Below are 71,566 nucleotides of genomic sequence, written 5' to 3'. Positions count from 1 at the left end.
CCAAAATGAAACGAAACGAACCGAACAGATCGAGAAGACGCTAGAAGAGGTTGTGGGGCACAGTCAAAGGGGCAGAGTGGTGCACTTAGGACACAGTCCGTCCGCAACCCGTAGGAACCACCACCACCACTACTACTACCACCAGAGGCAGACAACGGACGGGCCATTTGAATGAGGTGCTGACTGACGGACTGGCATTCGGCATGGCCAGGTTAAAACCAGCGACCAAAAACTTTGGCCAAGCAGCGATTCAAGCCGGCCTGAAGTGGCCATGATGGTTTGGCTGACTTGGGCTACCTTGCTTCCAGCCAACAGCCCAACAGCCAACCCAGCCAGCTGAGTGCCTCTTTTCGGAAATTCAAATTTCCGATTCTTGATGATTTTATTTAAATTTGCGTATTCGAGTGTTTGTTGGAGGCTCTTCAAGTGCCGAATGCCGACTGCCGACTGCTGTTGACTGCTTTGTTTTTTTCCGTATTTTTTTTTTTTTTGGCGAAAATTGTTTAAATTGGCAGGAATTTGTGCAACCAAATTGGTCCTTTCCCTTACCCCTGCTTTTTTGGGCCAATTAACATAGTGGGGCTTAGCCATGATTTATGCTCGCCGTTTGGCCAGAGAGGAAGGGACCCATTATCATATCAGTCCTAAGTACAGGCGGCAGCTGCTTCCCCGGCTTCCCGGCTGCCGTTGAGGATTTCGTCCTGGTCCTGGGATTCTGTGGGAGGTGTAAACATGATGCAAACATGGGCGAAAAACTTGCCGAAGGTCACTCAGCCACGCCCAAAAAGTCCTCCATGCAACTGCAGTGCCCCGATAAGATACCAGACACGTGTGGTGGAGGGTTTTTGCTTCTCATTTTTTTGGTTTTCTGTGGGATATTTCATTATGCAGAGGCAGCAGCTGCCCAAACAGGCGTGGACAAATCTACATTCGTTTTGTCTAATTTATTGCCCACGATGAGATCTCGAATTGTCTGGGATTTCGATGCCCGGCCGGCGCTCATAATTTGTTGCCATGCTTCTGGATAATCTTTTGTTTAATTCTGTTAGTCAATGCCCGATTTGCGGCAGTCACAAAGTTACCCTTAACCGGAGATGCTATCTATGGAAGTCGTTCATGTGTGGGAAGCCCCTGGGTCCTGAAAGAATTAGTCAAATTCCCAGCCTTCGCATTCCCAATACCCCGCCATTCAAACCCATTTAAGTCGCTTGTCGGCCAGTTATCTCCCCCAAATCTCGGTAATATCACGCATTCCCCATCGCCACACAACAAGCTGCCGTTGCTACATGTTGCTGTTGGTGTTACTGTTGCTGTTGCTGTTGCAACTGCAATTTCAATTGCAATTGCAACCAAACTGCACTGCAGTACTGTTAGTGTGTTAGTTGGACACATTGCGGGTTAGTTATGCCATGATATGCCCAATCAGAGCCCCAACCCACCTTTCTGGCCTACTCATTTGACCGCCAGACTTGGCCAGAAAAAAACTCCTATGGCCCCTTGGCTATGGCCCACACGTTTAATTGCAAAGACCCAAGCTCTGGAATCTGTATCTGTATGTGCGACATAATATACCAGCTCAAATTATACCACTTATGGCCGAATCTGGGCCCCCTTTCGAGTCCCGCGAGTTCGTTTCACAGTTAACAAGAACGAACCAAATGAGCGACAGGCAAACGAGTGCAGCTTAACCAGGTCGGAATGATTCTGGCCGCCTTTGTTGTTGTTGTTGCTGTGTTTTCGGCACTTTTCGTTGTCAGCATAGTTAGCAGATACAGATACAAAATGCCGCCGCGGCGAGGAGGAGAAGGAGGAGGCTGTGGACCCCGAGAGATCCAGATCCCCAAGATAAGTTCAGTCGGGCACAGCTGCGCCGAAAATTGTTTGGCATTTTGCGCATGCGTCGCGGCAAACGCGGTCTCACAAGATTCTTGGCCCAAAAGGAGGGAGGGTTGGAGCCGGAGGGGAGCTTGGCCAAGGGTGGAAGAAGGCCAACATTGGATACTGTCAAGATTGGCCCAAGAAACAGTGGTAGAAACAAGAGGTCGATGGGTTGAATTTTAAGTTAGTAGAGTAGACATGAGGTTTATGAGGAGGCAAGTACCTACTATGAATAGTTTAGACATATAGATATTTTAATAGTAAGTTTTTTCAGGATTAAAAATATTATTATTTAAAATTATTGTCCTTTAATAAAAATATTTAAAATTAATTTAAATTTTTAACATAAACCTTTTTATTAACTATAGTCTTGAAACCAACTCTTAACCCACTGTTAGGCTGTTGCATTCAATATAAAAATTTGGCTTTGCTTTTCTCAAGATCTCCAGAAAAGTTTCAGCACCTTCTTCTACAGAGGTTGGAGACTATAAAGAAGAAGAGGGAGAATAAAAAGAAGAAGCAGGGAAGGGGGCCACAAGGCAGAGCAGAACCAGAACAAAAAGTGTTGTTAGGGAATGTGCTGCAGAATTAGCTGAAATAGTTGTAGGTACAAATTTTAGACGCTCGTCGGCTCTTTGGCATTTGTTTGTTGTTGTTCTTTTTATTGTACTTTTTGTGGTTGTTAGTTAGTGCTGATTTTTCAGTGTATGCGTGATGTCAGAAACCGTTAGAAGGCCAACAGCGTTGGCGCTTGTAAGTGTCAATGGGTCTAGACGGGTTTTGGGCCGCCAACAGATATAGTAACAACTGTTGTAGTTGTTACAGTTGTTACCAAGAGACCCGACAAATCGAAAAAACGGACAAAAAACTACACAAATTATTGCATTGCATATAATTTATTTAACTATAATTACAATTAATTAAGGTAATTATGTTGTTTTTAGAGACCAATGCCAACTCAATTATTTGAACACTCGCACATTCGGGGTGTGCAAAAAAGCTCTTCTAGCTCTTGCGAGTTTTCTGTTTTTGCTACATGAAAAGTTTGCGGTTGGCAAGTCCCGACTTCCGTTTCCGCTGCCCTTTCCTTCTCACTCCGATATCTCCACTCTCTCTGTCCCACTCACTATCCCGGGGCGGAGGCAAAAACAGCGACGAAAATAACATTTGTGCTTGGCGGGAAAACTTTTTCCACGTTGTGGCAAAAGTTGTGTGTGTGTGGGTGTTTGCTGGAGTGTGTGTGGGTGGGTCTGGGGGCGGAGGACAGTGCAACCATCTAACACCGGGCGTTGCCCAACGAACACTCTCGACTTTTCCCTCAGGTCCCACAACATTTCCAAGGAGCAGGACAAAAAATTGCAACAAAAACTTATGACAGAACCTGTGGGTTGTGTGTCTCTGTGTGGCGTGTGTGGGCCTGTGCCAGTGCCTGTGTCCGTGTTCGTGTGGCAACCGCAATCAAAAGGGATATTTAATTGCGCCTAATTAGCCAATTTATGTTGTTGTGTGCCACCAGCAGCGGGCCAGGCTCTAAGCATATTAACTTTCTTCCTCCAGACTTATGCAAAGTGCCACCGCAAAAGAGTGTGGGCGGCGTGTTGGCCAAGCCACGCCCCCGGGCTTACAGTTATGCAATGCCAGCTGCAGTTCCATTAACTGATTTCCCAAACGTCTTTAAAATTTAAACAGGGGAAATATTGGGAAACTTAATGCAAAGGCTTATCACTTTCTCTTATTCGATGGTCCACCCTAAGCCCTAATCCCAATCCCATTAAGGCATCCATCCAAGAGTCCTTGAGCCGAGAGACAGCAATCAGGCCTTAAGAATGCATTGAATATTTCACAAATTGTTTATCGATGGCAATTGATTTGCCTTCCGCCGACAGTTGCACGTCACTGGGGCATCAAAATGAGCTCGGGACTGGGGCAAGGACGCAGCCGTCTCCTGCTCCTCCTCCTGTTGTGACCCAGTTTCTCACCGAGCCCGAGCCAGAGCCGGGCTGTCTCTAAAGTCAAACAGAGGCAAAGCCTGTCATAGGCAACAAGCCGGGCCCAAAGACCAACACAACAATGGCTAAGGCAACAATGCCTAAACGTACACAATAATGATAGGCAGGAGGCAGTGGGTGGTATTGGGTGCAGGGATGCGGTTGATGGGTGGGTGGTGGTAGGTGGCAGGTGGCAGTTGGCTGGTAGCAAGTGGGTGGCTGTTGTTTTCCTAGCAGCCGCGCGCCTGTCAGTTTTGCATAAATCGATAGCCCGACAAGCAGGTTTAGTTCTGCTGCGCTTTAAAGAGACATCAAGAGTGGCCCTAAAGTATTACTCCCACAACCTAATGCGTTTAATTTTTCTTTCAGCAACAATTTGCCATCCTCCCGGCTCCTTCTCGGTGCTTTTTTTTCCATTCAGCTCCTTTGTCGCTGGCACGTCGCCTGCGCATTTTTTTCCCCGCTCCGACATTAAATTTTATTTCGCGTTTTTTGCATTTGCATAGGAAATTCATTAATTTTCCACGAGCAGCCCGAGTGGAGCAGGGGCTGTGAATTGTTAGACAAATTTTTGCGGCTGTTGAACCATAAATATAAAATTCATTGAGACTCGTCGGCCGATAGATAGTAGAAAGTGAGTGTTACCATTTGGTGAGGTCTAAGCTGGCCAAATTCGCTTATCATTGCTTTTCTTTCGTTGTGGCCAGAGAGGTTTTTGGTTTCGGTTTCGGCCTGTCATTGCCCGTTGGCCATTTCCTAGACTGGCATATGTATATATGGACACTTGAGGCTGTCAGTCGGGGCATTGTAATCGGCGTCTGACCCGCATTAATTATACCTACACTGTCATGCGATATTCACACTCGAATTCGATCCACTCCGTCTGTTGCCTCTCAAGAAGGGCACTGAAAGAAATGCTTTCGAAAATGGTAGGTGAAGCTCTTTTCCTCCACTTCCAATCTATATTTTATTATATTTTTCTCTCTGTTTAAAAAGTGTGAGCTGTAGCTTCATCTTCTGTTTGTTAATCGATATTGAAGTGAGCTGCCAACTCTTTCCATCTGTCTGGAATTGAGCCGTGTCCAGTCCATTGACCATTCCTTCCTCAAGACTGTGTTTTTCCATTTACTTGGGCTTACCGATTTCAATTGTTGTTTACTTGGCTGTGAAAATCGAAAGTTGCTTCGCACCTTCGGCTAAAAGAAAAAGACTTGGCTGGCCGGAGCCAGGGCTCACTGGCTGGCTGACTCTTTTTTTTATATATATTTTTTGTTTTATTTGGAAGTGCGTATCTGCTATGTGGGTTAAGTTCAAAATCCAAACACTTCACATTGCTCCAAAGTATCCATTGCCTTGTGGCATCTTCAATGTTTGTTCTCTAATGGACGGCGCTTTACTTTCCATTGTCTGAGGCCAAGAGCACAGTTGACATACATTTTCCGCTTTCATTCTGCTCGAATTCGAGCCGAGAAGCATGTGAACGCATTTACGGAAAGATGAGTACCTTTGTTCTATAGAAACCCACTTCACAATGGTCTCCAGCAAGTCGATTGTAAAAGAATAATGTCTTGGAAGTAAAATAATTACATTTTAAGACCTTGAACTCCCGAGAATCAAGCATCGAGACATAAATGCTCAATTTAAGTCCATTAAGGAGAACTTAATTTAGTTCACCTGTAGATCCAGTAGACGAGTTCAATCTCTGAAAGTTTCTCGGGAAATGGCTTATTAATTTTCAATCGGAATGCAGCAAACTTTCATTCACTCTCTCTCTATCCGAAATCAGAATTCCATTAAACGATTTACCGATTCCATTCGATTCGATTCGATTTTGCAGTAGTCAGCCCCCTTTCCTGTGTTTGCCGCTAATCTCAGCTCAAAAGCAATGCAAAACTGATAAACGCTGCTGGGAAAATTCTGGGGGGAATTGTTGGGGAAAATATGCATAGAGAAAAACAAAAATGAAGAAATGAAAAACAGGTAAAATGTTCTTGCTCCTCCTGCTGGCTGGTTCAGGGGCTTCTGAAATTCGAACGAACCTTCAACTCGAGCTTTGAAAATTTCCAGCATTTGCCAAGCAATTTTCCAGCATTTTCCGCTGACTACTAAAGTCATTATATTGGCAGGCGAACGTCGACACAGAGACCTGCCATCTACACATCTATTTCTATCTATATACATATATATATATTTCTATATCTACCCAGCGTTGAGCAAGAGGAGACTCCTTGCTTTCTGGGCACTACGTTTTGTCGTTCAGTAGGTAAGTAATCTCATTATAATAATGGGAACAATTGATTTCTGTCTACCAGCCATCCAACCAACCATCCAGTCAGCCAGCCAGCTTGTTGGGGCATGCGAAGCTTCAAGCTTTTCCAGGACAGGACAGGGCAGGACAGGTTCCGAGGACTCCACTCCGTCAGTCAATAAGTTCACTTTGAGGGGAGGCGCATCCGCTCCGCACCACTCAATCATTGCAACCACATCAGAGGAGTGTTGTAGTGGCGGGGTGGGCGAGTGGTTATGGGTGTGGAGCGCTAGCCTTGGATGCCTGTCTTCGGCGTGCCTTCGATGATTCTTTAGTGTTGCCGCTGATGAAATTATAATCAGGGGAATATATAATTCCTTTCACCTGGCTAGCTGGCTTTCTGGCACTCTGGCTCTCTGGCTTGGCAGGCGAACTCCCAAACAAAAACAGAGGCACTAGAGGCTTGGCCAACGTGGCTCTTTTACAACCTTAACGGGCTTATAGTGTTTGACTATAATCTGTTTTAATATTTGGCCTTAATAGGGCTTCCACTACCTAAGCTGTTTATTGTCCGAAGACTCCAGCATACCTATTTCCATGAATTTATTTGTGGTTATTATTTATCCACCAATCTAGCCTTTTATTTTGGCCAGCATCAGCACTGTCTGCTCCTGTTGGTCCTTCAACTTTCGATGATATGATAATTTGCTTTTGTTTCGCCTCCCTCCCAAGTGGAAAGGAAAAACTTTTCGCCAGAGGCTTTGATGTCGGTTGAATCTTGCTCCATCTTGTTTGGCAATTTCCATGCTCAAAAATGCCATTCAAATGCAAACCCCAAATCGACCGCATAATGTGCCACAATTAAATTACAATAAATCATACTCAAAGGCAACTCTGGTAACTCTTGAGCGTAATTAATCATTTCCCTCAGTTCTGTTTCGTTTTCGTTTCTTCATTTCTTCAGTAATTCACTTTATATACGAACATACATACACCCAGAGCTCTCTAACACCCCGCCCTTTCTCTAATTTCTCCCTCAATCTGAACAACATTTTGGGGTTTTTTTCTTTTATTATTATTTTTTTTTTTGTTGAGGCTGCCAGTAGTTCGATGCTAATTAATACTTCATTTACCATTTGCGCCCTTTGAACCAGAACTTGAATTCATGGGGCCCACAAAATGTACTTCTATAGAGATTTCTTTCATAATTATTGCTTAGACAAATATTTCCCCAATTGAAATTAAGTTTATGTATTAAGAATTCTTTTCATTGGCATTGAGGGAGTTCAAATATCATAAATTTTAAAGTAGCCACTAGATTACTTTGTAGTTGCTATGCTTTGTTTGTCTTTTGTCTGTTGGAAATGTCTCATAAGTAACCCTCGGAATTCGGGCTGCCCCAGACCATCTTGTACTACCCCTAACTTTATTTCTCCAGTTCGAGCAGCATTGTTTCTTTAAGTTCCGCTTGTTTGTGTTTGTCTGTTTGTTTATTCCTCTCAATATTTTTTTCCAGTACAAGCGGTGGAAAAAAAAGTGAAATAAAACGACTATTCTGTTTGCTGCGGGATTCGGTTCAACAGCCCCGCCGCCTCATTAAAATTTTATATTTCAATCAAAGTTCGCTGCTTGAAGTGGTTCGTCTGAGTTGCCAATTGTAGTGGCGGCCGGGATTACTCAAAGGGGTAGGAAAATTGGGCAAACAAAACAGAGGGCCTCCTGGCCATATTTTCCTCCATTTGGCCAGCGGCGAAAAACGCAGTCAAAGTTGTGCAGCATAATCTCAGCCATCATAACTACACTCCTACAAGTTTTTGGTAATTATGCAGGGAAGTTGGAAACAGGGAGAAGCCATAACTAAGACAGCGGGCAATGTCACACGTGCCCGTGAGTTTTCCCAGCCATTTTCCCAGCGCCCCTGGCTCCCTTTTCCCGGAAAAACTCTATCTCACAGAGTTAGAAAATTTGTTACGCTCGCAACGCGATTCGGGTAAGACGGGTAGACGGGAGTAAGTAGTTTATAATTAAGAAATAACTGAATTAGCGTTGATAATGTCTGTTATATAATGCCAAGACACACAAGCCAGCGGTAATCTGAAGCTCCGTATCCGTATCCGCGTTTTCCCGCCCAACTTCCAGCTGGGCGAACGGGCTTTAATGAACGGCACTTACTTTTTCGAGCACAATTTCACAATTTAGCCCATTTAATTTCAGTTAATTATAATAAATACGCATTCCAGTCTCTCCCAACTTCCCAAAGTCCCCCAGCAGAGTGGTCCAAAAAGTTCGCTGTCACTGTTGTCTGACTAATTTGGGTTTATTGTGCTTCACATGTGGCTAGACGGCAAAAAAATACAAAAGAATTGTATTTTAAAAGCTTCTAAAATGTACAGGGATATTTTGTTTGAAAATATTATATTTCTAGATGCGCACTTTTCTTTTTATTTGAAAAAGGTAATATAATTAAATTTCAGGAAAAAGCACACTATTTACTTATTGCGCATACGCCATGTAAGCCCAATCCTTAAGCCCCAAAGAAAATTCAGTGACCTATTGCTACTAGATTCCATTTTCTTTACGTCACAAAAGAAAAACATTTGCTCAGCAACTCCCGATTGGTTTAAAAATTAATACTCGGTCACGTGCCGTTGATTAATGAAATATATTGGAAAGGAAATGGGGGGATGCGGCCAGCGGAACGGTTGGAACGGAAAAATTGAAAGGTAAATAAATGAAAATCCAAATGCGATGAGCGGAACAAGTGCAAACACTCGCCTTTCATCAAGGAGCAGTTGCGAAATCAAGGCTCCAGGACAAACACTTTAAGAAACGCTTATGACACTCATACGCCGTGTGGTACGAATTGAAAAGAAACTTGCGCATACAAATTGACAAATATTTGAAAAGGATTGCAAGGTGGAGCGGGGCTCGGCTTGGGCCTGGAAAAGTGGGCTCCACAAAAAAGGATAAGAAGGGTGTAGGGTGAAAGGAGCTGAGACGGCAGCGACAATGACATTAAATGAGCCAGTGTATGGAGTGCGCGTAGCAAAAGTCAAACAAGAGATAAAAGCAAGGATTAGTACGTTAAAACGCAGACGACGACGGCAACAAGGATGAAGGCCAAAAAAGGTAGGAAGGTGGGGTAGTGGTAGGGATAGGAAGTGGGGTAGCTGAGAGCAGGATCTGGCGATGAGTCCTGCACCGTTAAGTAGACAGATGAACGTAAAACACGCGCGTGGCTGCGGTAATGTCTACGGCAGTATAGACGTAGAACCCGCCCACTGCCGCCCCCCAAATACAGCCCACTTCCTTGCCCCACTGGGGCTCTCGGTGTGCGTGCGTCTTATCGTTAAGACGGGCTCCATGTCCCTGTGTATGTGAGTGAGGGTTGTGGAATGCCAGGATACCCGGCAGGAAAAAAGAAAAACTCCTTGAGAAAGCATGTTGAAAGTAAATTGAAGCAGGAATTTCTGCAAGTGAACAAAGCTGAGGGAACAGCAGCAGCAGCAGTCGCAAAAAGTTGCCAACGAGCACAACTTTGCCAACTGCTTACCAGTTAAAGGAACTTCCCTCGCCAACTATTCCAGGGAGTCGGCTTTAAGCCAGAATTCAGTAATTTGGCTTGGTACTCCTTGGAGTTCCCGAAAGTGCTGAATCGGCCCTCGTTACCTGTTCACTTATTCATTTGACTGGGTAAATTTGTCTTCAGCAATTTGATGGCTTAATGAATGTCCGCCCCGGCAAATGGCTCAATCCCGAATGGCAACCAAAAAGCCAACCACTTCCGCCCCGCCAGCCCACCTGCTTATAATCCGCCTTCCAACTGACATTGACTGAATGAATGGATGCCTGACTGACTGACTGACTCATCCGCTCTGTTGCTGATAAATTAACTTCATAATCGGCACAGTTATAAGCGCTGATGTTCGGCATTACTCTTCCATATTTTTGGGGAGCCCACCTTGCCACCTTGCTGCCATGCTGCCTTGCTGCGATGCCCCAAAAAACCCGGAGCATCCCCCGAAAAAACAAAGCTTCGAGGGTCAGCAACAAAGACTGCCTGAGGGGCGGGGACGAATGGTAAACTGTAACTGTAGGTAACGTTAATGGCAGCCCAACAGGCAACAGGGATAACTTTTCACCTTTTGGCCAAGGGATGATGGCCAACTTTGCCTTGCGAAAAATTACACACAAAATTTAATTGAATGTGTTTAATTTCGCTTTTAATTTTTTGGCATTGTGCGGCAGGGTTTTTGTTTTGTTTTCCTTTATTTTGGCCCCATTGCTATATAATGAGGCGCGTAATGAGCTCTTGGCCAAAAAAAACTCATAACGGGAATGGGTACTTGGGCTAAATGAGACAGACAGACACATCCTTTGTCAACGCCTCGTAACTGTTTGTGTGATTATCCTAGCCCCGCGACTTTTGATTGGGGAAAGAGTGAAAGTATTTATTATTTATGGATTTTAATTGTATATTAAAGTGAGTTCCTGTCCCCCATCCTCCTTGACTGAATTTAAGTGGATTTATTTCTCCCTAATGGAATGATTTCTTTGAGTGACTCAAAGTGAAATACGAGACTGTTCAAACGACGGAAAGCAAAACCCCAAGAATCTAGTTATGGTAAATGCTAGCGATTAAAATCTTGAATGTCAAGCGGAAAATTGTCAAACGAAACGATGGCGATGGTGATGACGATGACGATGTTTTCGCAGAGACAAAGATAGCAAACAAATAAAAACGCATTTGATGCCAGGACCAGGACAAAAAATATGTAAGCCCAACAGGCAGGACGACATGGAGGACAAACTGAAATCCGAAACACACGGGAAAGGATAAGAGGGAAGCCGCGGCAAAGCAGCCGAAAATCAAAGCCTTTTTGCCTGCAACCTGCAATTATGCGACAGCAGCCCGGGCAACTGCCATCATAAGGATACGGATTCCGGATCCGATCTTCCAGCCAACACAAAAAACAACAACAAAAAATAGGAAAACGGGTGCGAGACTCTGTGAAATTCGAGGCAATATCAAAAAACATTCAGAGTTTTAGGGGCTGACTCGGCAAGGCTCACACTTGAAGGATATGCAAAGGAAGTGCCAAGAAGACGGAAGGGTGTTTAATGGCTAGAGATGGGATTTATATTATTTCAGATATTAAATAATATGTAGGTTATAATACTAAAGGATACATATGGCTAGAACCTATTTCTTAATATAACTTTATAGCTTATATTAATATCAATACCCTTTTAATGCATTTCCCATCACAAGTTCTCTGGGTTTGGAGCACCACCCCATTACAGATACCTACAGGAATAATAGCACGAATAAATCTCACCAAAAGGACAAAAAAAAAACACATCCTTTCTGGCCCTTCCCTTGTTGTCCCTCCGAAAGCTGAACATCTTTACGGTTTCAATTATCAAAGCGGCATCGCCTGCCGCTCGTCGGTGACAAAGTGAAAAGGTTGCCTTTGTTTGCCATAGACCGTACACCGAAATAAAGGCGATTAGCATTTCTAAGCCCTAGATTACCTGAAGTAGTTTATATAGCCCCGATACCGCTAGCATCTTCGATAACAAGATTGCCTGGCTTTGTTTGCTTGTTTGTGACGATTTTCTCAGGCTGCAGCACCAACACGACCAACCCTCCTTTCGGTTCGATTCGATTCCATCTAACGCCTGAGTGCATATTCGGTCGATGGAATCCGTAATTCATGCCTCGGTTACCTTTTATGAGGAACCGCAAATTCCCAAGCTCGATTGATCCTACCAGTGCGGAGAGATTCGCTGTCGGCAATTGTCCTGCCGGCAGGACCACCACTTTCGTGCATAACTCAACGCACCTCAGTGCCCTCGGTGAATGCATTATAGTATTTGTGGAATGGTCGGGGGCAAATTTCATCACTTATTCAATGATTTATTCAGCCAGGGAAGTCATAATTGCATTTGGGTCTAATAAACTAGTTCTGTTGTCCCCGATAGAGGCACATTCATTCGCCACTCAAGACGTTTTCTTTTCAGGAAGTTGAATTAAAACTCTCCCTTGAAGATGTTATTTTATCGCTCGGAAATCAAGTCCAGCGACCGGCTTGAGTGATAGTCCCACCTTGGGAGCCAGGCTCAAGCAGTTTCCAAACTGCAGCCATAATTCTGTTGGTAATTTCACACGTCCCCCCTGCTGGACTGGACTTAAGGGCTACGTCCTAATTTACACGGGACTCCTCCTTGAGCCACAGACATCCGACAAGGAGGCTTTATTCGCAGGAAAAAATTAACGCAGACACAAATTATATCTGGCGCTGATTAATCACTTAACAAGCCTTGTATTTCGCTGATATTACCCACACACAGGTACACAACACATATGCCATGGACCCGGCCCTCATGGGTTGACCTCAGCGGCAAGGGGCCGAGGGGATCCACCTGAGGGGGGAGGTAAATAAAATGCCACGTCAATTTCATGCAAAAGGTGCGCAGTCGTAAATTTAACTGGACGCGTAAATCCTGCGCGCAAATGTTTCAAGATCGCGCCGACGACGCGTTGAGATTACAGAGAAAAAAAATACTAAAAATAGTTTCAAAATATTGTCCTTCAAATAATGACAAGAAGGGCTGTTGTCTCCTGGGTTTCTTTCAGTGGACTTCAGCTGAGCTCGGCTCATTTCAAGCCGATCCCGTCCAGTCCATTGCTGTCCAATTGTATTTATTTAGGGCCCGTCCCATGGCCAGCTCAACTGGCTTTTGCCTGGCAAAAGGCATGGCCCGGCTCTCTGTCTGGCATTCTGGCTTGTCAGCTCGGTTGGCCGCGCTAAAATTTAAATTCATACACGATCGTTGGCCCCAAAAAGACTAATGAGCACAATTATGCATTATTGCAGCTCGTTGCTTCGAAAATGAACTTTAACAAGCCTCGGCGAGCACTTGATGCGCTCTGCTGTGAATTCGAAAATAAAGAAAGGAAAATCGAGGAGCGGGGCATGTCTGGTTGAGTTGCAGAAAACTAGTTTCGCTGCCGTCTGTCTGTCGTTTTTTTTCGGCAAGCCTGGGATTGGCTTAGGTTGTTAGCACCACACGGACTGACAAGACAGCCAGACGGACAGGGTATCTTTGCATTCTCCAGAGCTCGCTGAAGCTCTGAAGCTCCGAAGACCGCCACAACCGAAGCCAAAGCCGGAGGAAGTCCGCGATAAGGTCAGCAGACAAGGAGACAATTGCACATGACACTTGCCGGGGCACTAATCCGATTTGGAGAGAAGAATAATGCCTAAATTTGCGGTTGGGTAAGCACCACTGTTGAATCGATGAGCTTACAATTTAAGAAGGGTCGGAATCTTCAGGCAGGTAATTGAAAGAAAAGCTACAAATAATGCCATTAGAGCTAACAGCTTGTAAACGGTTTTACCTTAGTCTCTGCGATGGCTTAAAAGTGTGGATAAAGCTTGGAAGCACCTTTGATGGAATTTTACTTTAATTTTAATGACTTAACTGATCAACCAAATATGAGTCATGGCCTGAACAAAGAGTCTGGCAAATACCTTCCCACTGCTACTTCGATGCCGATTCCGATTCCGAGACACTTGCCAAAAGATTGGATCGGCCAGGCTAAAATACCACAGACTCAGTGTGCGTCTTGGCTGACAAATAAGGCTGTAAAGCTGGCCAGGAAATTCGCGTTTTGGTTTTTTGGGGCTTTTTTCCGTTCGGGTCTTGCGTGCGCATAAAATTCAAATCAATGACAAGACGTCCAGAACGACAAGGAAACGACAACGACGACGTCGTGGACTAAGACCAGGACGAGGACGGGAACGATATCCAAGTTTGCCGGCAACATTTGCGTTTCATTGCCAAAACGCCAATTTGGCAAGCTCGGATGCGGTTTTTAGAGGCATGCTGTGTAGTGGTGTTGTTCTGGCTTTTTATGGCTTATAGATATTGTCTCAAGATGTCTGCGGCGGATAATCTTGTTATCGCGTCTCGTTGCATTTAATTGAGGCAACTTCAAGCTTCAAACTTCCAACTCCGGGGCTGCATGTCCCAACTTTTTCAAGTTCCCGGCCCCTGCCTCCGACAGCCAGCTAAAAAAAAATTAATTGGTATATCAAAGCATTTGAATTTTAATGTGTTTTGCGTGGTCAGCGATTCGAGTTGGCTGGGCTCTCAGTCTCATTTTTATTATTGGCCCCACCGCCTTCGTGTCGAGCGGGCGGAGGCGTGGCACTCATTTCCATTCAATTGCACTTGAACATCCATTTCTTTTCCTTCTTTTCCATTTAATTTTGTTTTTCTTTTCATTCAATTTCTTTGGGAACTGAGCAGGTTTTTGGTTTTTAACCAAAGCCGAACCCAATCGAGGGAAGGGAAGCACGCAGCTGCCGCTGACATTTGGCATATCCATTCGAATTCGGGAATTCTAAGCATATCAAAATGTTATTCAATACTTTTTCCCTGCATTCCTCGAATGCTTTGTACTAGGCTCCGTCCGTCCCGCCTTTGGCGTATTCTAATTTACCTTTCCGAACGAAAAGGAAACGGGCCACAGAAAATTGTCGCATAAAATTACAAAAGACAAAAGGTCGCCAGCGCCAGGACGTCAGGACGCCAGGACACCACTCCGGCGATTGTCCGCTGAAATCGTTTTAATAGAAATCTACGCCCGTATTTTCGTTTGACAAAATTTCATGCCATTTGGGCCTTCCTCCTCCTATTCTCGATTTTTTTTTTTTGGGGAAACGATTTTGGCATTTAGCTCTATTTTAGGGCCTTTTGTCTAGCACTCGGATTCGAATGGCAGCTTCGTATGCAGATTAAATTACACCGCAGGACGCCATTAATTGTCCGCTGGGATAATTCGCAGTTGTGTTTCCAAAAAGAATGCCGAATCGGCCGATCGGTAGTGGTTTTCTGGGGGTCCACGCCCCCGGCTAGAAATATCAATGCCCTAAAAGAAGAAAGGCGGGGCCTACCAGAAGCTTTGGTGGTTGAATCGGGGTTGATTTTTAGGCCTACGTCTATGATCGAAAGAGACGAATTCCATTTCTAGAACTAGTGCCGTCCCTCTTAGACAGCTATTCTGCATAAAGAAAAAAGAATTCTATGGCTGCCATGGCCACTCATCCCACTGAATTATCCAACTGCCAGCGGCCTTCAACAACTAAACGATCCTTTATTACCGCCGCCATGAAATCTCGTTTCAAGGGGCCCGCCGAAAAGCAACCAAAACTTAATAATATTAAAAGAATCTGCAAATGACGCGCAAATGTTTCAACACTCTCAGCATCTTGCAGCATAAGCCTTCCAAGCTGCCAAGGAAGAAAAATGTAATAATAATAAAAAAGAAAATTATTGCACTTCGCATTCACAGTCATCGGACAGTGCCATCTTTTGCTCGGGGCCATCCCGGCCTGGCTGGTTTGTGGCCATCGCATTGCGCAAGATGAAGTGACGACCAGGTCCAGGAACCCGCCGATCCACCAAGACACCAAGACACCAGGCCACCGATCGTGGATGAGGATCGACAGCCGGCTGTTCGGACGGTCGTTCTAACAAGAAGGTGATATAAGTGGTTCGATTGCCGATGCCATTGCACACTGGCTTGGAATTGGAAAGGTAAAATGGTAAAAATAGAATATAAATATTTATTTTGAGCTATAAAATATAAATGTTTTAGGGGTATTCTCAAAGACAAAACCAGAAATTAGTTGAAATATAAAAGAGGTAAGGAAGCAAGTGCTTAAACTTTTAACTTCCAATTAAAATTATTCAGGAAACTACCTATAATTTTAGCAATTACTGAGGTGTTGTCTTTATAAAATTATAAAATCATTAAATAAATTTTTATTATTTCTTATATATTATATGTATACTTAAGTCCTAGAATTTTAGTGGCCCACATTTGAAGTTTAAAATAAACATTTTAATCAGACAGATGAGAATGCCTCAGAAGCATGGGGTGAACCTTTAGCAGTGACGTTCTTATTCATTTCTAGAAGTATATGTTTTTGATTTAATACCTTATATTTTTAGGACCTTAGTTAATAAGACTCCTTGTACCAGTGTGCTTGGGATAAAGTCGCTGAGAAGCAGCGGCGGCGGCGCGTTAGCGCTAATAAGCAATTGCCAAATTACGTTCGCGTGAGTAATCTCGCGCCCCGGTGCACTCGAGCACTTGGAGTGGCAGGAGCCAGGGCTGGAGAGGATGGACGGCTGCAGTTGGCTGGTTGGTGGGCGGAGCCTAGTGGGCACCGCGAGCGGAGATACTTAAGTGATGCCCAGGCCGTTCGATCCACGTCCACGTCCATGGCCATTCTCAGATCCCCAGATCCGCAGGGGCATGCCAGTCACTCACTCGCTCGCCCGCTGACTTTCTCGCTCACTCAGCCAGTCAGTTGGGCCAGTCACTCATTCATGCAGTCAGTACGGCACTGAAAAAAAATGGTTTTTAGTTTATAGAATTCTTATAGAACCCCTGACTTTGGCTCACAATTCTGGCCAAGAACTGAAAGATCTCTTCTACAGTGGATCCTTGTTCACTTCTCGACTTCTTCGCTGACTTTTCGAATCGAAGTCTAAGCCTGTAATTTAATTTTTTATGTCCGTCCGGCTGCTTCTGCCGGTCCTGCTGCTTTTTGCTCTTGTTGGCCACCTTTTTATGTGGCCCAAAGAAGTCAGTTAGTTAGCGCGGTGCGGCGTGGCGATCGCCATTTCTCCGGCTCCCTTTCGACTCTCTCATTGGAACTGGGGATTCGGTATTCGGTATTTCTTCCCTTTAACACATTTTGGCATGCAATTTGTTGAAATTAACTTCAATTGCAATTTGGGTTCTGTACTGCCCGACTGTATACCGCCTCTCCCCACCACGCCCCCGCACAGCATTTCGGTGCTGTGTCATTCCCACTGGGTTATCGTCTGGCCGCATCTTTTTGGGCCAACTGACATGTGCATATAGGCATGGATATGGCCATTAAGAGTAGGCAATCTTGTTGTCAGAGTGCGGGCAGGGGGACCACCGCTCCAGCTCCGTAATTCGATTGCCGTTTTGCTGTGAAATAATGCCCCCCAGGCGGGATAACTGTTAGTGGCAAATGAAAAGCGCATTGCGATCAATTTAACGGACTCTTGAAAAGGAGTTGGGGCACAATCTTTGGCGAATTATGCCACAAGCTTCTGGCCAAGGGATTTCTGATTAATCCTGGTTTTTGGAATTGCCTACAATCCTGTTATTAAAATGTCAGTTCGGGATTACTGTGCCTCTTAAGGTCTGTAATAGTTCTAGGGTTTCTTAAGTTCTTTTCTGGAAATTCCTTTTCTTCTGTATAACCCTAGATCTGGTCTAATATCAGGCAACACCATTAACAGCATGCAAATTAAAAGTACTCAACAACATATCAACTGCATAGCTACCAGGCTGCCATCTCCATCTTCCAGTTTTCCATTTTCAGACCAAGTTCACCTCCTTCTCCTGCTCCTTGTCCAGTCTCAACTGCATCCTGCTGGTTTTGCTGTCGGCTAGGGCACAAATGCTGTCGAAACAAAGCCTAAATGCCCCGAACCCTATGAACTGGATGAGTAGATGATGTCGGACAGGGGGCTGGGGGAGGACAGTGCCACACGAAGTGCCCGGCAAGAAGCTATCAAAGCTGGCGATGGTAATTGCAGGTTTCGTTGCAAACATTTTGCACCAAAACGACGTCGCTGCATTTCAAGGAGCTGCCTCATCGCCATCCGCCATGGCTCGATTGCTTGTTTCGGCCCTCAGTTCTCCAGACCCTGTCCCGGGCTGGAAACAATGTCTGCGCATGCGCAACAGCCATACAGATTGGCAATGGCCATCAGTCAAGAGCCCGACAACTGCACCAACTGGCTGGCTGACTGCCCGACTTAATGACGGGCGGGTGAGTGGATCCGGGAAATCACTCAAAGGCGAGAACATGCTCACAGTGGACTAGCCAAGGTTGGTAATAAAAAAAGAAAGATGGCTAAAATTAAACGAGGTTGATGTATCATACCACTTCTATTTTGCCTCTAATATTAATAGGAACTCATCATTTGCTTGCCATTCAGGTAGTAAGCTTGATAACCAAAATTCCAATTAGCTAATGAGATGACTAATTTCTTGTTGGCTTTTGAGAAATGATTAGTCTGGATTGTAGTTCTCTGATGAGCCAAATTGAAACTTATTTATATTAATTTAATAAGCTGATTTGAATAGAATGCTTAACCGAAATGCAGCCTCCTTTGAGGCAAACCTGAATTCAGCTAGATCTTAGACGTTTAGGACCCATAGTGGCTTACTACTTCTGACTACCTGCCGCCTGTTTGTCTTTGCCATTAGAGCCACCGCACAATTTCCCAAATGACAAACATGCCAAAATGGTTACAGCCCTAGACAATGGACATCGAGGAGCTGGAGGACTGTAGGGAAGCCGAGTGGCAGCAAAGGACCGACAGCAGGAGCTGTAGGAGCTGCAGGATGGCCAACAAAGGCAACCAAAGCAGCAGCACATTAATCACAATGCTCCAAAACGGCTTGACAGGCATCTACGTGGAATTGTCCCCTGGATCCCTGCTGTGACAATGTTTTTGTCCGAGGGAGTGTGTGTGTGTGTGGTATCCTTGGCATAATTCTTATTCAATCGCAAGGACAATGGCTTGCTGGAGTTTCAATTTGCGGTGGGCTTGAGATTTGTGCCAAGACAATTGCCAAGACAGGAAGCCAACGACTCCGGTCATCAATTTAAAAAATGAAAAATTTCCTTTCTCCTTGGCAGTGGCCGGAAAAATGGAAAATTAAATTAACCTTTGGGAGTTCTTGTCGTACTGTTGGCTCTTCTACTATCGCCTGTTGTTCTTCCAACAGTTTGGGAAGAAAACAAATGCAACTCCGGAGTCCAAAATGCGATAGCATCTACTGCCGAAATATGTTAATTTTCAATTTAGTAGTTGGACGGACGGATGGTCTGGAAAAATTGTGTTTTTATTTATATACAACTCTATGCCCTCGCCCATTGTAATTTTTCGTTTATTTTCGGGCCTGGTCTTATTAGAGGCACTCGAGCGTAAAGGGAAGCCGAGTTTTTTTTACAATTTTTTTGGGAGGGAGCGCGTCGGCCAAATTATCACATCCACTAATCTGCTGCATATAATTTTCGGAGGCGTAGTTAGACCTGCGACCCCGCCCCTTGCCACATGACGAAGAGGAAGTGTTGCCGTGTTAGTTTTGCTGCCCAACGATCTCGTAAACAATTTGTTGGACCTCTTCCCCCATTTTTGTAGTTTTTTTTTGGGACAAGAAAAACTAAGAAATAATTAAGACATTATAAATTATTTTGTAGCGGGGGTGTTGACTGTCTAGCTTTGTCTGCAACATTTTCGTTCTTAATGAGCATAACAAAATATTTCATTTGATATGTATCTGAGAGCTCCTTTTCATCAGGCTCGATGATAGTTTGAGTTATGTTCCGCGCCCAGTTAACCTTCCGCTTTGTTGCCCAAATTGGAGCATTGTGGGAATGTCTTTAGCTCTGCATTTAAATGATTTTAATTAAGCACTTTTTACTGGTTGTGTAATTAACTTTTCATATTAACAAGAAGCTTAATGAATCACTTTACGAAGGTCCTTCAAAATTCAGTCAATTGCATGGCCAAGTCAGCGAAGCGCCTGCCAAAAATGAAGATCGGTCGCAAAATCGGAATCAGTGCGGCAAAAACGATTTTTAAATCAATTTCTCAATCAATGTCATGGCAAATACAAAACAACCAGGAGACGCGTCCCGTCCCGAATCGCTGGCTTTCGATTCGATTGCAGTTGCGATTCCTGGAAATCGAACTGAAGCTGGAAATCGTGTGCTCGCATACTGGTGTGCTGGTACCAAAAACAAAATAAAAGTAAAAGGTTCAAATTGTGTCCGAAATGTCAAAAGCGGGCTCAATATGATCGCCGCCTTAAGTCCGCCACGGTCGCAGCAACAGAAGCCCAGGAAATTTGATCGCATGCAGATAGCGCAAGGTTCATGGGACTCAAACTGGCTCTCTGGATCAGGGCTTGGGGTTCGGCTTCGGGTTCTGGTTGTGCCTGTGCCTGTGCTTGCGGTTCTGGGTATGGGCATAGCTATGGTTCTGGAGCTGGGGCTGGGGCTGGGGCATGCAACTGTTTTGTCGTTTTTGGCGTGCGATAACCCAAGTCAAGTCAAGAAAAACACTCCAGCTCCAGCTAAAGCTCTAACAACAACCAGCCCGCCCCGCCGCCAACAGCATGAAAAGTGAACTTGACTGCAGTCGGTGAGATGCCGGCGAGAAGAAGTGCATCGGCAACTTACGGGAGCCATGGCCAAGGCGGCTCCAACCGATTCCATCCGATTCCAGTCGATTCAGGGCTTCGGCCAGCAGAGTCTCATCCTCATCAGCATCATCATCGCTGCATACAATCGCCGATAATCTCACGCTTGGCATCGCCAATATCGGTGCAGACGGCGCACAGACACTTGGAAAAATAGTTGGGTATTTGTTGGTAAAAATCAAAATATTATATTAGTAGGCCTTAAGAAAGTGCTTAGGAAATAGTGAACTATTCTTAATAGTCTTTTTATAACCTTTCAACTAAAGACTATATTCCATGCTTTCTATTAGGATATTACTATATGGACTTTTAACTTCGTATTTGTATCCTTTCTTCCAGTGCATCCTTGCTTCGACCTGTGCTGGGAGTTCGCCTTAGTTTAGTTTGGCCATGGTTCGGGCAGTTGTTGTGACTTGGCATTCAATTGAATTTCGTTAAATTACATGAATGTATAACCATTTTAATTTTCTTTTCGGCTGCTGCTCGGAATCGTCTGGGATCTGGGATCTGACTTTGCCACACCGGGTTCCGGGACCGGGACCGGGGACTGGGACTCGTTCCCCGAGATCTCTTCGCGCTTGTAGTCGATGCCTTTTGAATGATGACCCTACAAATCACGTTTCGCAATGGCTCTGGTTCCTGCTCCGATCATCAAGATGCTGGGCCGCTGATAGTCCCACCAGGAGGCATTCCGGTAATGACGCCGATGATGGGGAAGTGCCAGCAGCAGCTATGGCTCCCAGGGAAATGGCTTTTTGAGGGTGTTGCCACCGGGCTTTCCAAAGGTTTTCACTTCACTTCTCGTTTCCATTTTTATTATATGTATTTCTGTAGGCGGTAGGTAAAGTTTGGCATGATGCACCATTAGTTAATGGCCTTGCAATTGATTGACGTTACCAATATTCGTTCTGTCATATGGATAGCCTTCTGTTTTTTTTACGACAATGTTTGTGTAACAAATCCCATTTCGTGTCTGTCAAAGGCCCAACCACTTTTGTTTACTTAGGTTCCCATCAAAAAACGATTCCAGCCCGAAACACCCACCCATCAGCCAGAGAAATTCGCACTGCACAAATCATGTTCATTACCAAAGCGTCAGTTAATTTCAATTTCGAACATGATACGCCCCAAAAAGGATAACTCGTGTGACAAAAAACAATTAAATCCCGGGGTGACACGGAACGTGAACGTGAATGTCCCGTGGCATGACAACGTTGTCGGAGGGGGGATCGAATCGCACCAAAAATAAAAAGCAGTGAATAGAAAACCCGGAGTAATGCTCGCTTACGATTCCCATACTGCCAAGCCATTATAATACATATATATCAAGCTCTACCTGCACATGCACGGTGAAAGCGTGAAAACGAAATGAAAAATCACGGGCCAAAATAATCGTTCGAACGGGCGGGGGTAGGTGGCCCAAAGGGGGTGGGTGATACCAGGGCTAGCGGGGCAAGCGCCGAGGCATGCACAATTGGGCGTTGTAATTGAATTAGTCACACCCACAGATTGCACACATGAATGACTTGCCGAAGACAAAAAGACACAGGAGTCCTGAGAGGGCGGATCTGCAGGGCGGTGGCAGCCAAGGCACGAAGGGAAAAACTGCGATTTATTTATTAAACTAGGTTACCAGGCAACCGGCAACGGCAACCGCCCAGGGATGTAGGCGGCCATTGTGAGCGGACTGGGCGGAATAGACTTTCTCAAGGCTGGCTAACCAAAATGGACTTAGCAGGGCTTAAACGTAGAAAGACAAAAGGTAATGAAATTTAAATATGTTTCCAAAAAAAGCATTTAAAAATTAAAAAAAATATATATATATAGAAAAATAAAACCCAACTAAGACATCATAGTACTAGTACCCATTTATAGTCCACTTTGTGCATCGGGGAACCGCTTGCTTCGAGGCATCCTGGCTGCCTCTTAGGTAAACAATAACCAAAAAAAGAGTCCTCCAGCTCAGCCGCCTGAGAACCCTAACCTACCCCATCAAGGTGAGTGGGTGTGGGGGGCCGGTGGTTAAGGGGGTGAGTGTGTAATGTGTCTCGAGGGTCGAAACGAGCGTCTCCTCTAAGCCGCCGCTCAAGTATTTGCCGACATGTGCAAACACTGCGAGGCCAATTTGCATTATAATCGGGCTCAGAGCAGCCGAGTGTTGTCTTGACCTTGTCCCACACACACACACACACACAGTTGGTACACACAGATACTCCAACACTCACACACACACATAGTGGCAGCCCGTTTTTCTACTACACTTTCTCGAGCACTTTTTTCTGTGACGCCTGAAAGTATGCTTTGCGATTTTTAGCCGACTTGCTGCTTGTAATTAAACATGTAACCAAAGCACAAGGCGACCTGGCACTACATTAACGTTATTTATCGCCGAGTGTCGAGTGCCTTCCCCCCCTTGTCACCATTTCCCCGTAGTGTCCTAGCCCCCATTTTAGAGCTGCCTTTGCTACTTTGCCATTTAAAATGATAAAATGCATGTTGACCTCAACAGAGCAGCAGAGAGTGAGCCGAGCACTCAACGGAAGCACAGGAGGGGTGCTGTAATAAAATCCAAAAATGTGTTGCCACAAAAATGTTATTTCCTAAATAAACACGGAGAGAGAGACTGAGCTCAGGTAGCTATCCAGCAGCCGAGTGATACACTCATCGAGTGCACTCCAAAAAAAAGGATAAACCCTTGACCCAGAAAAGTGCCTTTTAAAATTAAAAAGATTCTTTATAAGCTCCAAATAAATTTTAATTTAATTTTTAGACTGATACTTTAAAATTGCTTGTTAAATTTTATTATTTTGTTATATTTTTCCCACTGCAGAATAATGTTATCCTAAGCCCGACAGTCTGCTCTGCTCTCATCTAGGACTGAAGTTACTCATGCGGTTTTTACTGGTAATTAAATTAAATTTATTTAAGTTGAGTTAGCTTACGCTCGGTGGGTGGACGGCAGAAAGCTGGCAGAATGGAACGGGGGTAGAAGGAGTGGCGCTGGTAGAGCTGGCAGATGGGTGACCTGCTGCCATGGCTTGGGTTACGGTGGTTTCATCCAACAATGTTGCGGTGTAGCAACCACAGCAGTTATCCGCCCGGTGGTTCCACTCGCTCTCAGGTGTCCATCCACTTGACTCTGCACCACCTCCCTCCCGCTTCCATCCAGCTTATTCAGTTCTTCTACTGCATTTAAAGTGACAATTTTGTTGCCTTAAAGTGTGTAATCTGAGCTGATAAAAGCTTCTGCCATTTAGACAAACTCCAGTGCCCCGGGCCACCGAGCGGGCAAAGGGAATATGAGGGCATCAGGAATTTCTTGCTTTATCAAAAGTACTCAAGTATTATGCTGGCTGAGAGCGTGGAGGTTATAGTTTCACAAGCACAGTACGGAGCCTTTTTGTACAGAATTTTTGCGGTTGCTACCGGATTGTTTTGCAGCCAGAGACTGAAAAGTTTGGCTTAAAGCAGAGCAACTAGGATGGATGGAAGCAAATCTCTAATCTGGACCAGGTAAAATGCGGATGCTTAAAGTTTCTTATGGCCCGTTTGTATTCAGGTCGCTGTTCAGCTTACAAGCCATTTACAAATTGGTGCCGCCCTGAAAATCTTGTAAGGTCAAGAGTCAATAAGTTGGCCGAGCAGGAAAATAGGAATTGGCTGAAAATGCAAAAGGGAAGAGAAAAGCCAATTGAAAATCTGGCTCTTGTGGTTGTTATATTCATATTATACTCCTTTATTGCACAATTCACGCTGTTTGCCATTTCTGGGCCCAGTTGTTTGGCTGCCAACTTTATTTATAGGTCATTCATGGCCGGAGACTTGTGGGGAAATTCACAGCTCAGCTCAGCCCAGCCGCAAAACTGAACAAAAAAACAAATAGAAAAAAGCAAAAAGGCAAATAAAAAATGGAAAATGGAAAAAATCAACAATGGCTTATGCCCAAGTATGCAAGTATTGTGCACAATATAATATTTTATTTTTCACAATTTTCCAATTTCAACGGTTGCGCGAACTATTTTGTATTTGTTCCATTGCTGGAAATGCTTTGAAAGTATTTACAATCGTTTCGGGACACGAATTGCCCCTAAAAATTCAGAAAATATAGAGAGCAGAGTTAGAAACCAAAATTATGAATATGCAACACAATTTCTTACCAATGCACTCTTAAAAGTCTCATCTAAATGGTTACGATTTTAGAGTCTAAAGTAGTGATATAAATAGTTTGGGTTTTTAAATATTCTTTCGAAGATCTCATCCAAATCTTTGATTAGTCGTTACTACCCTTGGTTGAGGGAAAAACACATTTGGCCAAAAAACATGCCAGAGAGTGTTGGCACTGCCAAAAGCATTTCAATTTCCACAGTGAAACTTTGGCACCGTGTTGCCGCTTTTGTTGCAGTTGCTGCTTCTGAGTTTCTGTTGCTGGCAGGCAGCAACTAAAAATCGTGCCGTTAATCGCTTTAAATATGCGACAGGTTGTTGTTGCCAGATCGGTGGCGTCTCCGCTGCAGTTTGCTCGTGTTGCAGTTGCAGTTGCATTTTCAATTGCCAGCCAGCCCAAGCCTGTGAGCGAAGGATTTCATAATCCGATGCATTTGTCTCACTGATTATGCAATTTGGCCGCTTTGTCTGCACACAATTCAGGAAGTCATTTGCCAAGCGTATTAAAGCCTTTGTACAAATAAATGTTTATTTAAATTAGGCGCTCGACCAAAATAAACATAAGAGCCACGGAAACACTGACAACGGTCCAGAAACTGCCAAAATACGAAAGCAGAAAATAAACGCTACCGTTTTGTATTTGATTTTCACTTTCTATTTACGGTTGGCTTACAGGGCGAGGCCGGGTCACTCGCATTTGATTTGTTGTCCCCCATTGTTATTGTTTCTGTTATTTTATGCAAATTTTTATCGCCGGTCACTGGCTGCTATTTGTTTGGCATTTGCTTCCTTTGTCGCAGCTATTCAAAATTTAAAACCGGAAAGGAATCAAAATCAACTGCCGTCGCAGACATTAAATTTATTTCGATTTCGATGGAAGCTTTTCAAACATGGGCGCCTAGTCCAGGTCTCTCCCTAATCCTTCGTTTTTAATTCCAGTACCAGAATCCTTATATGTATATGGCCTCTAGCCATGTCTATATCAAAGCCAATTTTTATCCGATCCTTGAGAGGAAAACCTTAAAAGATTTGTGGAATGATTCTCCATCATTCTGCGTCAAAACCTGGCAACACAATTTTTGATCCAAATTTTTCCGATAGAACCCCTTAGAAAATCCAGGATCCTTATATATGGCCTCTAGCCATGTCCATATCTTGGACATCACCAATTTTCATCCGATCCTTGAGAGGAGTACCTTAATGATTTTTAGTTGGATTCTGCTTCAATCTGCAACAAAACCTCAAAACAAAATTTTCGATCCCGATTTTTCAAATTTTTCTGATGGAAACCCTTGCAAAATCCGGGATCTCCATTTTGGCCCCAAACCAAGTCCATATCTTGGCCAATTTTCATCCGATCCTTGAGAGGAGTACCTTAAACGATTTGTGGTTGGATTCTGCTTCAATCTGCATCAAAACCTCAAAACAAAATTTTCCGTCCAGATTTATCAAATTTTTCTGATGGAACCCCTTGCAAAATCCGGGATTTCCATTTTGGCCCCAAACCAAGTCCATATCTTGGCCAATTTTCACCCGATCCTTGAGAGGAGTACCTTAAATGATTTGTAGTTGGATTCTGCTTCAATCTGCATCAAAACCTCAAAACAAAATTTTCGATCCCGATTTCTCAAATTTTTCTGATGGAACCCCTTGCAAAATCCGGGATCTCCATTTTGGCCCCAAACCAAGTCCATATCTTGGCCAATTTTCACCCGATCCTTGAGAGGAGTACCTTAAATGATTTGTAGTTGGATTCTGCTTCAATCTGCATCAAAACCTCAAAACAAAATTTTCGATCCCGATTTCTCAAATTTTTCTGATGGAACCCCTTGCAAAATCCGGGATCTCCATTTTGGCCCCAAACCAAGTCCATATCTTGGCCAATTTTCATCCGATCCTTGAGAGGAGTACCTTAAACGATTTGTAGTTGGATTCTGCTTCAATCTGCATCAAAACCTCAAAACTAAATTTTTGATCCCGATTTTTTTAAATTTTTCTGATGGAACCCCTTGCAAAATTCGGAATTTCCATTTTGGCCCCAAGCCAAGTCCATATCTTGGCCAATTTGCATCCGATCCTTGAGAGGAGTACCTTAAACGATTTGTAGTTGGATTCTGCTTCAATCTGCATCAAAACCTCAAAACTAAATTTGTGATCCCGATTTTTCAAATTTTTCTGATGGAACCCCTTGCAAAATTCGGAATTTCCATTTTGGCCCCAAGCCAAGTCTATATCTTGGCCAATTTTCATCCGATCCTTGAGAGGAGTACCTTAAACGATTTGTAGTTGGATTCTGCTTCAATCTGCATCAAAACCTCAAAACAAAATTTTTTATCCCGATTTTTCAAATTTTTCTGATGGAACCCCTTGCAAAATTCGAAATTTCCATTTTGGCCCCAAGCCAAGTCCATATCTTGGCCAATTTGCATCCGATCCTTGAGAGGAATACCTTAAAAGATTTCTGGAATGATTCTTCATTACAATTTTTGATCCATATTATCTATATTATTTTGAAAAATATACTTTATTACAATACCAACGAAACGGACCCTAAGACAAAGACCTTACTGTGATGCCTAAGCAAACATATTTCAGACTAAAGACTGGACATCCCATCTTGCAAAAAAAATAACAATAATAATTTCATCAGTTTCTGAGACTGACTATGAATAAAGGGAGAACTAGATATTTAGGGGTTCATTTGGGGGTTCCCTGTTGAGTTCTTTGATGTACACGTATGGGTAGTAAGTCCACAAACTCATTATCACTGAAAGACAAATGATTAAGATTGAAAAAAATTGCTTAAAAATGGTTTTTGTTTTATTAATTCAATAGACTTACGAATTTTAAATAAACTTGAAATGATACTATGTACTCTTGACAAATTAGTTAGTTTGTCCCAGGCAATGAATAATTTCATGGAGAAAAAAACTACTAGAATGAATATAACCATGGCAGACAGAACAATAAAGATGTACAACAAATGTTTCTCCTTCTAAAAAAATTTACAAGTTTTTTATTTATTATTATACCAAACAAACTCACTTGCCAAAATAGCGCCAATAATGAGAATACTTGCTGCTAAAATAAGTAGGAGCAATGCTCCCATATGGACATAAACTAATTTGTTGGTTCCTTCACTCTTCAGTATCAGACCATCTACTATAAGACCCATTAATGTAAAGGCGCAGATCACGCCCCCCATAAAAATACAAAAAGGTCTTGCCCCCATTTTGACAAAAAATTTGGACTAACAATTTAAATTTTAAATGGCGGAGTGACATAAAATTAGAAGAGGGCTAGATACTTTTCAGGGTATTTTTTTTTCATTATTGGTATAATTAAAATAATTATTGTGATTTTAGTACTACCACCCACAATCAACAAATGATTTCAAATGTTATGATATCAATTCCTTCAAAACTTACGTATATACTTATTCCATTCATAGGTATCCCAAGCTCTAAATCCTGATAAAACAAATTTTTAAATTAATAAAACTTTAACAAAATAAAATTGCACTGGAAACTGAAGTGTGTATTCCTTTAACAATTTTGTTTATTTACTTGCGATGATGACATATTTTAATAATACATTTGTGCAAACTGAACGCTATACCATGACTATTAGATTCCTTCACTTTCCAGAGTGCTTTGGTAAAGATATGGGTAGTAAAGAAAACAAAATATTAACGCTGAAAATAGAATCAGGATCAGTTTTTCGTACCCAATTCTTAAATCGCAACTTACCACCGTAAAATACAATCGATATTATACCAAATATTATTCCCCAATCCTTCCATACGAATAACAGTTCCCATACTTTAAAAATGATGACAATAACTCCGAAAATGATGGCAACTATTAACCAGGTCATCACCATGTTATATTTATCCTAGAATGGGAATTGAATGAAAGAGGTGTTGTTTACTTCAGAGCTTGCACTTGCCAATAGTACGCCCACAATTAAAAATATGGCTGCAATGAATATCAAGCTCCATGCGATCAGGAAACCCAGATACCAGAAATTGAATTGTGGATTGTTAGCTGGAGTTTTCAAGCTTCATTATTAATTATCAATTATTAGAGACTTAAATAATCACCTAGCAGGTAGTACTTGAATATGCACTCCGGAATGCCCACGACATACGCCATCAATGCAACTAGAATACAATAAATCCTCTCGTTCAATTCGCACATTTTGAATTTAGATTTTTTCGAAAGAAAACAAAAAAAGAAAAAAATAAGAAAAGAAACGAAAATATTTGGACTGACAGAAGGCTCAAGTTATTTACAGAGATGTTATATTCAAAGTAAGTAAGATCGAAAATCTTTTCAATGTTGCAATTTACTTTCTTCCATTTTTCGAATCTGAAACTTTATAAAAATTCTTATTGAAATAAAATTTTAATCTAACATATGTATAATTGAATCAACAGCTTGCAAGGATACACATTGGAATAATATTCTGGTACCATTGCAATTCTCCACCCCACAACCTCTTCGATTTTTGCACAAAAATACCAACATTTTAATTAAATTTTCAAGCAGAGTTTGCCAAAGGTTGACAGTGGGCGGTGTGCCACCAAAGGGCGTGGCCACTGCACTTTTTTTCACCTTTTTTTTTTTTGTTTTCTGTTGACTGCACACGGCGAGTGGCAACAAATGTGAGCAGAAAGTTTTCGCGCAGCTCGGGGGCTATTGGCAGTGTGGGTGTGGGTATAGGGTGTGGTGGGGGAGTGTGCCAGGGCAGGCCATTAATTAACTAGAAATGCCATTTTCCACAATTATACGTTCCCCGACTATATAGAAATGTAAAAACTAATTACATTGCAATTTGCCAACGTAATAGTCAGGGCCAGGCTCGTGTCTCTCTTTAGTTTTCGCTTCCCTCGTTTCCAGAAACTGCATGCAAAGCAAATTATGGGCGGGCGACACACTGGGTAGTGCAACGGATGGTGGACTAACAAGTTTCCGCGCCACTTCCTTGGAAATTCGAAATCAATGCAGAAAAACCCAAGGACCCATCCTACTGCCTCCTCGGAAGTTTGTCCAGGCCCGGGCCATTCCAATGCAAAGTCTAAGTATCCGGCATGGACTCAGGTGTTACGTCTGGCTATATGGTAAGGTGGGTGGCAGTTGGGACGAGGTGTAGTACCACATTATATGTTGCATGCAAACTCATTTTCAAGACTGGTAAACAGAGGACATTGCGATGAGACCCGCCATACTGCTCCGTAGTGGAGCAAACTTCTTTCAAGTTCTAAATGCTCAAGTTTTTGATGCAATATAATACGAAACCTTACCGTGTCTCTGATTGACTTGGCCAATTAATGGGCCATATCATTTGCGTGTGTGCCATTGTACTTAGCGGTTATTTAAGCCGGGTTTAATATACCTCCACTGCCAATGCAGCTGGCAAACACACAACAGCCAAGGGATTTCCAGCCAAAGCTAATGTTATTGTCTTTGTGCAGTTGTCCAGGACAACGGACTATTTGATTGATGTGGGATTTGTGGCACTTGCCACATAGTAGAAACTATATCCCTTATTTGCCGAGAAGGGACAATCAGCTTACCATTGTTGGGCAAGTGCAATTAACTGCAATTTAATATTCGCCAGTTAATGCAAATGCCACTTTGATTGCTAAACTTCGGCTTCGGCATACTTTTAGTCATTTATTTTGGCATTTTATGGTATATTGAAGCTTTAATTTATTTTTAAAGCCACAAATTTTGGGCTTAGCCAGGCAGGCAGCTTGTTAACAAACTGCCATTACCTAAACTCGATCAAATGACGCTGTAATAGCGATGGGGTTCAGACCAAGTTAACCTTTCTCGGATTCCCTTCCGCCAACAAACCGAGGTAGGTGCATTTGAGCCATCATAAGCCCGATAGCCGGACGGCAGCCCGAGAAGAAGTTATGACTACAATTTGCGCTAAACCAAAGCAAACCAAACAATTTGTGGTCGCCTCTAATGCACTCACATATAACCCGATTCCCCATTCCGATTTCTCAGCTCGAAACTCCGGCTTCTGGCCAATAATTACGCAGAGGGGAGCCTCCGGGTTGGGACGTAAATTATGTGTGCAAGTTGTGCGTAAACTTCGGTCCAAGCTTAAACTTTAGCGCCGTGCCCAAGGACGGAGAAAGGACCGTGAATGCCATGGAATGGGCAGCAGGGGCACCATCGGATGGCCACTGACAAAGTGGCTGCACTTCCACTTCCACTTCCCTCCGATGTCATAAAGTTTATCAGAGGAAGCCGCTCCACTCCGGCAGCCAAACAGCCAACCAGCCAACCCGCCGTTCCAGCCAGCCATTTTTGGACTCCATGTGCACTCCACAGCCATTGTGCCCCATCGACTCCTTTCTATACTTTATGGCATATTATTGGCATAAACATGGCGACGTGCAGCAGTACGGGGCACGCTGACTCGCAAGGTGCAAGCTGGCAATTGTGTGATTTATTCCAAGTGTCAGACAAAGCGTTCAATTAGCGACTTAAATTGCGAGGCAAGAAGGCCTAGACAACAAAGCCAAAATAGTTGCGAGACCAAAAAATAAAATAAAAAGCATTAGTCACGTTTTTTGTATTTTCTAAAAATAAATTTAAGAAATCATTACACTCATCACCATTATCTACGCTTATGTTTAATATGAAATCTTTCTGAAATCATTTCTCCATGTGTGCGACCACAAGAACTTCTGACCCAGTTATGGAGCCAATTATTTTCCAGAGCATTACTGTGTAATTTTTGTCCAAGGGTTGACAGTCGGAGGAATTATATAAAATATGGCTTTGTCCGCTGATGATGCCCACATAAATATAATTCATCTGCGTGTGCTTTCGAGTTCTGGGTTTTGGGTCGAAAGTTGCGTAGGGCAGGCCGATACATTTAGCACAATTTGCGCCACATTGCTGGCCATAACAATGCCTCATTCTCGAAGGAGTCGCATCCCGAGCCGCATCGAGATGCCCCATAATTGATGACACCGAATGCCACTAAATTATCAATTGACCATAAATTTGCTCATTACGTTTGCCTCTCTCTCCTCCTGGTGAGGTTCTTTTCATTCAAGTTTTCATCCTCGATTCCTTGCCGGCTTCTAAGTTTTTTGCGCGTCTGCCAAAACGCTTAACGTTTAACCTGAAACGACTTGGGCTCAGACTCGGACGTCTCATCATCATTTGCCATTGTTGGATCGGATTGGCTTGGCTTGGCGCGGAGTGCAGTGAAGTGGAGTGGAGTATTGGGGCTTTTAAATAACTTTTTTATAAGCACTTTTAGACGGGGATCTCTTTGGCGAGTTATTGGCATTTTGGGTTTTGTGCCGGCTATGCTCGATGCGGTTATGGCCGCCTGGCAAATTGTTGTTTACAGCTGTCGGGTGTTGGTATTTCATGGCCCTGTTCATCGCTGCACCGCTATAATTGCACTTTATGCTCTGGGAGAGCTCAGCTCGAGCCTGCGAATGTGGGCCGACCATGCTTGGCAGCTGAGTTAGGAGCCGATTAAGTCCGGTTCCAGATTTAGACCCATCTCTGGCAAATAATTCTCGGCTAATGCCTCTCCTGGTCAACCCCGGCTAAATCATCTAATGCCCCATGATTATGACGTCAGGGGATGGATGTTTCTTGGCTTAAATTACATGTTACTTAAGTGCAGCAGACATTGTTGCAGGTCTCTCAGAAACCACAACTATTAGCATATCATGTCGCCAAAACATTTCACATAACTCCCCAGCTGCAACTGGCTGCGATCCTGAACCTGCCCCCACGAGTGGCAGCTGCAAATCAAGGCGAAACCTTTTCCCCTTTTGTGGCAAGGGGGCGCTTGTAATATTTAACACCACCTGAATTTTAATGCGATTTTGACTGACAATGGTGTGCGCCTAATGGCCAACTAATATGCGCAGAATCACTTGGCAGGCGAGTCGCGAACTCGGCTCGAATTCCGAATTCCGTCTCGCCGTTGGTGAGTCGTTTTCTTTTCCACTTGGGTTGGGTAAGCAGATCGTGCAGCACTCCTCGTGCAGTTTCGAGGGACAAGCGGGGAGGGGGGCGTGTTGCAACACCTTTTTTGTGGCCAAGCAGGAGTTCGATCACGTCACGAGCTGGAGAGAAGGAGAAGGTGTCAATAACTTTCAAATGCCTGGCCAGGATATGCATTATATTATTATAATGCCATGCTGTGGCGCTCCACTCCAATCCGTTCGTCTCCGGCAAAATTTATGCATTTTTGAAGTTTTAATAATGTAGCTCGTTAGCCACGGTTTGTTAAACTTTGTTTTCATTTTCACTTCGCTTCACATCAAGGGACCTCAACACGGGGGAGTTGTGGGCCGTGGGTGCCTGGGCGTACGAGTTTGGGCAGCTGCACTCGCTCCACATCCGAATATCCATGCCTCCATATATCCATCCATACATCAATATATTGCTAGTGATGTCAGCAAGTATTTTAGGTAAATAAATTAGTCATATTTACATTCTTTTAATTTTAAGTTAGCTTTGTTTTATTCACTTTAAAAATATAAATCCTAAAAGTTTATTTAAGCCACAAAAGAGTTATTTTTATTAAAAGTTTGTTAAAAGGCTTCAACCTGAGTGTACCCATAAAAGTTTCTGGGTACATTTCGTGTTTGAAAATGAAATTTTATGAAATGAAGTACCTATCCCATCACTGGATATAGCCACCTCGTAAACACATTCAGAAAATACCCCATCACGTGTGGCTGTCTTCACTCCAGCCCTCCATCGTCTCTGGCTGCAGTTTTTGTTTTCAATATGCGAGTCGTGAATATGCCCCGGGTCCTTTTCTGGGTTCAGTTGTATCTACGGCTCTGCCTCATGTTGCATTTGTTGCTTTTGCTGGTGCTGTTCCTGTCAGCTATTTGTTGCCGTTGGTCATACTGCAGTTGGAGTCGGACGATGGCGCCTGGCCAACACAAAACCAGTCTGTCCCGACACCCGTTTGATAAACGAACAAAAGTGAAAACACATTTTGCATTTGGCAGCTCCGACTTGGACTTGGCGTTTGCATAACCTCTCAAGGATGTTTGAGGGCTTGCATTCGAAATGCGAATTAGCATTATGGCATTGCAACGCGAAAGGTGCTGAATTCGTTTAAAATCTGGCTGATTTCTCTATTAAGTCTGCATTCCAGAGCAGCCAAAGCTAACTATGTATCTCGTTAACTGTACTCCATCGATTGAGTAATCCAATAAAATATCATTTCATATTGTGGCTAAAACAGAGAAACATGGAAATGTGGTTGGCCAAATTCCAGCCCCTGGTAACAGCATTAGTTTTTCCATTACCCAAAATGGCCAAGTCGTGAGTTGGTGTTAAGTGCCCGGACAACAAAAATTCGTATCCATTTATTGGACAGTATTATAGATGGTATTCATTAGGAGTAGGCAGTTGATGAATACATTTATTCGTTGAGAGTTTTTGTTTTGACGGCTTGGAATTTGAAGTCAAAATTAAGTCAAAACTATAAACATTTAACTAAAATGTATATGAATCATTATTACTCCTCTGGTGGGTTTTTTCCGATATGGTATTTATTAGTTTATCTTATAGATATTTTAAAATATATCACTTGTTACATATTACTAGTTTTTAGAAATTATTATTGATTTAATGATCCTAACACCTGTGATCTTGGTTATTGTAATTCTGTACACTTTACAGGCGGTTATAGATGTGGTAATCGCTTCTTTGAAATTAAAGTTTTTTTTAAAATAATAAGTCTAACTCATTTAGGAACCTATTATCAAGACAGTTATTGGTTGTCTGGCTGTACCAATCTCCTGTATTTTCCTGTTTGTATTTCAAATCAAAACTCTACCAGAACGTTGGAATTCACTTAAATGGTTTATCAAAATCAGAGATACTTTGATGCTTATCTTTTACGTAGGTAAGAACTTAATAAAAACTTAAAAAATAAACTACTTAAATGACTTCTCAAGTATTCCCCGCCACATGGCTGATTTTCCTTTGTTGCTTTTTCCATGAGTTAGATATCAATAAAGCGGCGCACATAATTTAAAGGACTTGGAGGACCTCCGAGGACTCTTGAGCCACAATTCCATTCATCATCAACATGATTAGCTGAAAATTTGTGGAAGATGCCTGTAATGAATGGAAACTCATTGGAAAGTTTGCCTTTGGCAAGCTCCACTAATAAGACACATTGTCTAGCCAAAGAGACCGAAAGGTGAGCTACCAAAAATAAGTACAAACGTCTCCTGTGACGGGATGGGGCATATCCTTGGCATGTTCTCTGTTGTTATTGTTGTCATAAGTTTGGCAACTTGTTCGCTTCCTTGGGCTAACCGAAGCACATTACAACTAATACACTCAGACGACGTACCCAAAAGTTTCCTTGCGTCTCACAAAGAGCATAATTACCAACAACATGGAAAAAAATCAGCAAAATTGGGCGAGGAAGCCAGTTGAAAAAGGGGGAAAGTCTCCGGGAAAAGGGGAACTTTTCCACAAAATTATTTGTGGTTGCTATAGATAGAAAGAGAGAGAGAGAACGAACAAGCGAGAGGGGCAAAACTTTGACATAAAGAAAAGTTTGTGCAAACCGACTTAAAGAAAATTATAATTACACGCACAGTCAGCCAAATAGTCCAAGTTTTGGTCCTGATTTTGCATCGAGTTTTCTTCTCAGGGGAAAATACTTTAATTGCCGTTAGTTTTCGAAGTTTTCAATTCGCAATTTGGCCGCCAGGACAAATGGCAGACAAACAAGAACAGAAAATTATGGAAAAATATTCACAAAAAAAATAAATGCTGGGAGGTAGGTTGGGAAAACCAAATTTACGTGAACCATGATAATTGGAGAGTTTAATTAGACCACCTTGCCAAGCCCACAGAACTCTGGAAGGGATCAGGAATAGCCTGGGCCCGGAACTGCCAGGATTGAATTACATACCTTTGCCTTCTTCATTTTCCATAGTTTTTGACTAGTTTGAACTGTGGACTTTTTTGGCCAAACTTTATAATTGGGCAGAGCAATTAAAATAAATGTTAATGCCTGGCAAAAGGTTAAAGGCCGTCTGTATGATAATTGCTTTATTTGGATCTAAGAAAATACAGCCCTTAAATGAAAGTTTTCTATGTTATACAATACTTTTCAAATTACTTGTATTTTCCTAAAAAAAAACTCATAAAAAACTCAAAGCAGTGGAAACGTTTAATATTTCTTTTTTTTTTAAGTTACCCCAGACTGCCTCCCAGTTGATTTTTTTATTCCATCCAATCCCCAGCCATCGGTTGCTGTTCCCATTTTAATTTGAACATGGAATGACTGGGGTTATCCCTTCGTCCGACCCTTGGTCACTTTTTTAGTCTTCGGGTGGCGGGTGTTTCATTTATTTAATGCATGCACAATTTCCTAGACACTTTAACGGCGACTTTTGATTTTCATTTTCCCCCCCCAAAGAGCAGGCTTTGCAGAAAGCCAGATGCCCCGGCTTTGTGGAGCGACAAAGGAAATAAATACAGTCCGTCCCGGCACCAGACCAAAATAAAAACAGTCTAACAAAGGGATTTCGGTGTTAAGGATTCCACTTTTCCGACTGCTAGCTCGCATTAAAGTCAGTTCCTTTAAAACGGCAAGAGGCCTGCCTAAAAAAATATACAATTCAAATAGTTAATTCCACTATTTGTCTTACTTGAGTCAGCCCCCTGCGTAGTGTCGCAATTTCATTAAACTCGTATGGAAAAAGGATACAATTTCGATTTATTTTCAATACAATTCAGTTGATTGATAAAACAAATTGTCTCTTACATCGCATATGAATTTCAGCCAGATCTGTTGGGAGGGCCCAGCATGCTGGCTTTTTGATTTCATTGAGGAACACACAGCCTGAGTCTGAGTCTCAGTCTGGTTGGCAGGCTGGCGGCCTGGCAGCGAAATCAATGACAGAAATATGAAATGAAAATATAATTGGTAATTTATTGTGTCTACAGATCGTTGCTGCAAAATGCAAGCAAGCCGAGTAAAATAATAAATGCATATATACTTGCACTGGATATGCCTATCCAGACCCATAGCCAGAGACAGAGCCAGAGCCAGAGTGTTTACAGACCCCGTCCCCGTGATGGTGGCGGGTGGGTGCTTGTGGTGCGTCATGGGGCATGCAACTGCCCCACTTCAGTTCCCCACTTTGTGCCACGAAATTCACTCGAGTGCGCGCCAATAAAAATAATAAAAATTGTGCCGTAATAAAAAGCGCAGCGCACAAAGAGCGAAAAACAGCAACACACTCGCAAGCGCCCAAGCCGCCCAAATAAATCACACAACTTTGCAGACAAGGGATCCCCCAAGAGTCGCGTGGTGTGTTCGTTGGCTCAGTGGTTGGGTGGTGCAGCGGCGCCAGCTGCATTTTTTGAAATATGATGGAGGATGAAGGAGGGGCTCTGGCATAGGACTTTTGCAGTTGAGTGAACATTTTAAACCAATAAAAGGTTTCATATAGAATGCATTATCATAATTGCAAAGCCACTAATTATTCCTCATTGAAGGTGATTTAATAAAATTCATAAAATGCTGCGACTTACCACAAACATAAGTTATGCAAGCCAACAGGAATTGAACAATTAATCAAAACTCTAAGCCCACAGCCATTGAACATTTTTGCATAAGCTAACCATGTTTACAATAGCTCTGAATAGTTGGCCAGACTCGATAAGCAAAATGCCAACAATGGAGAGCAAAGCCGTTGCTTTGATTTCTATAAATCAACCGCCGCTACGCAAACTGTCAAGGCAATGGGGAAAAACTTTCCATTTTCCGGCAATGGCGGCGGCAGCTTTTATTCGAAAACGCAGAAAACTTGGCGATAAATCAAAGCCCAGATCGCATTTCAGATCAAAAGACGTTAAGAAAACCGCAAAACAACGAACTTTGAGCCAAAGGAATTTCAACGATTCCTCCCTATCGAGCAAGGAGAAGCCTCTTGGCCAAGAAATCAAACTTAGCCAACTTGTTAGCAACCTTACTAACGAACCGCGCGATCTGCTCGTTCATTAACGCCATTAAACCAGTTTTGACATTTTAATTAAGAATGTGCTACATTGCGTATGCGCATTCTAAGCCGCCAGCCAAGGTCAGGATCATGGATCATAGGATCATAGCTTATCGCCGTCCCCAAACAAGCGGGAACAACACGACATTGCACCAGCTTATCGCCCCTATCGGTCGCCAGCATCTGAATCTGCATCTGCCACAGTCACTACCACTGGCACTGCCATTGCCACTGTAAATGCATCAGCAACTGCAACTGCATCTGCATCTCTGCATTTTCCATTGGCTATCGGGCATGTCCTGCGGGGAGGAGCGCGACAAGGCCAAGAAATTTGCATTTACCAGACTGTCGCCCACTTAATTACGCAGCAACGCAGTCTTCGTCGCTGATGCTGTTGCTGCTGATGTTGCTGTTGGTGTTGCAGTTGCAATTTCAATGCCTGTTGCTGTTGTAGCAGTTGCACCAACATGCCAGGGAGCACCAGGGAGCAAAAGCCGCGGGGCACCCGACAAAATTGGATAGATAAAGGTTGTTGCTGTTGCCTTGGCTTGAAATTTAAGACCAACATCCTGAAAAAGTCTTAATTAAGAACAAAAGTTAAGCCTAATAAATCGTTCAGTTTATTTTCGAAATTCTCCAAAAAAAACTGATTTTCTATTTGACAAACTTGTGGGGTGGCGCGAAACCCCCACCATTGTTGGCATCTAGAAATATTTCGCAACAAATTATTCAACACTTTGCATGCACGCCAAATGGAAAACGAAGTGGAGACGAACACGGCCAACATGGAGCGACCCTGGGCCCCGATTCGGATGCTACTTATGTGTCAGCATCGGTCCATTGGCTATCCGTTCCCACTCGGGACTCCAGCTCGGCCCCAACCCCATGGGCCCTGTCAGCAACTTGTCCCCCAGCCGCCCTGCCTTTTTGTCATTTCCTTTCTGCGGCGGATTGTTGCCAGCTCCTGGAATTTGCCAGGCCATGGAAACGTCCAAGTCCAAGTCCCAGTTAGTATGTACATCCCGGTATCCCCAAGTCGGAGGCGAACGTAAATCATGCCAATTTAAATGAGCACAACCTGCGTTTTGACACTTGTCATTGTCGTAGGCCCCCTAAATGAGACTCCAAGATCCGCAGACTGCATGACGTCCTAACATGCACTTCCATGCACTTGGAAAAATATATAAAAATCAATAAATTAGGAGGAGTTTAGCAAGATTATTGGGTTCTTGAAACTCCTCTGTGTAGCCAACTTCATGTCATTGTCACCGGAAATGTTGCACTTGTCGTCGACTGCATTAATCAGCTTGCATTTATGGCCTGCTGATTGAGTAATGTTTTGATCCCTCTTCCCCCCTCGGGCTACAGAGCACCCACGACTCGGGGCACCATCAGACTTCGTCATTAAAATGTTATCGCTTATTTATCTTACGACCAGGAATGGTCCACAGAGTTCAGGTCTTGGCTCTTAACCGAGGTAATCCCACATAAGCAACATTGTTGACTAAGTCTGCGTATTTGTAGTGGGCTTAGTGCTGGGACTCTTTTTTTTGTAGCATCTTAAGCCTGAAATAGGTTTAGTTAGGGAGGGAATTTTAATTATCAGTTATGTAGAAGTAACCTTAAAAATTCTCCTTCCCCTGCCATAAGCCCATCATCTCAAAATCAGGCCAAATCCGTTCGCTTATGGCCTAAAACTTGGCACTCAATATCCATCGAGAGCCACCAGAGCTCCCACTCGAGAAAACTCAAAGCTCAAAAAGGAAAAAACTGGCTGACTATCTGGAGTGGATTTCCCATTTCAACTGATTGGTGGCCTGCTGAATGCTAAGTTGACGCTCTGATCTTGTCTGGAGCGTAAATCTGGTGATGCGCTTTTGCGATTAAATGCCATTTGTGCGGCGATGGAGTAGGCGATGGCCATGTTTGTCTCCGATGTCACAGAACCCAAAGGCAGGCTTTTCTGACGAGGAGGAGAATCTCCAACAACAACAACAATACAAGCAGCAACCAGCAATGGCATGGGGCACCTGTTCATTAAAGAGACCCAAGCGGACCAAGGGGGGAAATTATAGTGCCCGAGTGCAGTAAACAAATGTAATCGACATCCTGTGGAGGCCACAAAGGATGCCGCCGGCATTCGATTGAAGGGCATGTGTATGGGATAGGGGAAGGGGAAGCTGGAGAGCTGGCATAGGAGTGGGGGATAGGGCGCCTATGTGGCTAACAAAAGGAAAAGACAACTCACACACAAGCGCCGCTCCTTGGCTGCAAACGAAATGAACTAGAACGCCAAGACAAACAGGAAGAGGGCTCAGTACCGCACACAAAACAAATAATAAACACAAGAATTTTTGATTTAGCATGAAATTTAAATGACCCGCCACACAGACGCACAGGAATACTACGTTGGAAGCCAGATAAGGGGGAGCGCGGTGGATTGCATCCTCAGACTTCACTTTACGTTTTATTGTCAGGGGCGCGCAAATATTGTCAAAAGACTTTCGAACAGACCTCTGCACAAATCCCATTCCCTCATGATATGGACAGTGAAAAAAAACATACTTTTCTCTTTAAATATCTTGAAAATTCAGTTGGAGTTTTGTAAAATTTGAGTATAAGGAAATACTATAAGCACCTACCCCTTTTTATGGTAATATTTCTCAAGTATAACTATTTATTTTCAGTGCATATATTCCCATTTGCATCTTTGGCTGCAGCGACGGAAGCGCCAGCGAAAAGTAAAAGATGCCGACGACTAAAAAAAACCAGAATAAAGATGGGCTGAGGACCTGGGCCGTTGGTCCCTCGTCCCTTGTTCCTGGTCCCTGAGCCTGGACCCTTAAGCCGGGCCCTGTTTTGTTTGCCCGGCGCTTCGAGTGTCCCCTAGACGGCGCAGAGAGCACTTGTTTGGATTTATATTTCGGTTTGCTTAGGTCCGAGGAGCCGGCTAAAGTGCCAGGCAATCAAAAACAAATTATGAGTGCTACAATTTGCAGAGGGAATGCGGATCGTAATGGGATCGAAATGGGATAAGGAATGGGCCCTGGAATGTCCATGGTCCGGGGGTCGGGGGCAGACCCTTATCGTAGGCTTATCACTGTTTATGGGGCCAACTAATGCACTTGGCCTGCAGTCGTTGCCTTTTAACGTTGGCATTGAACTTTCGCCGAAGGAATCGAGCCCAGGCTTAGGCCCGGCCTGGCCTGAAACAATAGCACACTCCACTGACCCACTTGGCCGGAGAAGAGGCGGCCTAATCACGGCTAGCGAATCCTATATCAATAATTGACTTGAAAGCAAACAATTTATGATGACCTCAGCCCAAACAAAGAGCGAAAAGGGTGCGGTAATCAGGGGAGGATGCGGAGGGAGAGGCCCAACAAACTGGAGATTGGCCAAATGGATAAGGCCAACTCAGCGCCATGGCCCAAAAGCGATGACGAAGGAGATGATGGAGCCGATAGCACAAACGATGAACGATAGAGCACGTCGACCCACACAAACTAATGGGGAAAGTCCGGGTGGGGGGCGGCGCGATGACTGGCAAAGGATGGATGAAGTCGCAAAGTCGTTGTTGTGTTGCTGCAACGGATGACCTTTGGAGAGCTCCCCGCCGTCATCCGGCTCCCAAGTGAAAACCTCTCGAGAGCACAGCGAACAGCGCCAGGAAAAAATGGCAAATTCCAAATGGAAAAAGCAAATCAAATAAATATCTTATGGGTAAACATTATTGGCGAGGCCAAAACAAAAACAATAGCCAACTGGGTCAGCAAGTCAAGGACCAGTCAGTCAGTCAGTCAGTCAGTTAGTCACTCTTTCAGTTGTTCAATCTGTCAGCCTGTCAGTATGGCAGCTACCCTCGGGAATTGGAAAAGCCCGATTTGGTTCGATGAAATTCATGGAAAATCATGGACAGCAGCAAACAAGTGCATGCATTCTGGAACTGCAAATCAACCTAATGATGACTCGCTTTTCCGCTGCTGCACTTTCCCGTCCTAGTCTGGTGTGGTCTGGCCTGGCCTGGCCTGGCCTGGCCCCTTAAAACTGCTTACTGGCTTACTGACAACGCAACTTGTACTCGAACTCTCCATCATCGGCTTGTATCTGAGAGATGGAGTTGCCGTTTGCTGCTGACTCACTTATGTAATAGCCAAATTGGCATCAACATATATATTATATCCTTTCCAGGGAGGGTTCAGGGGCTTTAGGACTGGCTGCTAATACGATTACCCCTTAACAATATCGGCCAGGGTTTTGGGAAACTGCGTAGTCATAACTATTAGTACAAGGCTTAAGGATGCCCCAAAATTAAATCAGTAAAGTACCAATAAGTATTTGAATTTAAGATGGTGGAGGGGAACATAAATTTTGGGGTATCATAGAGTAGCAGTAGTAGAAACGCAAGCCAACTGCAATTGCAAGGATCTGAACTCATTATCTGCAACCAGCTCTGTTGCCAACTCCGCCCAACAAGCATGGCCAGGCGTCTGGCCAATATCTTTTGTTATCCAAGTGCCAAACTGCTAAGTCCACATTAATTACGTGTATCTCAAACAATATACGAGATGCGATGGCCAAGACACAAGCCCCAAAGGGGCCAACATGGCTAATCAGGTCCGTGGCTGGACGGTATTGTTCCCTGTATTCACTGTACTGTACCGTTTGCCGGCACGGTCTGACATCATTAAGACCACATATCCACGTATCTACGACGGATCCACTATCCACTCGACGCAGTGCCAGTGGCCAACTAATAACCGCCGACGATGAGAATGTGAATGAAGAAGGCGAGCTTGCAGTGCGAAAAATTATCAGTATACTTCTGACTTACTCCACCTGTTAGATTTACTAAGCCTTTTATTTTTTTCCAGTGTCCTTGGTCGATGAGACGTCAACGCATAGCGCCACTTAAGCGAAGACGCTGTGCGTCAAGCAGCGCCACAGTGTCCGGCGGGACGCAGCCAGGCAGGATCGCAGTGGAGGGGGAGACCACAGCCGACGGGCATTGAGCCTGCGGTCGGTGGCGGGGCAATGGAAACTCTGGCTGCTTGTAAGCTGTCAAACTCGGAAATTTGCAATGACAGCCAACATTGCCAGAGCGCAGATAAGCGGCGAAATGAACGCTGCACAAACTAAAAACTCATTGTCAGGCGCTGTCTGTTTGCCAGCCGACCATCCAAGCAGCCAGCCAGCCAGCCAACCAACCAGGCAACCTACCATCGTACCGATCTAAACCGCTTTGGGGGTGCGTTGCTGCATAATAAACTGCTGGCCAGGACCAGGACTTCAGAGCCGGAGCAGGAAGGGAGGCACAAAGACGGCTGGATCCAGGAGGTAGCAGGGAACAATAGGGCGCCAGTCGGGGAGCTGGTGCTTTGGCGGCAAAAGACTGCAAAGAAACAATAAACACACGAAAATAATGTAATGAGTTGCAGCGAATGGAGGACAAGTGCAGCTTGGGTTGCCTCATTGGGGGGCACAGTGGCTCAGTCAGTGATGTTCAAGAAACAATACATGAACTTGATAAATCTTATGTGAATAATAAATTCATAAAGAACAGATAGTGGCATCTTTATTATTTCATTTGATACACTGACCTTATAACCTCCTATAGTATTCTTGTATGATATCCCATCCTAACCCACTGTCTTTGTAGATTCTTGCCTGAACTAAAGAGCATATTAAATTCATTTTTAAGCGAGTCCCGTGAGAAACTCGCCGAGTGGGCGCGTCCTCAAAAGGCAGTGAGTTCAGGGCGGATCTTCTCCATAATTGATGTGCCATGCATTACTAGACAAAACTGGCTGCAGCCGAAGAGTGACATCAAAGGGTTTCCATCAGGCATCCCCTCCAGAGCTCCCCACCTATCCTGGCCATCTTCAGCGACCATCAATGCTGCCCTCATCTCTCTGGACTTCTGATTAATTAAGAATTATTTTAATTAACGTAATAAATTTGTGGCCCGAAGGCAGCAGAAATGTGCGGCCACATAACTCTTGCCACAGCATTCTGGCCACTTTTTTTGTGCGCTTTTTGGTGGCCATCGGTCGTTGGCTGATTTCTGGTTGCATGTGCTTGTCGAACGCAGTCGAAAATGTGCGAAAATTTATGTTGCTTGCGATTTTGGCGACGACTTGTTTGCAACTTGTTGGCCCTGTTCGATGCGATGCTCTTGGCCAATGCGTGCTCCTCCGGCAAGTGGGTCACAGTCAGAGTCAGAGTCAGAGTCAAAGCCAAAGTCAAAGTCAGAGCCAAATCCAGAGGGAGAGAAATGGCCGGTGCAGATTCGGCCCCTGCCGAATTTCAATTAAATGCACATAAATTAAAAATTAGTAATAACTCGGGAACGCAGGCCCCAAACAAAACGACGCGAGACACGCAAACGTACATCAAGGTGGGGTACACCGAGAAAAATGCCTTCCAGAAGGGACTTCCAAGCTCAAGTTAGGTAACTTTGAAAGGAGAAATAGATTTCAGTGCAGGGGCAGCTGTCGCCCGCATAGTTTGCGATGCGGATACGGATGCGTTTACGGTCCAGGACGTGACCCGTTCCCGATTCCCCAAACTTTCGTTAAAAATCTGTGGGCCAGGCCAGGACCGGCAGACTCCGGGCAGCCTATTAATTAGCCAAACTCAACACCTGCTGTGCGGCAAGCAAATTAACTTGACAGCCGGGAAGGCGAGGAGAGCTTCGGAGATCGGGGTATTGGGGATTCAAATTGGACAGGCTCCAGTGTGGATCCCTGTGCCCGATTGGGCTGTGAATTGGAAAATAATTGTGCGACGGCCATTAAATTACAATGCCTGAATGGATAGCTATTGGAATACACAGGATACACCTCGTTCGCCCCACTCTCGACAGCCCGACAGCCGGCAGGTGGCGATGGCTTTGGATTGGGGCCCACGTTCCGGCAATTAAGACATTATAAATAAACAAAGAGCAAATAGTTATTAACTAATAACTGACGCGGGCCGACGTGTTGGCCTGTAAAACTTTTCCGTTTTCCCGTTGACAGAGGAGCCAATGAAATATTTATGCGCCAGCCACCTGTCGAAGGGTCAAGGGTCAAGGTTATTAAAGGCCCCGTCTCCCCAGCCTGGCCAAAAACCGAAACGAAATCAATGAACTCGGCCCAGGTGAAAGTAATTGCTTGTCAGTTGGAGCTGGGACATGGTGAGCGTCTGAGGTAGGCACGGAAATAAATCAGGACAAATATAGTGGGATCTGATATGACATTTGTATGCCTGGGCGATTAATAACTATTAATAATGAATGGCCCACAAAGGGCGATTGAGTTAATTTAATGGAATTAATGGTTATGATTGTTTGTAAAAAAAAATACGCAATTATTGGAGCTTTAAAGACTTGAACTCTTGCTTCAACTCCTGCCGACTGGGAGCTAGGAGGAGCCCCTGTTCCGCTTAATGAAAACGCTTCAGTACACTCCGTACACCCCCTTCATTATTGCCATGCCCCGCCCCTGGTAATGGCAGCCCTTCGTCGATTTTCCGTGCCTTTTGACACACACCTGTGCGCGTTCTCAGCGCCACCGACCCCTCGACTTAATGTTGTAATGTAACAGACAACCGCAGAACAACAATGGCACAACACCTTTACCTTTACCCTCACACACACACACCCACACATACACACACATGCGTAAACAACTTCCACACCATTTACAGTTCATTGAATTTTCCTGATAAATACGCATAATTTGTATACATTTTATGCGGAACATAGAGTCTCGGGAGCAAGACCCTGACTCTCGGGTGCGTGATTTGCTGCATTCTGCTCCACTGAGTTGGTAACGCGACTGACAGTCCTGCGAGCAGGACTCTCGGGCTGACACTGACACCCCGAAAAGGAGCGGCGCCGGGCCATAATTACAATTTGAATCCTCCGAACGAGCGAAGCCTCTTCACATGGCCACCGCCGACATCCAAGAACCGGTGGGGAAACATCAAAAACTTTTGTACATTAAATCAAGCATCCTTCGCCATTTGTTGCTATTAACATCAATACAGTGGAGTGTGCTTGCCATGAACCTGACATGAACTAAATGGCAAAACCTTAATGTCTAGAAGAGCTACTAAATTTTTATAGGTGTTAGTTTGTTGAGTGACTATGGATATTCCTTTTTATGGAAATCGCAAATCTCATTGGGGCAGGACCCACTGTACCACCCAACCTCCCACTTTTCGTCTCTCTTTGTGCAGTGCTGCTGATTTTCCGTTAATTTCCGCAGCGCGGCAATCGTTGACTTTTCAACGGGAGCCCCAGACTCACGGGAGAGCCATTAGCAGCCGCCGAGGGGGTGGGCGCGCCTGAGTGGGTGGCTTACGTAACGGCGGCTCACATGCTAATTCGCACACCCACATACCCACATACTATGTAGGATTGGGGGTTAGCTCCATTGTTATCCCACTGCCAAAGTCGTTGATTTTTCGCATTTCAGCCTTTTTTTCAGAGCTTCCTCGTCCTGCAGTTTCCCATTTTCCTTATTCCTCTTGCCATTTTCCCTCTCGAATGCGCCTGAGTGAGTAATTTTTGTTTACACTTTTGTAAATAAAGATTTATGTCGCATGGGGCGCCACCGAAACGCGGCACGTGGCACCTTGTCGATAATAAACCGTGAGCAGTTTATTTACGCAAATTGATTAGTTCGATTATGCTCGACAGGCTCCCAACAACCGGTGCAGATATGTGCATAGAAATTGCCTTCGATCCTGGTCCTCCGAAGGACATTAAAAACGTTACCCATAAGCGGCGATAAGAGGGTATTAATGGGTGAAGCAGAGGGGGATTTCCACCGATAAGGTTACCAAAAAAAGAAAACACGTTAAGGAAATTTTTATTAGCATCTTAAGAGAGGGTATTAGAATTAATATGGGATATTAGATTACAATTCATACTTTGTTTTAATGAAGATCCCATTTCGTTTCCTATTCTATAAGGAACGCCTTTTTCGGATCCGGTTATTTATCCAGTGTCCTCGGATCATTAAAAGTTTTCGCCGAGCAAATGCAATACACAGCTTGCTGCTGCTTTTGTGTCCTGCCACTTGGCAGGCGAGTGGAAAACTTTCAGCCAACAACTGACTTTGGATCCTGGAAGGAGGAGTGCGAGGCAGGAAGATACAGGACGAGCCAGTAGGAGAAGATGGAGCAAGTGTAAAAGAAATAAACGGACTTAAAATAGGAAAAGTCAACATGAGCTGGGCCATTGCGTGTCCGGGGACAGGACGTTTGCCCAGGACTAACTTATTTTATGCCGGTCCAGGACCCGGACCAGGGCCAGGATAATGCGAGTAAGTGAGATGGGTTGGCGGTGAGGGAGCAGGAGCGGTGCGGGTCCAGGGCATACACAAAGATGAGATTTGTTCTTCTCTGGGGGCACAAAAGCGGAACGGCGCTCAAAATGACTGACACGGCTAGCTGGTCACATGGTCAAGAGCGTGAAGCGAGCCATGGCTATAAAGCACACATACACCAGCTACCATGGAGTGGAAAAAAAGAAGAGATGCCCTCTCGGAGAGATTGGGTACGAGGGGGGACACAGATAGCCATGCAGTGCGAAATGAAATTCCGTAGAACATTTTTTATCTTGCTTAGTTGTTTTAAACTTTATTGTTTACGCTTGTGATCAGGACGATGGCTCCTCTTTCTGCCATCTTCTTCTCTGGTCATTGTGTGGCTCTAAAACATAAACGGAAGCGATTTATGGCGCAAACACAATGAACGGGCCAGCAACAAGAACAACTACCACAACACACAACCCCGAGATGATGATGATGCACAACAACAAACACAATGGACACGGGACACGGGGCCCGGTCACATCAACAATTTGTGTAGTGTTGACCAGCAAAGTCCTCTGCTCTCCTGGCAGCTCGTAAAAAAATCTAGGGAGTAAGGCAGCAAAAAAAAACCCAAAAGAAAACTCAAACAAACGGTCAAGCCAACTCAAGTTGGCGTCTACGAATTTAGCCAACCCAAACAAAAGTTAAGCACAAGACAGCCAAACAATAAGCTTTGGCGAAATAATAACAAATCGGAAAATGAGGAGGATAGGATAGCTGAGGTATACCAGAGTCAGGGCTTTAACTATGCCTAGAACTAAAGAGGCTATAATGTCCTCTCCTAAGGTTAATACATTTTAAAATATACTTTCAAAAACCAAGCTATCTTGCTGAGAATCCTCTAAATTCTCAACACCATTCGTTTTGGGTTCCAAGCTCCAATTCCATTGTCCCTTGGCCGCAACTAAAGTGCTTGTCACTGGTCACGGCCCGGAAGTATCTTTATTTCAGCTTTGTTTGCACTTGTACCAACACACACACACTTACACACTCTGACCCTCAGTCTCTCACACACACACACACATACAGAGCGGAAAGGAAGTCCAAGTGTTATTATCCTGCTTAGCCATAATACGTTGTTAAAATGTTGAGACTTTGTCATTTGGCTGGGCCATACTAAAAATCACAAGAAATTGAAAAATGCCTGCGACCCGAGGGGAAGGACTCCGAGTCCTTCGAATACAAAACCCTGCTCTCAGGACTCGCAAATAAATGCCAAGACAACCGAGGGCGGAGGCTCCAAGAAGTAGATTCCTGTGGGAATCGTTGACAGGCGCGTGGCCATTTTGTCTTTGCGCCTCGGAGGGGACTTTATTAAATTTTCAGAACAGGAAATGCTTTGAGTACTTTGCCACTGCCTTTGATTTTGACTTGCGCCATTTTTTTGGTATCCCCGCCATTTCCGTTCCGCCATTTTGTCGCTTCCCCACCGCCATTCCCCGCCATTTGCCATAGGCCAGGCCTGCAGGTGGTAACCGTAACGGTAACGGTAACGGGGAGCCGCATAAACAATTAACTTCATTAAATTTCAATTAATTCCATTAATTGAAGCAGAAATATGCGTTTCATTTGATTTGTTTTGATAGGTCGCCGTCGCATATTTTAGATGAATTTCTTTTCTTTTCCGCTTTCCTTTTGTTCAGTCTTTTTTTTCGTGCCACCCACACCCATACCCACGTGCAATTAATTACGTCAGCCAAACCACAATTAAAATTAATTTGCCTGGCTAGCTGGCTGGCATCGCGAAGGCAAAGAAAAGGAGTCAAAACCGGAAGCTGCGAAAGCTGGTAGCTTCGAGCAGCTAAAGTCCGAGTTCGGCATCCGCATGTCTGGCAATAAAAATTCTCGGCGTAATTAAAATCAAAGGATTTCGCATTTAACAATTTATGTACGCTATAATTTTTGGGGCGGCAGAGTAGACAGTGCGCGCCATGGCAACATGGTCGCTCGTAAATTTCCGCCCTTGTACCGCCCTCGCGGAAAATCGCTTTATGGTCGTTAATTTGCTGGCCACGGCAACGGGCGGGGCTGTGGTAGGGGCCACGCAAGGGGGTGGGGCAACTGTGTGTGCAAATGATTTGTTTCCTTGGCGCCTGTTTGAAAACAAAGGCTGCTGACTGACCAGACAACGACATCGCACAGCAAAATGCACGTGACTGCATGCCACACATGCCGCAAGGACATGTGCAGAACTCTGGGACTCTGGACGCGGCGAAGAGACCCGCCTGCCAGCCCCCACGAACATTGCATTTCATCGCTAATTTAAGTTAATGGTCATTGTTGTAAATTACATTAATTTTAATGCGATTTCGCACACACGCATGCACCGGAAGTGCCCCCAATCTGCCACTGGCACGCCCCCACCCAGCTCACTCGCTATCCGCCCCCTGGGAGAAAGGCTTTTAAGTGTGTGATTGTTTGGCCATTGCACTTTTATGTAATTACCGCACTAACAAATTACATCAAGTGTCACAAATGAATGCATTTATGATGTGCATTTTAAAATCCCGCAGCAACCGAAAAGACAAGCCCTGCAGGACGACGGTAGGATAGTTAGAGTGCCTCTGGCTGCATTCAGGAGCATTAAAATCGCGGCAAGTGGCCCTGTTAAGTATGCTAAAGTACACTCCGTGCTGCATGCACTCAGCAATTAAAATGCATTTTGCGCGGCCAACGGATTAAATCATTGTTGGGCATTATAAATTCTCTTAAATGGGAGCACAACAACCCATTTTCATGGTATTTAGAGTGGCTACTAATAGAGTACTACAGCAGAATCCAACAAAAAGCAGAGGTATCAAAAAACGCCTTGACTTGGTTGCACGCGGTTGCATGTAATCATGTCATGGAGAAAAAGACCAGTGCTCCTAGCCCGTTAACAATATTTGCCAGAATTTGCATAAAGTGCTGCATCCGCAGTTATGACAGCAAAGGGCGGCCCAAAAATGTCAGGTGCAAAATGGGCAGCCACAGCCCATGCGGGGTATACGCAATGCGGAGTTGCAGGCACAGGCACAGCAGCTACAGCGAAAACAAACTGGCAAGTAAACAAGACTGTGAAGTTGCACACTCGGGGTTGCAGCATCCAGTTTGCATATAGTATAGTGGGCCAGGGCATCTGCTGGATCGGTACTCGAAGGGGCCCCATAAACTGAACGACTGATTGAACAGCAAACACATCGCCGAACCCCCCATCGCATGCGAAACACATGTTGCCCTTATTTCTTTTGCCAATTCCGCCAGATATCGGTTAGTACCCCCCAGTGTCCAGGGCGGAGCCAATTTTAAGCAAATATTATTGTTTGCATTTATGTTTGTGTCTGATATGGCACTGGCGATAATGTACTGAATATTCGGATGCGGTTGGTCCTTTCGGAACTCGAATTCACCTGCAAAGCTGCAACACTTTGAAACAGGAACTTGATTATAAGATTTTCCTCTTCTATGAAAAGTCCAAAGCCATTAGCTAACATTTAAAGCTATTAATTTATACATTAAACTATTTAAACAATAATTTGTGGAATATTAACAACACTAACATTATTTTGTTGCCTTGTGTATTTTGAACTTCCGGATGCTGTTAGTCCAGTTGTTTCAGGTTCTGTTCTTATTATTGTTTCTGTTGCAATAGTTTGCTGTTTGCCGTGTTATGTTGTTGTGACTTGAAGCGTGGCATAGAGCAGCATGTAAACACAACCTCAAATTAAAATATGTTTGCTTATGCAGTATGTAGAGCAAACTGAACGACAAACTATAGCCTCCATCCGAGGCATAAATTAAAAGTTTGCAACAATTGCACCGAGCCAAAGTTTCGCCTCGGATGGAGGAGGTAAAAGCTAATTATGCATAAAGCTGCGGACCCTGGCATGGGGCTTATTTACCTTATGGTCTGTTGCTATCCGAGCAGTTGTTGTTTCTGCAACAGCCCCCGAGAATCCTTGAATCGAGAATCGAGGCTTCAGGAGTCGCAGGGCCGTGGGTCGTGGGTCGCGGATCGGTATTATGACAGCTGCCCGGTTGACTGACAGGTTGCGGTGAGAGAGCCTGTCGGCGGCGGAAATTAAACGCCTCGATTTGCGTGCCCGTCACGCGTAAATTATAACAGGTAACACACCTGCCGACCAGGCTCGAGCCACTCTCCTAGCAATTGATTAGAGTACTTTAAGTCGGAGTCTAAGCCTAAATGAATACATGACTCAAAAGTATAACCTTCAGACTTAGTAACCACTGTTGCCCAACTTGATTTATGTGACACACATTAGAGCCACCAACTAGTGCAAATTGAAAGAGGCCCGACTTAACTGCAACATATTGCCGCGTTTTATTATGTTTTGAAATTAACAATTTTCGCTGCCCGCAGCGGCAGCCACATTCCATTTTAATGCATTTTGTTTGCGCCTCAGGGCCGAGGGGAAATTACTCAAAAAACGGCTCACAAATTGCAAACAGGGCGCGCATAAATTAATCGAATAACCTAGGCAACGATTCGTCGCTGACTAGCGAAATTAAAACATTAATCTGCCGCTCAGCCGAGCTGCATAATAATTAATGCTGCCTTAAATTTATTAATTTATTTATAAAGCCAAAAAGGGCAAGACGGCGAGGAAAAAGAGGTGCGAATCCCAGTCCGAGCGCTGAAAGTCTTAAAGGACTATCCTGAGAGTAGGAATGATGGAAGCCGAGTGCCATCGAGCAATAAAAACTAAAGACAACTCCAAATGGCCGTGAGGCAGCGTCTTTGGTCTGCTGAGCTGTGCGCAGTTTTTAAAAATGTCAGTACGCCCTCCAGGGACAGATTAGCGATTAATCTACGGGGCATGGTCACATGCACGCCCTTCGGACTTCGAAGTCCGGACGCCGAGTGGCCGTGGTCTTACCACCTCTACTATGGACCCTCCTCCCCATCCCGTAGGGTAACGATTAAAAAATCTCCACATAAAAGACTGAGCACTTAATCAAAGAGGATTTAGAGAGGAATAGGGCCAGGGTAAAAAGCCAAGGCAACCGGGCCAAAAGCGTCGATGCGGCGCTTTGTTTCTAGCTGTTTCTTCTCGCAGGCCATACCCTGCCATATCCAAAGGGGTATGCTTATTGTTGTAGATGTCCTGTCTCGGACAATTTTAATTAAGTAAGCAGTTTCAATATCTATCTATATTTTGCACTTTCCCGACCAGGTAGCTGGTTTTTCAGTGACAGACAAGCAGATGCTCGATAAGCAAACAGGTAGATTAAGGTGTGTTTGTACTTCAAGGGTGGTTTAGCCAATTCTCCATATATATAAGGTAAGGTTAGTTTATTGATTTTTCTCAGTTGAAAACGAACACTTGGCAAGTGTGAAGTGTTACTCTAGTAGCCGAAGAGAACCTTATCTCAGGTATGAAAAAAAAACTCATTCCATTATTTTTGCTAAAAATATAAAGAGCATTGCGAAATCGTCCTTTCCTTAAGAGTAATCCCCTTACGTGGATTTTAACTACATATTACAAGCATTTTTATTTCGTTAAGCGTTGCTCATAGTTTTTGGTGCGCTTTTTCATTCCGCTGCCTGGCAGCAGCAGCTTCATACTCACTCCCTCACCCTTTGGGCCCTGGTAACAGACCTTAAATAGTGGCAAAGACATCTCGCAGACTTGGCCTGCTGCATTTGTCAATTTACTACGAGCTGAAAGGGGCGTGGCCGCGCATAAAAATGATATATGTGAGCGCTGAGTTAGCAATTTTCGTATGAATTGGCAAAGATGCAGTGGCTGCTGGATCTGGTGCTTCTGCTGCCGTTCGCTTTATGAATTTCTTTATGGCCAACCTATAAAATATTTTGATTGCGCTCGAAGGGCAGGGACTGGGACAGGGACAGGGGCAGCAGTTGAAATTAAATGCTTGTTGCTTGATTTGCTTGCCCCCGTGCTCTCAAGTGCCCCACTCTCGACCAGTGTCCACTTCAGCATGGCCAGCAATTATAGAGGAATAACCGCAGAACGCTCCAAAAGCTGGCCTTGCAAACTGGCAAGTGGCGGGTGGCTGGTGGCTGTGCTTTTCCCTATGCAGAATTTTGGCATTTTCCACCGTAATCCTTTTGTGTGCTAATTGGAGCGTTGTCGGCCATAAATACCGCTACTCCCCCCCTGGGTCGGTTCCCGGAAAATCTCTGGCCTAAACAGTCCAGTCATTCGGGCCATTCATGACACTGAAAGCGAGTTAGGCCACTTGTCGTGGCAACCAAAGGTAAATATAAAACGGACCTCTTTAATGGGATTTAGTTTGTGTGGCTATCTGTTTGGGGAATCGATTTTGTCTGAAATTCCCATATAAAGCTATTTAGGAATTTAAATTCATAAATAACTGGCTTTGTATTTATTACACATTTGATCACGAAGGCTTTTAGTGATTCTTATGCTCTATTTCTTCCCAATTCTCATAAATTATTATCACCTATTAATCGATTGGTAGGAGAAAAACGAAAAAATATTATTTATAGGAAATGGTTAGCATATTAAGAAGATTGAAATAAATTATCGACTGGAAGTTTGCTGTTTTTGCTTCGATAATCAAGTTTTAAAGTCTTTTGTTGGTTTAAACAATTGACAGGCGCGTGCTCCACTGATGTTCAATGCGTGCTTATGCTTGGAGTATATTACCCACTAATGTAGACTAATATGGACTTTAATGAAGACATCTCCATCAATGGAGAGTAGAAAAACAGAAGTTATAAGAAAAGGTTGAGAAAATATTTGCTCAAGAGATTATCCAATAGCTCACCTCCGTGGAGATAATTTCAAAAGGCAGAAGAGTAGACAAATGCTATCTGGGACTGGCACCAGATTGGAGGCTTTTGGCATTGTTTTGTCATAACACCCGACGCTTGTCGAACGCCCCTTATCAGATGGGATTAAAGTACAAGTGGCTTTATTGGCGTCTCAGTTGCTCTTCGCATTCGACGAAAGCAGCATCTCTCGCATTGATTGCGAAGATTCCAAGCTGTTCAGGCGGTAAAGCAAAAAATAAATATAGATAAGACCCTCGAATCATATAACTAGTGAGTTACATAAGTTGGGGCTCCGGACAGGCCCCCTAAATAATAAAATATATTTAAAGTGTTTGCCAAAAGGTTGGTATTTAAAATTTAAAATCTAAAATAATAGACATAGCTCGTGCTTCTTAATAAATAATAGTTAATTAAGTAAAAAAGAAGATAAAAACAATTGTTGACAACTTTTATGGCAACATCTATTATTCAAAGATAACTCTGACTTTTTCAATTATTGTGATTCTGACCAATTCGGCTTCCTAAATCCCCTGAGGAAGCTGTGTACATATGTCGCTTTTGGCGATCGGATTTTAGCCAGACCCCGAAGATACTAACTTGGCCAGCGTGTGGCTGCATTGATTGGCAATTTGCATATATAATTTATTTACAATTGTTGTGACATTTTGCTGGCGCAGCCACTGACGATTGCGCAAAGACCCACACCAGACAGGTTGTCGTCGTTGCCGTGGGAACTGGCCCCGGAATCTTTTGCCCAAAATCTCAGAGGCACTCACTTAGCCCCTCTTTCTGCATCTCTTTTTTTTTTTGGCCAACTTTCACTGGCGACGGGCAAGCAGTGCTTCCTTAATTAAGCCATCTTAATGGGTAACTGGGACTCGGCTATCTGGCAGCAGACAATGGCTTAATCTCCCAGCTAGATCCCGATCCCTGGGGCGCACCTTCCTCCAATTAACCAGGCAGCCGACTTCATTTACCTACTTAAAAGAGTAAAAGTTTAGCCCCAACCTGGCCCAGTCTGGCCCGGTCGTCTTGGCCTTTTGTAGTTGGAGTGCTGCAGTTGGAGGCCGTACTCCTATTTTCCAAATGCCATTTTGTCGGCGGTGGATCTGTGGCCAAGTGCTAATGCCCCCGACTTCTGTTCCGTTGCCGGCTCCAACTTGTCACGCTGCCTCCAATCGCTCTGTGTGCCACAAAAAAGCAAACGGCCTCTCTCTCTCTTCCTGACTCCGATTGTCGCGGTGTGTCTCCGGTCTCGAAAACCGGTTGTCTGTGGGCTGGTTACCTTGCAAACGAAATCGCTATCTGCCCGGGTTCCATATTTTCACGCCAGTCGACCAGCACCGCTCGATATATCCAATTTGCGCTAGAGCCGGCCAATATTTGAGAAAGTCCACCTTGGGAGACAGGTGGGTTTGGTAGGACCAGTCCGGTAGGCTAAATTATTTTGTAGTATAAATTTGTATATAGTAAACATTGAAAAATGTTCTAATTTCGTATTCCAAATTCTATTTGTATAGATCCTTTCAAGAATCTTGATTGAATACCGCGAAATGGGTGACCAAAACCAGCGGAATCAAAATCAAAAGCAGCTCAAGCCGGTGGAGAAGACGAACGATGTCATTATCTCACAGATCGGCGACTTTGGATGTTACCAGCTGTTCTTCTTCTTTCTCATCCTGCTATCGAAATTTGGAACTGGGTGGCATACCATTGGGCACATCTTTCTGGCAGGACCCACGCCGTTGTCTTGCAAAACGGAAAATGTTACGGATCCGTGCAGCGATGACTGCAAAGATCAGGACTTCGACACCAGCATCTTCAAGAGCACCATCATCACCGAATGGAACTTGGTTTGTAACAAGCAGTCCTTGGCCAGTTTATCCCAGAGCATTGTGATGTTTGGTATTATGTCCGGGAGCATGATATTCGGCATGATTGCGGATCGGTAAGAGTTTGGGAAATATTCCCCCCATTTTGTAAGTCATATAGGGTTCTATTTGTTTGATCCATAGGTGTGGACGTCGGCCTGCCTTTCTGGGCTGCTGTTTGATGCAGCTGGTCACTGGCCTGATTGTATGCGTATCGCCGTATTTCTGGTTCTATTGCCTCTCTCGGTTTTTGGTAGCCTTCGCCACGGGCGGAACCATGACCACCAGGTATATATTTTTGCAAAATACAGCCAGCTGTATCTCTCATTCGAATCTTTCCCTTCAGCTTCGTCTTGCTTATGGAGATTGTTGGACCTAAGAACCGCGAACTTGTGGCCATTCTATACCAGATTCCCTTCAACATTGGACACGCCTCTTTGGCCGTGTTCGCCTATTTCATTCGCGAGTGGCGGTGGTTCCAGTTCAGCATAACCATTTTTTCGGTGGTGTTCTTGATCTACATTTGCTTGGTGCCAGAGTCGCCTCGCTGGCTTTATACAACCGGAAGACTGGATAAGTCTATTAAGATTCTGGAGAAGATTGCCCGGTGCAACAAACACCCCACGGAAACCATCAAGCCGGAGATTGAAGCAGCCTATGCAGCCTTGCAAGCACGAACTCCGACAAAAAAGGGCACTTTGATTGACCTCTTCCGGACGCCGTATCTCCGGATGAAGACCATCTTCATGGCGAATGACTGGATTGTGGTCTGCATGGTCTATTACGGGATGTCCCAGTACATGTCCAAGCTAGGCGGAAACATCTTCCTGAACAACCTGATAGCCGCCTCCGTAGGCATTCCCGGAACGTGTTTATGCGTGGTGATGACCAAGTTTCTCGGCCGGCGACTCACCCTGATCCTTTCGAACTCTTTGAGTGCCGTGGGTCTGATGCTGTTAGTCTTCCTCACAAAGCAGAGCGATGTGGTCCAGGTGAGCTGTGCCATCGTGGGTCTCTTCGGGGCATCGATAACCTTCCCCAATGTCTACCTGTACGGCGGGGAGCTGTTCCCCACGGTGGTGCGCTCCAACGGCATGGGTCTCTGTTCGATGTTAGGCCGTGGTGGCTCCATTTTGGCCCCTCTGATCTGTGAGTTGGCTCGGTTCGGCACCTGGATCACCCCACTCATTTTCGGCATCTTTTCCATTATGGCCGTTATTGGTACGTTTTTTTTGCCCGAGACCCGTGGCCTTCCGTTGCCGGAAACCCTCGAGGATGGCGAGACGTTTGGAAGAAAAGTTAAACCGGCTCAAGCTTAAGATGTATGTTTTTTCGCGCAGTGTCTTGAGTTATCTAATAGAGTCCAGGAGCACTGGCTTAATATTCCATTCAGATCGATGGCAGATACGTCAGTCAAGACCAGCAGGCTTTCGTGCCAAGCCAAGCCACAGGCAAAAAATATTGAAAAATCTAGCAAATTCAAAAGGCAATTAACGCAGAGAAACTTCCACTTCGTGATTATAAAAACTGGGTGAGCAAGTAATTGGACTTTTGCTGTATTTTGGCTACAAAACCTCCATCCAGCTGCTTTCCGACCTTTTACGCCTATCGACTCATACCTTAATGTATAAATATGTATATTAATTTATATATATTGTAGATATAACCAATAATTAAACATATATTTAAATAAATTTATTAATCGATACCACTGGTCTTTAACGGTGGGCACTTTTATCTCATCGCACCATCACTCTCGTCTCCTGGAACTAAACTGTATGGGATGAAGTGACCTTGGCCAAGCAAAAACCGGCTGGAAACACCACTCAAGGTTAATATTCATTGTCAACATTGGGCACGCCTCATTTGTATGCGGTCCTTGGGCCAGGGACCCTCACTCTTCAGGTGCCACAGTGAGAGAAAATAAGGGGATATATGGTTAAGGTTACTACATATTTTAGCTCATTATTTTTTCCAGTCTATCGACCATAAAAGCCTTCTCATCCTCCGGCATTCAATCGCCTCTGAGTTGCATTTGCCAGAGTGGGACTTCGATTCAGATTCTGAGTGAATCTCTTGCCGAGGATGGAGCAAGTTTTTTAGCGTCATCGGCGCTGGCAGCTTGTCATGTCAGGCCGTTCGGAAACTGTCAGAATTCGAGAGGAAGGCTCTGGATGTGAGAAGGCATCCTCCGGGCAGCCCCAGGACTGCCCGACTAGCCGACTGGTCGGTGTCGCATACTTAATCAGCGGCGGCGCGTCTTAGTGATAATTACCAGGCATTTTTGCAGCTCCCCCGAACATGCTGTGAGTTGGGGCTAAATGAATGGCCTTTAGCGGCTCCACTGTAGTCACTCGATGAATATTCATTGGGCTGTGCACAGGATCTTTAATTCGTACTCCTTGGTCTAGACTCTAGAAGAAAAAGAGGGTGTTGGCATACAAGTTAATTCTTAAATATGTCTTATGAGATTTTAATTAGCCAATTCGATGAATAATTTCAATGTGGAAACAGCTACAAGCGTCTCGTTTTAATGACTAACAAATGCTTATGTCAGGCAGGCTAGGGTTGTGGATGGATGGCATAAAATCCCGACACTTGAGCCAAGTTGTAAAGGCAAAAGTGCCACTCAAAAATGCACAACGAGCAACCTTTTGGCCAACAGCACATGGCAAATTTGCCGGCAAAACCGCAGACAGAAAGCGGCAACAGCAGCAGCACGGAGACAAAACCCATTTAAGTTCAAAGCAAGCCAACCGACAAGACGACGATCATTATCTGAGCCGCATATCTATTTGCGATTACCAGAGAGCCAGAGATGAAGCCAGAGCTGCTGCTCTTGGCCGAAAGATGGGGCTGGAACTGAGGAGGCTGAGAACGAGGATTGGGCCATATCTGGAGTTGGGCTCTGGCTCCGTCTGTCTGTCGTGGGAGTTTTCGAGGCGATGTGGTGGCAACGTGGGCGCATAAAACAGCCAAATGTCAAAATGACGCGCTTTGTTGTTTATCATATTTACCGCAAGCCCTGGCAAGAGATTGGCGGACTATAAGCCAGGCCAAATGCCATTAGTATTCAAATGTAGACACGCCAGCGAGCACGACGCCAAAACGAGTCATCATCATCATCATCCTCATAGTCATCATCCGAGAGACAGGCTGGACTTGGACTTGTGTTTGGTGATGGTGTTGGTCATGGACTCGAGTGAAATGAAGTGGAGAGCTTCTTTGGCCACAAAGGAGCCGGCCGCTCTTTACATGCTAAAAAATTAGAAATACCTAGGCTTTTGTGGCTCACAGTTCGCCGTAATTTAGCGCACGCATTTTGCATTTTAAATGCGAGCACACCGACCGGGCGACGACTTCTGATTAATTCCTCAGCTGGGCGCTACAAATTCGTTTGACTAATTGCGACCGGCATGGGGAATGGAAATTGGAATGGGGATGAGGATGGGTCCCAAGTCGAGGATTCCGCGGAACACCTTATCGGCCGCAATTAAACGTGCCGTCCAGTCCAGCGATTTAATGTATGATTTCTTTCAAATCATATCTACGTGACTGTGACTCAACCTTATCAGCTTGGATACTATGCCAGACTTTTACATAAACACAGCGAGAAATTACCTGAAGAAAAACGCTATTCCTTAATACCTATTTAGAGCACTAATTTTGAATTTCATTTATATTTTTTTTCTCTGCATTAACAAACTCATTAATGACAGAAACCCCAGGCGGCCTGCCTCTCAGATGATTCAATATGGCTGCTAGTTGCATATTAAGCAGCTCAGGCTCGCCATCAAATATGGCCACGGACCCGGTCAGTCCAATACTTTCAGTTATATCACCATAATAAAAAATGGAAAAATGTACCTTTAAAATATGACAAAAGGTGGAAAAAGCCACACAAAATTTGTGTCGTGGGCGCTATCGAGTGACAGGTTCGTGGATCCAAACAGTTGTAAAATTAACAACCGAGTTATGACATCTGCCAGCAATTAAAATTGGCAATTGATATGACAGCCGAGCCGGGTAGAAAAAATTGGACATAAAATGTAATTCGTCTGGAACACGATACGAATATCCCGGCAGTAGCCTAGCTAGGCGACAAAAATACCTTTAATTGCTGAAATAGTTTACCGAAATGTACCTCCATATAGTGCCAAAATGGCTATGAACTTCTGGCCCATCTGACAATGGTAACCATTTTCGTTGAACAAATATGACAATTGGCGGTATTATTAAAATGAGCTACGTGCGCTTAATCTGCCAACATCACAGATCGTCCGAAAAGGGCACAGTACTGGCCTGACAGGGCCAAAACCGGTGAGCCAAGCCAGCAGTCTTTTGGGCGGTAAAAAGGAGGCGGAAATGGGCCATGACAGTTGTTGATAGCGCACTCGATTTGCATTCGCATTCAGTTGGAGGCTAGTACTATCCAAAATCGAGGGGAGCGACGGCCAACCAATTAGTTTTTATAACTTTCCAGCTGGAACTTCAATCTCGGCCAGTAATTAGATGGCCAAAGAGTTGACAGGTGGCCCAGGTGCGTGGGCGACAAAGAGAACCGCACACATTAACATAATGTTATGAGAGGGCTTTAATTAAAAAACCCGAAGCGAAATCCCTATTTCCCCTTTTTTTTGCTGCCCTTCAGCAGTTCTCCACAAAGTCGTTGGCCATTCCATGTATGCTCTCCTTGAAGCGTTTAAGGCTGGCCATCCGGCACAGACAATTAAAAACCCTCTGCAGCTCCGCCATTTGCCATTTTATAAGCACAGATTACAGCTTTACATATACGTAACGCACTCGGGGATGGGAAAGACTGCAAAGGGTAAGGGCAAGCACAAGGATAAGGGCATGGGTAAGGGGTCGTTCCAGCCAGGACACACAACGTGGTCCGATAAGCGACAACAGGCACAAGGTGGCCTTAAATCAGGGATGACCATTTAAATTATGTACATTTTGACAAAGCAATTAAACTTTTATTCTTAATTTTAATAAATTAGTGAACTGTAATGTTGTATATTCTACGATTTATACATACTACTGCAGGTAAACTTTCAAAGAATTTTAACAAGAATGTCCTTAAACATAGAAATACATCTGGCTGGAAACTGGCCAAATTGTCAGCCTTATCCTGTCTCTCCCTGCTATCAGCAGTGTGTTGTGATTTTATGTTGGCCATAGTCATCCTGGACGTCCTGTTCCCAGTTACCAGTTACCAGTTTCTAGATACCCGCTGCCTCTCATTGTAAGCTTGTCTGCTTTAATGACATTGCAGTGCACTTATTTCGTTTTGGGCTCTGAGTATTTTTTGCTTTTTTCCGGCGGTTACCATCCCACCTTGTGCTACAAGTTGATGGCCGGCAGTAAAACCTTATGATGGCTTAATTTTAGAGTTTTTAGATCGTTTTTGCATTTTCTTCGCTTCTAGCCACACACACGCTGCTCGTACTAGACATGACAATGTGATTTGGTCGAAAATCAGTTGCGAATTTGCATGGCAGGATGAGCTCGAAATGAAGTCATTTCAATGCCAAAACCGAAAATGACAAAACTTGAGAGAGGGCGGCGAAAGCATAATGGGGAAAATGACTCCAAAAAAAGGATGTTCCAGGAAGCCGTTCAATATGCAACACACCAGCTTATGCAGTGGTTGTAGAGGGGCTATCCCATCAGATTTTTTTCTCACAAAGGGTTAACATAATTAGATATCGTCCTCATGGTCTGCACTCCATAAAACGGAATTGTTTAGATGAATTTTCAATTAAATGTAAGCGCCTTTTACAAAGATGTGAATGCTTATCTTGGTCCGCCATAACCTGGCCATCAATTCGTAATAGAATCGGCATGGAACCCCATCTTATATCACCGACCCAGCTGAGGCCGGGAATACTTAGAAAGAAACGTGCCCGAAATTGGGGTTGAATCGGAAACGTTATCATTTGCCAAGGCGCCCCGTATAATTTGATACTTCATCAATTCGATGAAAAGCCATTTAATATGGAAATGACTCGGCAAAGGGGAAATCCCCACTGTCCGGCAATCAAAACGGGGCCAACACATGACATGGAGACATGGAGACTGTTTACGGAAATTGGTATGAAAATAAAAAGAGACAATTGCGAGATGGAAATTTGCATGTGACGAAATTATATGGCAATCGTAGAATCTCAGACCCAAACATCGAAATGGCCGCGAGTAACAAACTGGCGACAAATGAGGAAAGGAAGTGCATAAGCGGCAACAGGAAACGGAAGTATTTGGAAGACGAATCGCGGGCTGTTAACGCATTTACAAGCCTCAGCGACGACAATGAAATATCGCCAAAGATTATCGAGGCAGGACTAAGGCTCCAGCACCGTCTCCGTCTCCGGCTCCGGCTCCGACTGCGGAGCATTTACTTTGCATAATAAGCCGGATTATGGCCCTCGAGCAGCGAAAAGCCGGAGAGAGGAGTACGGGCGAGAAATGACGTTGACAATTGATTGCTGGCAATGGAAATGGTACGGAAAAATATTTGCCGGATTTCATTAAGTGCCCGAGCGCGAATAGGCGGATGAAAAATTTGATTTAAACATTTTCAGCGCGGACGGAGTAAGTTCATCATTAGCCGCAGGATTGTCTGCGATTTATTTGCCTGCCCGGCTGAGCCATTTCTTTCTTTATTTTATTCATTTTTTCTTGCTCCACTTGAACTGACTTGAGGTAATGCTTTTATGTCAGAAATCACTTAGACCTTTGGTCAGCGGAAGTGGCCATAAAATAGCCATGGCGCATCCACATCCGCAGCCGCATTCGCATCTTTGGCCATAAATTCGGCTGTGAAATTGAAACTTAAAATGCGTAAAGTATACGCCCCATGTCCGAAGTTGCCTGGAGAGCGGTTTCAATTTTTATGTGTATTTTATATGCCTACTGTAAATTGCCGGCCATCTTACAGGCAGATCCCCTCCTGCCAAGTTTTTCCACTTCGGAGGGGGAAGAAGCTCAAAGGCCAGAGGCTCGCAAAAGCGGCTGCCGGAGTTTCCTTTCTTTCTGCCACTTTGGTGTCTATAAGCCGGGCCTCCGAAAATTCCACGTTCGCAATCGTCATAAATCTTATGGCCACATCTTGAATTTATGTGCCTCCTGCCCCGCAAAACGCCGAGGCAACAACCCCACCTCCTTTTCCTCCGCCAGTCCCAGTTCCATCTCCCATTCTGCGGCTGAGTTTTGTGGCTTAGATTAGTAAGTCTGGCATCTGGCGGTGGCGATTTGATATCGATTTTCGTGGCTGCACTTATTGAATTTGTTTGGCCAAAAGTTTTTTAATCAAGGATCTCTCGCACTGGCCGAAAATAGTTTAGTTTACTTAAAGTGTTTAGCCAAATGACAGACAACAGCTTGCACTAGCAGCTTCAAATGGCAACAATCCGAAACGTTTCAATTTTGAAACAAGACAAAGGCCGAGAAACCAAAGGCCAGGAGCAGCCCGGAGTGGCTAGGAAGCGGCAAAAGCATTTCGAGTTAAAATATTTACAGCAAAAATGTTCTGTACAGATAGCAAACAAAGGGCTGACTTCTCCCACCGCCACCACCTCCGGGTTTTAGCCGGATTTCATTACTGACTGACCAGCATGGCCCTAAGACAATCAAAGGTGAACCGGCAACTTCAGCCCGCAGTTAAGGGTTGCTTGTTTTAGGGGTTTAGGCGTCTGGGTGTGGGGTGCTTGCTCCACGGTTTCTTCTTTTATTTTCCGCCTCACCGGACGCTGCGGCATCGGCTGCCGGCAGAAAGCCGAAGGAAGAAGCGACACGTTGCCAACCAGCAGAGTGGCCAACGCAGCTGAGCTGCATCCACCGCCATGAAAATTGGCGTCTGCCAAACATAAATAAAACGGGGAAAGGTAGACAAATCCGGAATAAATAACAGCGTTTGTCTGGCCCATCCTGCGGCAGTGGCAATGGCGGTGACGGTGGTCTCCGTCTTCAATAGCCGTACGTATCCGTATCGCTACCCTCCGGATTCGGGATCCTGGATCTGGAATACCCACAGGTATGGTGCAATGCCACGTCAGCAGGGGCGTTATGGCAACCGACGGCGTCGGGACACCTGCCCATTTGCCGCTTACCTTTCGCCTTTCGCCATTCACCCCGTCCCATCGATGTTGCGGCTCTTCCAGGCACTTTGCCCCCGCGTTGCGTATACGCTCAGTTGCACCACAAAATGAGCGGGAATCGCAGCTTCTATTTGCCATGGCAATGGCATTGGCATTGGACGTGGCCGTGGCCGTGGCAATGGAATTGGCAAAAGCAATGTGTCTTTTGTAGAGCGCTTTTAATAAAATATAACCATTTAATTGGTGTGGCAACGGCAGGCATTTAGTCTATGCCACGGCAGCATTTTAAAGTAATTATTAAGTGTGGAAATAAATGAAATTATTTCTTAGAAAAGTCAGGCCTTAAAAAAAAAGAAGAACTCTTATCGCTCTTCTCAATAATACAAATTCTAAATTGAAATTTTTGAATAATTTCGATTTTTGATTGCGATACTACTCGCCAGTGTATTACTCATAGGAAAAATAATATTTTGTATTTCTTTATTCTAAATAAATGTGTGGGTATACAATAAAGTATATAGGCATTATCAAGGCACGCGGTTACACTCGGTTGGTTCAATCTCAAAAGCATTATCAGCAGCAGCATTACTTCAGATTTAAGAAAAAATTCCCCAAAAGCTTTCTCAAGCCTCAGTTTCAATTTAGAAATCGTGGCGGCATGATGACCAATATATTCCGCTTCGTGCTGATAACAAGTTTGTTGGTTCTGTGCAAATCTACAAATGAATGTGGAAATTTTAATTCCGATGTTAAAAATTTCACTAATTTTGAACAAAACACTATAAATGTAGTTAAGAGTCTTTTAAATGACAACACGGCTGCAACCACAACATCGAAATATTTGTTGACCTTAATGGCTAAGTTATTTAAAGAATACAACTCGCTCGATGATCAATTAAATATGCAAAAAAAAAAATACAGAATTTTAACGAAATATAACCAAACAGCAACAGAAAAATATGAGCTTGCAACAAAAAAAATACATTTGTGGGAAAAATATTGCTTCAATAAGGATGATTCCAGCCAAGAGTCTCGGCGTCAAAAGATACAAGTAATAGAGACTATTGAATCCAACAAGCCCGATGAACCGGAGGTTACTTCCTACGAAGTGACTGGGTGTGCAAAGTATAAGAATGTTATTGGAATACAATCATTCGAGATAGGGGAGCTTGGCAAGGTGGAAGTTCTATGTGACTCCGGGTCGACTGTGATCCAGAGAAGAATTAACGGAACGACGAATTTCAACGCCAACTGGACGGACTATCAGAAGGGCTTCGGAGATTTGAAGGGCGAATTCTTCATCGGTTTGGAGACTCTGCACAATCTAACCGCCTCCAGCCAGTATGAGTTAGAAATCGAACTGGAGGATTACGCTGGCGAGAAGAGAAATGCCATTTACGATCACTTTGTAGTGGGGCCCAAGGAATCGTTTTATGCTCTCGAAAATTTAGGAAAGTACTCTGGGGAGGCGGGCGATGCCTTGTCCTACCATCTATATTCTTCATTCTACACATTCGATCGGGATAACGAGGATAAGTGTGCTGAGAACCAGCTTGCTGGCTGGTGGTACAGCAAGCTGTGCGGTTACAGGTAATTCTACTTTAACCTTCTTAATCTATTTGATACATTTTGTGAATTTTCAGCAATCTGAATGGCTTATACACGGGTAACAACGACGGAATTATGTGGGGTGACGAATGGCACGAGCTTCCGTACTCATACAAGTCCGTTAAAATGATTATACGACCGAAGAATTGATAAGAGTATACTGGTTGATTCTTGATGCTGCGGTCTATTTATAGAAGTCGCAAGATTTTGTGTTTTTTGATACCACTCCTACAGTCAAGAAAAATAAATTCTCGAAATAATGCTTAATAACACCCTTAAAACATTGGATGATTATACCCTTGCAGAGGGTATTATAATTTTGGAAAAAATGTGTAACGCTGTGATCTCCGACCCTACAAATCGTTTAGGGTACTCCGCTTAAGAATCGGATGAGAATCGGGGAAGATCACTCTGTACCCCATAGGGGAAAACCCCGTTTTCAAGGGATCACAAAAAATGGACAAAAAATATAAAAAATATTTTCTGTCACGGTTTTGATGCAGTGGCAAATCGATCTAGAAATCGTTTAAGGTACTCCGCTTGAGAATCGGATGGGAATTGCGGAAGATATAGCCATCACAGTGGGCCCTATAGGGGAAAACCCCATTTTCAAGGGATTCCATCACAAAAATGGACAAAAAATTAAAAAAATATTTTGTCTCAGGGTTTTGATGCAGAATCGTGGCAAATCGATCTAGAAATCGTTTAAGGTGCTCCGCTTGAGAATCGGATGGGAATTGCGGAAGATATAGCCATTACAGTGGGCCCTATAGGGGAAAACCCCATTTTCAAGGGATCCACAAAAATGGACAAAAAATTAAAAAAATATTTTGTCTCAGGGTTTTGATGCAGAATCGTGGCAAATCGATCTAGAAATCGTTTAAGGTGCTCCGCTTGAGAATCGGATGGGAATTGCGGAAGATATAGCCATCACAGTGGGCCCTATAGGGGAAAACCTCATTTTCAAGGGATTCCATCACAAAAATGGACAAAAAATTAAAAAAATATTTTGTCTCAGGGTTTTGATGCAGAATTGTGGCAAATCGATCAAGAAATCGTTTAAGGTACTCCGCTTGAGAATCGGATGGGAATTGCGGAAGATATAGCCATTACAGTGGGCCCTATAGGGGAAAACCTCATTTTCAAGGGATTCCATCACAAAAATGGACAAAAAATTAAAAAAATATTTTGTCTCAGGGTTTTGATGCAGAATCGTGGCAAATCGATCTAGAAATCGTTTAAGGTGCTCCGCTTGAGAATCGGATGGGAATTGCGGAAGATATAGCCATCACAGTGGGCCCTATAGGGGAAAACCTCATTTTCAAGGGATTCCATCACAAAAATGGACAAAAAATTAAAAAAATATTTTGTCTCAGGGTTTTGATGCAGAATCGTGGCAAATCGATCTAGAAATCGTTTAAGGTGCTCCGCTTGAGAATCGGATGGGAATTGGGGAAGATATAGACATCACAGTGGGCCCTATAGGGGAAACCCCATTTTTAAGGGATTCCATCACGAAAATGGACAAAAAATCTAAAAAATATTTTGTGTCAGGGTTTTGATGCAGAATCATGGAAAATCGATCTAGAAATCGTTTAAGGTACTCCGCTTGAGATTCGGATCAGGATTGGGGAAGATATAGTCATTTATGTGAGCCATATAGGAAACTATATCCTATAGCTTCCATATAACTAAACCATCGGAAAAAGTATGTGTTTAGTTTTTGGTTTGAAGGTATATTTCCACAACCAGAGCCGTTGTTTTCTCGCTAACATCCCGTAGACTCAAAGACATGCTTACTAATTAATTCAAAGACAAGTGCAAAGATTCGCACCACGAGAATGCGAATGAGACAGGGGACTTGAATGAGGATTGGGAGTGGTACTGGGTCTGAGATGCCTAAATGGCTGCAATCAATTAAGAGCCAACAAAGTCAACGGCTGCCGTATCGATGTCATTCTAGCATCGGGAATTTTCTTCTTTTTGGCCCCCCGAATGGACTTGGCAAATTAATGAACAACGCATCCAATTGAGCCGAGGGAAATGGGAAAAGCGTCTAACGGGCATGGAAATGGAAATGAGCTGGATGACAGACTCATATTTGCATATTCATGGTGTGACTGTCTCTGCAATTCTGTCTGTGTGTGTGCGTCTGATCTTCGGCATCTGTATCAGAGTTCGTTTAGCAATTGCTTCCGCCCATCTGGCCAACGAATTTTCTGGCTAAATGCCTTCGGTTTACTTTAATTAGTTGTTTAGTTTGTCTAGCTAAGTGAGTGCCGTAAAAAAACGATGTGCCGACCAGGCTGCTCCGAAGGACAGAGGACCTGAAGGGGGACAGATGGATCCAGTCAAAGCCAAACTCGGCTCTAATGGAACTAAACTAAGAGAAAATGCGTTCCCCAGTTAATGGACGGGACGCACTTCATTGGATATTCTCTTTCCAATGCTAATATGCATGCACTCAATGTGCAAATAGTTTGAGAGCCAGAATCCAGCAACAACAGCGACCAGATACAGATACAGCCAGTCAACAGTCTACACCCCAGGGCTTAAAGCGAAGGAGCGGGAAGGTGGGCAGGCCAACGAGTCTGGCTCTCAGATCCTGCGGCTTTCGGGCGGGAGGTAAGAAAAACTATGCACTTTGACTTGGCCACCAATAATTTATAAATTTCTTGTAAGTCTTGTAATTGCTAAGAAATATTCCAGTAACTGATTGTATCTGCTCTCTACTATGGTTGTTTTCTTATTATAACTAAAGTTGAAATTACTGAAAATGTAAAAATATCTTGCTCCTTTTCTTGAAATTTTGTATTTCGTAAAGAATTGACGTGTGAAGACTTCAAAACAAAGCCAAATTAGTTGCTGATTCGACACCCACTGCCGAAACTTGGCAAACTCAGTGCCATGACAACGAAATTAATAAACGCAAGAAGCACCAGTATGTAGCTGGCAAAATCAAAAGCAGGAGCAACAAATTTTGTCACATGCATAAAAAGGGCCTCACAATTTAACGCTTGAATGTTCCATCAGACGTCAACATATGTTGGCCTACACGTGCAAGAGTGTGAGTGCGAAGGATGGGTATGTGTGTGTTAGCCAGCCGTGTCCTGGTCCGGGTCGGTGTCCGTGTGCGGTGTGTGGAATTGCCAGCGTTGCGTATATGAAAGTTTTTAATAATACTTGGGTAAAATACCAAAGGAAAAACTTTTATTAATAAAGTTTCTTTCTTTCCTTTCTTGCTTTGCTCATGTTGAGTCGACTCGACTGGAAAAGAAAGAGCACCCAAAAAAATAATTTTAAATATAAAAGAATTTAGCATAAATAGTGTATACTTTTTTATAAATGTTTAATGGGTCAATCAATTTTTTACCTCAATCAAAGTATTAGGAAGACTTAAGTTTTTTTCAGTGTATTTTGCCTTGCCAACCGGATGCCTTGAGGCTTTTTCCCTTTCTTTCCCGGCAGCTACTAAGGTTTAATTATGGCTAGAAATAAGTACAAAGTCCACCAGCAGCCAACGTTTTTTTCATGTTTTATATTTGTGTGTCACACATGTGTAATTACAGGCATAATTGTTAAATCAAGGGTTTAATATGAAAAGAATTAAATAAAATCGAACTAATATATCCTATAGTCATAGTATCCCCAACTTGTCAAATTAAAAGTAGCTAGTAACAGGCCAAGGAAGACACTTTGTCCCCCAAAATACATCTTCCCGTTCAAGTGCACAATTATTGCCTTTGGCGGCAATATTAAAATTTAAGCTGAAATGCCATCGAGCGAACGAGGCTGAAAGCAGGCCCGTCTCGGCCCGGCCCGGCCCGGAAATAGTTTTTCAGCTCTTCTGGCTTGCCAATTTCGCTTGCGATTTCGTTTATTCGTTATTCGTTTTTTTTGTGTTTTTGATTTTGTCGTATTTGTCTGGTGATAGAAACGCAGAGCCAGAGCCAGAGCCGCTGGCAGCGCTGCAACTTTTCCCCAAATACTTTTAATTAAAATTTCAAATTATTTTCGCCTTTCACAGACTGTCTTGTCGTCAGTAAGGAGGAGCAGGAGGCAGGAGGCCGAGCCTGGGACAGAGACAAAGATGAGCACAAGTGCAGTTAGCGAGTGCAATGGCGCACAAGATGGCGAAAACGGATCCGGAAGGAGGATCCAAAAATGCTGAAATATTCAAAGCGCATTTTCAATTTAAAAGTTTTGCACTCGGGCATATTTATTTATTTTATTTCGAAATTTTTGTTTTCTGCTCATCATTGAGTCGGAAGATGGTGAGGCGGGCGATGGGCGATGGGCTATGGGCGACTCTTTGACCAAAAGTTTCGCTTCAAGTAGGCAATGTCATTGAGTCCTTGGTGGGGGCAGGAGGTTGGAAGATATTGGGTGGTATATGAATGCCCTACAAGCGGCAACTTAATGCAATTTCGCTCTGGCAGATTTCATTTGTGTGACAAATGGGGGGCGTGGCCATGCAAATCGCAAATAAAAAGAACTCATTAAAAGTTTATGCCACAAACTTTGGCACCCCCCGCCCACCGCAATCCAATTCGGCCCAGGCCAACTGCAACTAGTTCGGGCCAAGATGGAAACCTGGTAAAAGAGGGGAAGTTCTACCACTGATTGCATTTATATTTTTCTAGGGGCGAGGCGAGGCTGGCTTTTGTTTTTCGGGTGTTTCGAAAGCCATAGTAGTTTCCGAAGCAAGTTTATGGAAAAACTATCAATGGCCGAGCAGCCTACACTGATAACTTGGTCGAGGTATGCTGGTTTCGACCATAAACTATTTATGGAACAGCCCCCCATTCATAAACCGTGCCTCAGCCAGCCCCCCAAATATTATTATTACGTTTAGTTATCTAAGAGTCGATCAATCATTAGCGATTACAAGTAATTCCGAGGTCACCAAGTGAATTATAAGGTTATTTCTATGTTGGCTACTATCTTTATTATCGGTTTGGTAATTGCATTTGCTTTTGGCCTGCAATCCCAATCCCAATAGTTTGAATGACAATCCACAATTCCCGACGCAAATATTGGAGTTGTGGGTGGAAGGGCACGTGCGACACGTTTCCCAGTTTCCCCCCCAAGTTTCCCAGCAAGTTCAAAAAGTCAATTCGAATTAAACAACGCATTTGATTGCCATAAAAATGGGCGGCCGCCCGTATTTATTGTCCGCTTGAGTTGCATGCTCAGCGAATGCAGGTCGTCGGGTAATTTTTTCCACAAGTATTTCCAACTGGTCCGTGTTCTGTGTCTGTCTGGCTGGCTGTCCCCCGGCCACTCCCAAGACAGGTAAATAAAATTGAAATTATTCTGTTCGCCACCATAAAGTAAAAAAAAATAAAATAAAGCAATCTATGTACGGGGAGTTGGCCAAATGCATTCGAGCTCTCACACACAGAAATTAGTCAAAGTGGACCTTGAAAAAAATAAAAAGAGTCTGGCAAAAAAAAGCGGGCGGCGTTTCAATTAGCCGTCCTCCAGCGACTTGTCCGGCAATTAGGTGTGTTTTAGTCAGCGGGCTAAAAACGATTCTAATCGCCTGTGTTTTAACATAGATTTCGCCTTTGGTTTATTTGCTCTCAGCCTTTTGTTTAATTTCTGGCCGTTTTGAACGCTTTTTGTTGTCATGTTGTCGGCTGTCATGTTGCCGGTGACATTAGCGGTGGGCTTGTGTTTTCCAAAGGGGGGTCATACGTTTTGCTGGCCACACACAAGCTGCGACTCAACCTGATCATACACCCCAGATATGACAAATTTAATTAAGGTTAATTTTCAGTTTGCCTTTTTCTGATTTTTTTTTTGCTTCTCCGCCCGCAGTTTGGTTCACATAACATTTCCAGAAAAAAAGGGTATTATAGTTAGCATTTGTTATGATTTTCATTCAGGGCTTTAATTGTCCCCCCACTGATCCCTCCCCATTAGATGGCGCTGTTTATGAGGTTCTGCCACTCCCCGCTAGATGTCACTGATCTAATTCTACAGGGTGCACCCTGGCTAATGTTCTTGGCCCGGTCGTTTTATCTGAAATTGCCAATCGAATGCTGGCTGTCTGCCTGGCAAAGGAGAAGGGCCAGCTCTGTGTGAAAAGGTCAAAGGCATTCGATTAACTTTAATTTGCGCGGCTCTTTTCCGTTCCGTATATGTAAGTATGAATGCATGCATTGGATCCCAAGGAGGATAGTGCGGTGGA

At 44.0% G+C, this 71,566-nt stretch overlaps 2 protein-coding genes and 2 long non-coding RNA genes across 9 annotated transcripts; 3 read left to right on the top strand and 1 right to left on the bottom strand.

The window, feature by feature from the left end:
- Positions 1-27,101: 27,101 nt before the first annotated feature.
- Positions 27,102-35,581, bottom strand: LOC108123070 (uncharacterized). Of its 4 annotated transcripts, XR_011442304.1 has the most exons (8): positions 35,567-35,581; positions 28,719-28,992; positions 28,565-28,662; positions 28,366-28,510; positions 27,662-28,310; positions 27,458-27,611; positions 27,185-27,383; positions 27,102-27,116 (listed from the first exon to the last, which is right to left on the bottom strand). It is a non-coding gene; the product is annotated as an uncharacterized lncRNA (long non-coding RNA). The 4 variants fall into 4 exon arrangements; XR_011442303.1 differs by lacking the exon at positions 27,102-27,116 and having other exon boundaries at positions 27,168-27,383; XR_011442306.1 differs by lacking the exon at positions 27,102-27,116 and having other exon boundaries at positions 27,168-27,383; positions 27,458-27,608.
- On the top strand, positions 34,052-43,201 carry LOC108123075 (uncharacterized). Of its 3 annotated transcripts, XR_011442307.1 has the most exons (6): positions 34,052-34,180; positions 34,240-34,329; positions 34,387-34,540; positions 34,644-34,840; positions 40,352-42,481; positions 42,539-43,201. It is a non-coding gene; the product is annotated as an uncharacterized lncRNA (long non-coding RNA). The 3 variants fall into 3 exon arrangements; XR_001773174.3 differs by lacking the exon at positions 40,352-42,481; XR_011442308.1 differs by lacking the exons at positions 34,644-34,840; positions 40,352-42,481.
- Positions 43,202-54,115: 10,914 nt separating this feature from the next.
- LOC108123331 (organic cation transporter protein) lies at positions 54,116-57,371 on the top strand. Its single transcript, XM_070278211.1, has 4 exons — positions 54,116-54,134; positions 55,313-55,740; positions 55,808-55,951; positions 56,010-57,371. The coding sequence occupies exons 2-4, from the start codon at positions 55,346-55,348 to the stop codon at positions 56,980-56,982; spliced, it is 1,512 nt and encodes a 503-aa protein (XP_070134312.1). The 5' UTR covers positions 54,116-54,134; positions 55,313-55,345; the 3' UTR covers positions 56,983-57,371.
- Positions 57,372-64,412: 7,041 nt separating this feature from the next.
- LOC108123020 (fibrinogen-like protein 1) lies at positions 64,413-65,616 on the top strand. The gene is made up of 2 exons (XM_017237912.3): positions 64,413-65,352; positions 65,406-65,616. The coding sequence occupies exons 1-2, from the start codon at positions 64,421-64,423 to the stop codon at positions 65,518-65,520; spliced, it is 1,047 nt and encodes a 348-aa protein (XP_017093401.3). The 5' UTR covers positions 64,413-64,420; the 3' UTR covers positions 65,521-65,616.
- Positions 65,617-71,566: the final 5,950 nt, after the last annotated feature.

This window comes from Drosophila bipectinata, chromosome 2R, assembly GCF_030179905.1.
Source record: "Drosophila bipectinata strain 14024-0381.07 chromosome 2R, DbipHiC1v2, whole genome shotgun sequence".
Taxonomy (NCBI): Eukaryota; Metazoa; Arthropoda; class Insecta; order Diptera; family Drosophilidae; genus Drosophila; species Drosophila bipectinata.
Note: the sequence above shows the minus strand (reverse complement) of the source record. Positions and strands in the feature narration are given on the sequence as shown.

Bases quoted from the DNA above. Each gene is read 5' to 3' on its own strand.
- LOC108123020 (XM_017237912.3), top strand. From the start codon at position 64,421: ATGATGACCAATATATTCCGCTTCGTGCTGATAACAAGTTTGTTGGTT. The intron at 65,353-65,405 runs GTAATTCTACTT...GTGAATTTTCAG, and splicing joins AGCAAGCTGTGCGGTTACAG to CAATCTGAATGGCTTATACA.
- LOC108123331 (XM_070278211.1), top strand. From the start codon at position 55,346: ATGGGTGACCAAAACCAGCGGAATCAAAATCAAAAGCAGCTCAAGCCG. The intron at 55,741-55,807 runs GTAAGAGTTTGG...TTTGATCCATAG, and splicing joins TTCGGCATGATTGCGGATCG to GTGTGGACGTCGGCCTGCCT. The intron at 55,952-56,009 runs GTATATATTTTT...CTTTCCCTTCAG, and splicing joins GGCGGAACCATGACCACCAG to CTTCGTCTTGCTTATGGAGA.